General features: G+C 36.8%; 5 protein-coding genes across 8 annotated transcripts in view; 4 read left to right on the plus strand and 1 right to left on the minus strand.

The window, feature by feature from the left end:
- Positions 1 to 9,158: 9,158 nt before the first annotated feature.
- On the plus strand, positions 9,159 to 14,273 carry LOC110768442 (GATA transcription factor 28). 2 transcript variants are annotated; one of them, XM_021972172.2, is made up of 7 exons: positions 9,162 to 9,787; positions 10,160 to 10,243; positions 10,417 to 10,550; positions 11,837 to 11,953; positions 12,199 to 12,304; positions 13,704 to 13,775; positions 13,866 to 14,273. In XM_021972172.2, the coding sequence occupies exons 1-7, from the start codon at positions 9,521 to 9,523 to the stop codon at positions 13,968 to 13,970; spliced, it is 885 nt and encodes a 294-aa protein (XP_021827864.1). In that variant the 5' UTR covers positions 9,162 to 9,520; the 3' UTR covers positions 13,971 to 14,273. The 2 variants fall into 2 exon arrangements, with proteins under 2 accessions (XP_088101569.1, XP_021827864.1); XM_088245443.1 differs by lacking the exon at positions 11,837 to 11,953 and having other exon boundaries at positions 9,159 to 9,787.
- A 2,884-nt stretch (positions 14,274 to 17,157) lies between these two features.
- LOC110768441 (GATA transcription factor 19-like) lies at positions 17,158 to 24,598 on the plus strand. 3 transcript variants are annotated; one of them, XM_088245442.1, is made up of 11 exons: positions 17,158 to 17,661; positions 18,864 to 18,950; positions 19,044 to 19,177; positions 20,763 to 20,864; positions 21,054 to 21,159; positions 21,368 to 21,427; positions 22,517 to 22,585; positions 23,142 to 23,210; positions 23,500 to 23,595; positions 24,149 to 24,217; positions 24,304 to 24,598. In XM_088245442.1, the coding sequence occupies exons 1-11, from the start codon at positions 17,401 to 17,403 to the stop codon at positions 24,331 to 24,333; spliced, it is 1,083 nt and encodes a 360-aa protein (XP_088101568.1). In that variant the 5' UTR covers positions 17,158 to 17,400; the 3' UTR covers positions 24,334 to 24,598. The 3 variants fall into 3 exon arrangements, with proteins under 3 accessions (XP_088101568.1, XP_088101566.1, XP_088101567.1); XM_088245440.1 differs by having other exon boundaries at positions 17,163 to 17,661; positions 24,326 to 24,598; XM_088245441.1 differs by having other exon boundaries at positions 17,171 to 17,661; positions 23,515 to 23,595; positions 24,326 to 24,598.
- Positions 24,599 to 26,107: 1,509 nt separating this feature from the next.
- On the minus strand, positions 26,108 to 35,693 carry DRP3A (dynamin-related protein 3A). The gene is made up of 20 exons (XM_021972167.2): positions 35,110 to 35,693; positions 34,177 to 34,459; positions 34,060 to 34,088; positions 33,847 to 33,948; positions 33,308 to 33,376; positions 33,160 to 33,219; positions 32,771 to 32,884; positions 32,357 to 32,405; positions 32,099 to 32,208; positions 31,281 to 31,373; positions 31,007 to 31,099; positions 30,778 to 30,915; positions 30,001 to 30,114; positions 29,798 to 29,896; positions 28,690 to 28,744; positions 28,316 to 28,464; positions 28,055 to 28,201; positions 27,460 to 27,512; positions 27,235 to 27,334; positions 26,108 to 26,725 (listed from the first exon to the last, which is right to left on the minus strand). The coding sequence occupies exons 1-20, from the start codon at positions 35,491 to 35,493 to the stop codon at positions 26,453 to 26,455; spliced, it is 2,514 nt and encodes an 837-aa protein (XP_021827859.1). The 5' UTR covers positions 35,494 to 35,693; the 3' UTR covers positions 26,108 to 26,452.
- An 18,834-nt stretch (positions 35,694 to 54,527) lies between these two features.
- On the plus strand, positions 54,528 to 57,181 carry LOC110768443 (uncharacterized). Its single transcript, XM_021972173.2, has 5 exons — positions 54,528 to 54,684; positions 55,533 to 55,595; positions 55,714 to 55,794; positions 55,884 to 56,062; positions 56,835 to 57,181. The coding sequence occupies exons 1-5, from the start codon at positions 54,666 to 54,668 to the stop codon at positions 56,934 to 56,936; spliced, it is 444 nt and encodes a 147-aa protein (XP_021827865.1). The 5' UTR covers positions 54,528 to 54,665; the 3' UTR covers positions 56,937 to 57,181.
- A 14,579-nt stretch (positions 57,182 to 71,760) lies between these two features.
- The window catches only part of LOC148292372 (uncharacterized), a 3,736-nt gene continuing 3,659 nt past the window's right edge, over positions 71,761 to 71,837 (plus strand). The window contains exon 1 of the mRNA XM_088245794.1: positions 71,761 to 71,837. This exon is cut by the window's right edge and continues 777 nt beyond it. Within this exon, the coding sequence (XP_088101920.1) occupies positions 71,761 to 71,837 (77 nt within the window).

Raw genomic sequence — 71,837 nt, forward strand, 5'->3', positions numbered from 1 at the left:
CCCTATTAAAAGCCTTAGACCAACGACTGCTCCTCCAACGCCTATAAAAGGAGGCCTTAACCAAGAAATCAGGGGGGCCGGCATGAGCAAGCATATTCTCATTGCTGCCGGAAAGCACCTAGCCTTAGCCATTCCAAACCCAGAAACAAGCCTTACCATGCTTCAACAGCATTCAAGTATCAAAATCCTTAAACACACAAAACCCAAGCCTTCCTCCATCATGCTTCTCTTCTTTTATAAACCACTCCAAGATATAAAACATCATCCAAAAAACTATCTCAAGCCATCCCAAAACCAACCAACATAGAACAAGCACCGCTGGAAAACACTCAAGCTTAACCCGGAAACTATCATCTTCTTCTCCCAGCAACTAGAAACCATTTCAAGCCCTAAAATGTCTTTTATCCAGCATCCCATTTCCACTCAAGCAAACGCTCTCTCTTGCTAAACTCATGGAGACTTAGCTCCCACACCACAAGCCTCTCATGCCAAGCTCTTCCATTTTAATTCATCGAAACATGCTCTCATGCTAAGCTTGTATATTCTCTGTACAACATGAACTCTTTCCGGAGCCATCTCACACCATTCCATCAGCTGCCGTATGTTTTCCACCAACTGCTGTATGTCACTGCCAGGAATTCCATCTTCTTCAAACATCTCCTCCAGCACTACTCCACTTCAAGAGAAGCACTTCCAATACAACAAAATCGAGCAAAATCATTCAAGAACCTGTTATACATCAAAACCTGCAAGGAGCCACTGAAGATGACCATAATATTCCCTAAGAATCAGCATTCTTTCGGGATATCTTGGGGCCTAGTCCTCGAACCCAGGCAAAGGGGCAATGTCACTCTCTCTTTACAGCGGCCCAAGTCTACCTAGAGCTGTTGTAACAAAAAGACCCCCACAACCTCCATGTCCTATTCTAACAATCTCAAGCTGACCTGGACAATACAGTTATCATTCCCCCTCAAACCTAGCTTAGCTGCTAACTTGCAAATTTCTACAATGTCTCAGAAAAATAGGACCATGCAATCCCTTTGTGAAGATGTTTGCTACTTGTTCTTCAGTAGGAATATACTGCATAATCAAGTCCTTTTTTTTTGTACTCTTTCTCCTACAAAATGAAAGTCAATATCTAAATGTTTGATCTGAGAATGATATACAGGATTGGAACTCAAGGTAAGGGCTGAAAGATTGTCACAGTGTATTGTAGGAGGCTGTGGTAAAAACACCTTCAAATCAAGTTAAACCTATCGAACCCAAGCTAAATCAGCTGCTGTATTAGCCAATGCCCTGTATTCAGCCTTAGTTGAACTTCTAGAAATAGAATTTTTCTTCTTAGATTGCCAAGATACTGGATTGTTGCCAAGAAACACCACAAAACCAGTAGTTGACCTGTGAGTGTTTACATATGAGGCTCAATCTGCATCACTATAAGCATGAAGATCCCAAGATCCACTTGTAAAAGTCAGACCATGATCCAAAGTACCATGAATATATCTCAAGATTCTCTTAACCAACTGAAAATGTAAATCTGAAGTCTAAGTCATATACTGACATACTATATAAACAGCATAACAAAGATCAGGTCAAGTAAATGTCAAATACTGCATTGCTCCAACAATACTTCTATACATGGTTGGATCAGATAAGGAGTCACCCTCAGAAGCCAAAACCTGACAATGTAGCTTACATGGAGTAGCACAAGGTTGACATGTATCCATACTAGCTTTTGAAAGTAAATCTTTAGCAAATTTTGTTTAATAGACACAGATATCTCCATTATCATTATAAGAAATCTGTAAACCTAAGAAGTATGTTAACTGTCCCATGTCTTTCATTTCAAACATAACACTTAATTCATTAATAACCCCTTGAACTAAACTATCTTTAGAACCAGACAAGATGATATCATCAACATAGAGTAGAAGGATGACATTATCTGAACCAACATGCTTAAAAAAGATACTCGGATCAGAATGAGAAACAGTAAAACCAATGGCCGGAAGATGACTTGTAAATTTAGCATTCCAAGCCCTTGGTGCTTGCTTTAGCCCATAGAGAGATTTTCTCAATCGACAAACATAGTTTGGATATGCAAAAACTTCAAAACCTTGAGGTTGTCTCATAAAAACTTATTCTTCAAGGTCACCATGAAGAAAAGCATTCTTCACATCAAGTTGTCTAAGAGACCACTTGATCATTGCTGCAATACTCAAAATTAATCCAATTATTGTGAGCCTTATAACATGACTAAATGTCTCACTAAAATCAAGACTAGGAGCTTGATTGAAACCTTGTTCTTCTGCTCGCTCGTTTTCAGTCTTCACTACCTTTCATTCCCTCTCTTCCCAGAGCTCTTCTCTCCCATTTGTTCTTCTTTTTTGGTTGTCGAATCAATTGAAGTAAAGCCACAAGACATAGATAAGATACACATTATGTTTATTTATTCTCAATTTCATTATTCCCTTTTGCTTTAATTTCTAGGGTTTTAATTTCTGCTTTGTGATGAATTTTGTGTTTATATTTGTGTTTGTATTGTTAAGTCAAAATCGAAATTACTCTATATTTTTCTTGTTGCTTTTACTACCCACATTGTGTTTGGTGTTTGGGGTTAAGTAAGGGTTTGGGTTTTAGGGAAAAGAAAGTTGTTGCATATCGCTTGGCAAATTGAAGTTTTTAGTCTAGCTTTGGGGTTAGCCATTTTGATGCGCCTCCAGTTTGGCTTAGTTCTTTTTTGATAGATGATTTGACGGGATTGCTACTTTTCAGATGATTAATGTGGCTCAGTTGTTGTTTTTCTTAGGCTTTATCCTCTCTCTTTGGTAAATTGGAGACCATAAAAACTTATTCGAGCATATAACTTTTAGTTTATTTTTGTTCTACTCTAATATGCAGAAGGTCAAAATTCATCACAAATACAGAAGCACGAGTACTCTTAAATATGTATATATATCCAATCGGCAGAACACATGCTTCTGCCATTTTATTCTTCTTTAGTTTCTCAGTCTCATGCTTTTGCAGGGTTGATATACTTGCACAATTGAAGGTCAACTCTTCTATATTGATATGGCATTTTTCCATATGCCTGTCAACTTATGTACTGATATATGTTATACAAATTGTTTACAAAGATTATAATAATTTCGTTCAAACTACTGGAGGACATGGGAGAAAATCGAAAGTAGTTTGGCATGCTTCCCCTGTCTGCAACATTGGTCAAATAAATTAGATCAGTTTTTTTGTTTTTTGGGTGCATTTATTACCCACCTTGCTCTTTTTGGTTTTTGGGGTTAAGTAAGGATGTTTGGGTTTTAGAACTTGGGTGGTTTGATGTTTGCAAGGAGTGATTGGGGTTAAGTAAGGATGTTTGCAACATTTTATGTCTCCCTTTCCCTTTCGTTCTTTCCTTTCCCTTCCTAGCTCATAGCTCTCAAGCTATGTCATTTACTTTTATGATAAGGTTAGTTTGCCAATCTTTGACAGCTATTATGGTTCTGTTATACCCTCTACAGATTTAACATATCGTAAAATACCCTACTCTAATTAACAAATTAACTAATAATTTGTCTAGTTGTCTGATTCTTTTCTTGTTCTCTTTGTTTTGTTATATATCCCAGTGTCTGATCTTGCAATTGGCTTAGATCCGACCGCTCGATCGAGACCAAATCTTCGAGACTTGTTTAGTAGACTTTGTTAGACCTATAGGAACTTTCGGATTGGAAATCGGAGGTCATGGGCCAAACGGGCTCGATTGACTAATATGGAAAGTTTGACCGCTCGGTTGACCATAAGTCTTCTGACCGGCTCATCCTTCGGGAAGTACTAGAATGACCCTATAAACCTTCTTAAAGGTTGTGCACACTTTGAGACCCGGAAACTAGAGTTTTGAGTTAAAGTCTGTTGTGAGGTGCTTTTATTAACTAAGTCCGTTTATTGTCTCAAATAGGTATTCATTCTTCGTGTACTCCACATGAAGAGCCCTCTCAAGGTTGGTTATCATTGGACTTGTTGTGATTGGACATTTGTTTTTAAATGTGCATTGTTTTTCAAATATGGAATTACTTTCATAAATGTGATTTGATTGGAAATTGGTTTATTTTGGGTTAATGAGGTTAGAGGATTTTATTATCGGGGTAGTCTTGGCTTTTACAACATGATATGGGATTTTCATGGATTATTATTATTATTATTAAAGTATATGGATATGGGGTTTTGGACTATGGTGATTTTGGATTTGGTGATATGTGATTTGTTTATGAAATTTAAACATGAGATTTTGGTTTATATGGTTTTGGAATTTTAAATATGGTCTATTGGATTTTATTATCGTTCTCTTATGGGATTCTTAGAGGATGTTATATTAACTACGTATATGAATATAGTATTTTGGATATTATCGAAATCGAATTGGTTTATTTTAGTTTTGGTGTTTTTCTTGATTATGATTTTTTATGGTTTTCATAAAGGAATTATGGGTGTTATTTTATTATATATATATTATGTTATTTCGAAATGTATTTATGGAAATTGCAATTATGGATTGCACAATTACATGTACCTCCCCTTGGATACGATGGATACTTAGATACATTCAACACGCGGTGACTCTTCAGAGGTGTGTCGAGATCCAGGCACCCTTGACTGGGTGTACCGTAGAGCCCTTGACAGTGCTGTCTACGCATCTAAAACTTATTTCAGTTGCACGTGTATTGAGGATTCTGTCATGCGTGTCTGGGGAGCAATAGTCCCACGGTTGGACTACTCGTCCCTAGTCACATGAGTATGAAGGATTCTGCCATGTGGTCTATTCAAACAATCCTCGTGTTAGATTGTTTTTCCCTAGTACAAGATGATGGTGTGGTGAATGTGTGTGTGTGTGTGTGTGTGTGTGTGTATATGGATATATGTGTGGATTTATTTCCAGGTTAAGGTTTTTTAAGCATGTGCATTAAGAGTACTCTGCACAGGTATGAACATTTGAAATGAATTTCGGAATTGAGATGGGATATTTGGAAATTACTTGGCATATTGAATTTTTGCAAGGGTATAGTTGTGGGAAAAAGGATTTTGGTGGTGTTGAATATACGATTTTACAATAAGGATTAAATTAACAAGTTTACATTATTTTCCAAGAATTTGAGAAGTATTAATTAAATGGGTTTCCTTATTGTATGTCATGATATGAAATTTTATTGAACTAAAAGATTTTCTAGTATTGGATGATATTTCTGTACGTTTACCGAAGAAGTCTATTGCATGGTGTTTTGGGCATTATTTTCTAAAATGGAGGGGGTTATTTATGTTAAATCTAAATTATGTTTAACGCTTTGTTTTCGTCCACTCATATTTTTTATTTGTGCCCCCTAGGTTCTAGGCATCCGAGGTCGAGACCACCACGTTGAGGCATCATCGTTGTCCGCTTGTAGGAGTGTTCTACTATCACTCTCACCTTTTATTTTTCCCGAGTTGCAAACTAAATCTTTAGTTGCTCTTAGTTGCTCGTTTTTAAGTTCAAGTAGAGAGCATGAGGCTCATTTAAATAGTCTTAATTGTTGTGCATGCCTTTACCTTGTGCATGCTAGAAGTTGGGTTTGTTTTGGCGCTTGTTTGCATGTACTGTAAATTGGGAAATGTTTCAGTTACAAGGGAGACTCTACCAAAATTTTGGTAGGAGTTGAATTGTTTATCAGTTTAAATTAGGGCTAAAAGGCTTTTTAATAAAGTGGGTCCAACATCGGCCAGATGTTGGACGGGCAATAGGGTTCGTCACGGATTCCAAGGAAGAGTTCAGGTGGGTCCTATCATGATGCACACCAAGAAGATGGTATGGTAGCACAAAATAGAGAGGCATTGAGAAATCATATAGCCGCCAGTTTAATGAGTTCATCTACTTAGAAATTGTATATGATTCCTTGTTTATGACTGACTTGATTTTTGTTAAGACCATATTATTGACACTATATTTTTGTTATGATACTTTATTTATTTTGGGTTTAAAATAATTTTTAGGGTGTTGGAAACATATTTAACACAAAAAAATATGTAAGAGAAAGTGAAAGTAATTTTTTTTTTTACCAAACACTTGAATAGAAAAATGGGTGGCCCGGCTCGACTCGATGGATGGGCTCCAATCAATCCCTTTCAAGCCTCAGCCCGACTTAAAAATTTAGGGCCAACCTGAACTGTTGAAAACCCTAAAATTAATAATTTTATGTAGTCTACGTTTGAAACCCCAATATATTTCGGAATTCGGAATTTTTCGGAATCTCAAGATAAATTCCAATTTCAATCCAACTTTTTTCAAAATTTTAGGATTTTGGAACTTTCGAATGTTGTAATTATTTGGACTTGTCAAAATTGGAAATTTTCGTATCGAAATCGAATTTATTGATCCAACTTGCACACTTAGTAAAAGCATTTTCACCCATTCCTTTCTGCCAAAAGAGGGCCTAGGCTTTAAAAATCAACCCCCACAAAGGAAAAGTTGCCATGACAAGAAGTGGGCCAACCAAACTTGGCAAGCCCGAAGGCAAGACTTGCCTGGCCTACTGCTGAGCAAGTGTGACATCATGTTGACGTTGGCGACCAATTTAAATACAAAAAAAATTAATTAATTATTTCTATAAATACCTAGTCATATTCTTCACTTCCCACACCAAAATTCATACAAATCCCTCTCCTTATATCTCATGTAAATAGTGGTTGCCCTTAGGTTGCCATGACAATGGGTGGGAATGCATCAAAAAATTGCTAGGGCAGTCACTATTTATGTGAATAGTATTTGCCCTTACTTGCCCTTTGTCATGGCACAATGGGGTGGAAGTGCTCTAAGCGCATTTCCAAAGCACAGTCCCAGCCTTGGCAAGAGGGGGCCTCGGCCCATGAGGGGGCTTCCAACGTGCAAATGCAGCTTGGGCAAGACTTGGGCTCCACCAACCCGCGCAAGGCCTGAGGCAAAATCAACCCGTTCTCATGCCTGAGGGCTATGACATCAACGCACGAATTCGAATTTTTTTACTGTTAGATCAGGGCGTACTTGTCGGGACATCACGTGATGTACACACAGGGACCGCGTGTGTCACGCACACCAACGGTAAATTTTTTTTTGAATTTTTGCATTAGCCTTGCTTTCTTCCAACGGATAAAAGCCACGTAGCGCTTCTTGGGGTGTCCGATCCATTCTTTGTGCTCCAATCCAATGCATGCCATTTTTTTTTTCATAAAAATTGAAAAAAATTGTGGAAAAAAAACCAAAAAAATTTTAAAAAAAATTTCTATAAATACCTACCAATATTATTCACTTTCCACACCAAATCTTCATACAAATTCTTCTCCTTCCAATATTATTCTCTATCCACACCAAATTTTCTACTGCTAAATTTTATTTGTTTAAAAATACAAATGACCTCTTCCATCAAAATTGAAGGTTCGTGGACATCCATGGAAGATGTTTTGTTGTGTGAGTGTTAGGTCCAAGTTGGTCATTGCCCGATCACGGGCAATGAGATTAAGCTCGCTCATATGTGGAGAAAAATTCATAAGTTTGGCTCGTACGGAAATGGCCTTGGCTAGTAAGTGGAAAATTTTGTATAAGGAGTTTGGGAAATGGAGAGATGCATTAGCAAAAGTAAGGGACAACTTTCGAGGCGGCGAAAATCTTGGCAACGAGATAAATTTTTTGTAATTGCCGTTTTATTAAATTTAATGTCATTTTTTAAAATATATTTTCTTGCATTTCCAATTTGTGTGTTTTTTTTAATATTATAGATTATGCAGGCACAAATGTGGTTCGGTGCCATTGGCCAAGGCACAAAATCTTTCAACAATCACTAATGTTGGGAGGTTGTGAAGAATTGTTCGAGATTCAAAATTATTCCCATGAATTCGACTGTTATGTTGAATGAGACGCCGCTCCACGATTCACCGGCATCGGATTCGTCGTTGGATTCCCCAATGAATCATGGCTCACCAATTCAAAGGGAGTTGGGGCCTAGTAGGAGAAAGGCGACAAATGCCAAGCGAGGGAGCACTTCGAATAATGATTGTGCAAAAATTTTGAAGCAAATTTTTATCAACGACACATTGAGAATTGAGAAAGACATGAAAAGAGATGAGGCTGATAAGGTAAAAGATGAAGCATTTGCATGAGAAAAGGAGTATGCACACAAACAATACATGGACAAGAAAGATTAGGAAACCATGACCATGGATACAAGCCATATGTCCCCTGAAACAAAGTCATTTTGGAAGCAAGAACGAAGGGATGTTATAAGAAGAAGGCTTTTCTGTGATGATGGACCTAGCAACACAAATTGGTTAAATGATGAAAACCATTGGGTTGTATTGATAGAGTTGTCATTTCTTAATTAGTTGTATTGTTTGTCTTTTATTGGATAAAGAAAGCATTTAATAATATATCTATTTATTTAAAACATTGCATACATCAAAACAAAGCATAATTCCCACTACCATGGCAACTTGATCATCGTCTGCTTCCCACTCCCTTTCTTCTTCAGCACGTTTGCGCATTCTTTCTTCATTTTCTCACTTAGTCCTATCCAACGTCCTCCTCGTGTCAGACATTGAAAATAAAATGTGTTTTGTAAAATTTGAGAAATGAAAGGATAGAGAGGATATGGATGATTGTTGTGAGTGGAGGCTGTAGTTTTATATAGAGATTTAGAAAATAGAGATGACACATGGCGCATTTGTAGCAATTGAAAATCTTATCCGAAATCTAAGATGTGAATTTTATAATAAATATGGACACGTGGGAATCAAAAATCTTATTTGAAATCTGATATGTAAATTTTATAATAAATATGAACACGTGGCAATTAAAAATCTTATTTGAAAATTTTATCCGAAATATGATATGTGAATTTTATAATAAATATTGACACGCAGCAACCGAAAATCTTATCCAAATTAATCGTTTAAGTATAAAAAAAGAAATTTAATTTAAAGTGAACAATAAATGCCCTTTGACATGGCAATGAGTGAAAACCCAATTTCCCTTTTGCAAGGATAGTCACTATTCACATGAATAGTAACATCGTTTGTCTCCCCCTTGCCTTTTGCCATGGCAAGTGGCAACTCAGTAATTCAGTGGCATATCCTGTAAATATGAAAATCTTGTAGGGTCGTTTTCCCAACCCAGTCATCCTCAACCTCTAACTCCTCTCGCACCACCTTTTCTTTGCCTCCCAACGCAGATTGAATTCCCAAATTCACGGTCCTCACTCTTTTCTCTCAGACAACTTTATCTTTCTCTACAACCAAAATTAGGGTTTGTAATTCCCAATTAAATGCCCGTTTTTTCAATATATATTTTTTTTGACTCTGATGATATCCTTTTGAATTGGGGGTGGGGTTGTGGGTATTCCTTTTTGTTTCAATTCTAGGTTTTAGTTTTTCAATTTCAGCTAAAAATTCCCTTTTTCTATTTGGTTGTGGGGCTTTTCATTGTTCGTGAAATTTTTGGTGGCTTGGAGCTGTAAATGTACTATTAGAAATGTCAGAATCCAATCACCAGAACTCAATGTATGGCTCAGGAGGTGCCCCGCAGAGTAACCAAGTTGAGGAACAAGAAGACGACGTTGAAGAATCCATAGACAACCCTCACATACGCTTCGAAGATAGTAGCGCCATTCCTCCCAATCCACTGTACCTTACCGGCTCAGAATACCCTCCGGCGGCGGCCACAAACGGCGGCTCTGATCAGCTTACGCTGTCGTTTCAGGGCGAGGTTTATGTCTTCGACGAAGTTTCTCCTGATAAGGTAAAGTTCTTTCGCTTCTGGGTGGTGCTCAATTTGAGTGTAACTGTTTTTGGACTTTTGGTTCATTCTGTACTGGTGATTTCTGCTTTGTTTTCTTTGTTATAGTGGTGTTTAGTCTGATGGTTCTTGTTTTGTTCTTGGCTAGACCTTAAATTACTTGCTTTTCTTTGAGAAAATGGGTTTTGATTAGTTTGTGGGAATCATGCAGTTAAAGTAAGTTCTTTGAGTGGTTCAATGTTTGCTGAACATCATGATTGGGTTTTTTATTTATTGTTTATGCATGTGGGAAACCTGTCTTATGAATTAAAGTCTATAGGTGTTAATGAGAGGGGTTGTCTGACAGACTTGAGCATCTGTGGTTGTTTTTCACAGGTGCAGGCCGTACTACTACTTTTGGGCGGATATGAAATCCCTTCTGGCATTCCTTCGATGGGGCCGGTTCCTCTTAACCAGCAAGTGTGTACTTATATATATATATATATATATATATATATATATATATATATATATATATATATATATATATATATATATTTATGTATAAATCATGCAAAAGTTTATTGGAATTAGTAGTCTTTCAGTTGGTGTTATTTTCGTTCACTTTGTTGCGATAATGACATCTCTTACAGGGTATGAATGACTTACCTGTAAAGCCAATTCAACCGCAAAGAGCTGCATCTTTAAGTCGGTTTCGTGAGAAAAGAAAAGAACGTTGTTTTGATAAGAAAATTCGTTACACTGTGCGAAAAGAAGTTGCACTCAGGTACTACAAGATTATCTACTTGTTTATTCATTTTCCTTGGCCTTTCAGTTGAAAGTTCTCTATCATTCTCTGACAAAGACTCTATGCCACTTTTGTAAATGCATATCCTGATTTATAATGTTGTTTAGCATCCTTTTCATGATTCCTTATTCAAATATACAGTTTCTGATAAGGCTGTTGTTTTTTTGTTTCTGAGACAAAGTATATTGGAGAATGTGAATTTATATAATTTGTAAATCAGATGATTAATCTTAGTTTAATTATGATATTGGTATCCCCATCATTAAGCATTACATATTATTATAAATATAGTAAGCTATTTTCCATAGCAGAATATATGCTGTACATATTGATGTATGCATGCCTCCTATTAAATTCGTTTGAATAAATGTTGTACATGTTAATACAACCAAAACTGGAAATTGCTATCAACTAAGGATAAAAAAAAAATCATTCTAAAAAACTTCATTATGTATACAGCCCTTGAATTTGCAAAGAAGATGAAAGATGCTGATTCCTAGAATTCGGAAGAAACCGAAGCCCAAAGTGAATTGCAATGGACCAAATAAGGAATAGTTTTTCTTTAAGGAGCTAGGTCTCAGAATAAATGCTGTGATACCATATTGAGAATAATGGGAAAAGAGATGCCTAAATTGTCACTCTAGATAGGGCCTAAACGGAGTACAACCCTACTCATAGTAGGATATGGTAACAGGCCTTTCTTAGAATGAAATGTAAAGGTATATCATTTAGAAAAGTCTTTCTCAGCACACTGAAACTCCTGAAAGACATAGATTTTTTTATAACAATAACCCTCCGATTGGATGAGGGAAAATAACTCAGAATTTAGCTAAAAGTCGGGAATTTAAGAGGAGAAATTGACAATTCCCTTGTTTGGCAACTTAAGTGCGGATTTTATTAAATGACGCGTGGAAAAAATCGTGGAAATTGGAGCATCAAATTCCCAAGTTTAATTCCCACCAAAATAGGCGTCTTTTAACAATTTCCATAGTGCCATTTACAAAATTCGATATACAAAAGTCCAAACACTGAAATCTTCAATTGCCAGAAATTGAAATGATGGAAATTTAAATTCCGTCATTTTAGAATTCTATGTAATTTTCAATTCCTTCATCCAAACGGAGGGTAATGGAAGATCACTTTTAACTCCTCAGCCTTTTCTTTTTCTTTTTCTTTTTCCTTTTCTTCCCACCTTGACTGTTTTGTTATTTCATAATCCTTTTCCTTCTGGCCATCTTTTAATATGTTGTGCGTACATATTTCAGAATGCAGCGTAAGAAGGGTCAGTTTACATCATCTAAGGCAAGTTCTGATGATGGGGGCCCTGCTTCATCTGGTGCAACACAGGGCTCTGGACAAGATGAGAGCATGCAGGAAACTTCGTGAGTCCATCTTCATGTATCGTTACTTATATTTAGGACCATTAGATTTTTGATAGGACATAGGATTGATGGCCGTTAGATTGATTCTTTAAAGTGATTATGCTTTATGTTGCACTCTACAATCATGTTGCATTGACGTTGAGCTGTTTATATACAGGTTTTGTACTCTAATTGTTTATTTGTTATTTCAAGAGAAATACTTATATTCTCTGCATTCTGAAAATTTATGCATAATGTCTTTTCAGGTGCACGCACTGTGGGATAAGCTCAAAATCAACTCCAATGATGCGTCGTGGGCCAGCAGGTCCAAGGACTCTATGCAATGCATGTGGGCTCAAGTGGGCTAACAAGGTTTGAGAGATTATAAGTAATTTAATTTATGCTTTAACTCCCTTTTGGGTATTGATGGATATCTAAAAGAATTGTTTGCATTTTCATAACTGTCTGTGTATGCACATGTATATATATATATATATATATATATATATATATATATATATATATATATCTCATATAATATATACATATATATTTCCATGATCTCCGTTTCTGCATTCTTTTATTTTACTGCCCCTCCATATAACAAGTGTTTTGAGAGATTTTGAGGATTTAATTGTAAGCTTTTCAATTTTTCCTCAACCTAATATTTCACGTTTAAATGTACAATGGATCAGTGCATCGTAATGTATTTCAGTCATTTATGTCTAATCTACCACCTGCCTTGTTGAGGACCTTAACAGAGAATAACTCTTTTGTCTAAAAGTTCTTAATTGAACTAAGTAACCAGTTCTTATCCTATAGATCTTCTTCCACAGTTATGACTAGAACACTTCAAGTGCGATATTTTTATTTTTATTTTTCTTTGCTTACTCCTTGTTGTGGATGTATGAATACACATATAATACACACACACACACACACACATGTGTATATAGGAGTCCTAGCACACATGAATGCAACATTCATGGTTTAACTGTTGGATGAAAATCCAAACGTTCAGTAGGATACACACAATTTTTTACCTACTCTGTCATTGTCATTGTTATTTTTATCGTGAATTTTCATTCCCTGGTTTAGAGCATGGTAGATGTCTTATTAGAGTACTTAACTAGTTAAAGTTGGAGCATCCAGCCCAAAACCAATTGGAGAGACACAGAATTGTATATATTGAGATGGAAGGCTTAGAATGACTGATGTGGGACTTTATGTTTTCAACATGCCCCTAACGTTTGGCCAGATTGAGCCAACACGTACTGAGGTGTAAGGCTTATAGTGCCCAATGCGGAATTTGAATTCTCAACATAAGGTTGTGTGTCTAAACACTTATACAGATCGATATAATTACCAGGTTGTTGCCCTGGGCGATGTGTGACTAGAGAAACTTTTTATATAGAATATGTCTGACAAGGTTTTTGAATCAGCAGATGTTTCTCAATCATAGTCTAAGACCATCCGATCTACTTTGCATCTCAGTTGTTTGTATCTGAGAAAACTGTACTTAAGAAGAACTTTATTAGAGAATATATATATATCTGTCAGGCAATCTAGCATGCTGTGTTGCTAGACATTTTATGTCTGAATGCGTGGCCCTTATTGACATTTTAGCAATAAACCAGGTTAGATATCTAGCAAAAGAAAATTACTAATATATATTGGAGTTAGCTTTGTTGGTGGTGGATACTAAAATTTTGTAGGAAGTGATTGCTGGTGATTCTTAGTCATCTCTTAATGTATGCTCAACTTTTTGCAGGGAGTTCTAACAGGTGGTCCTAAGGTTTCAAATATAGGTATGCAGGATCCTTCTGCAAAGGGAATTGAACAGGTAAACCACCTCAGGCACCCTGAAAAAAAAAATTAAAAATCTTGTGATTTTTCTTATTTCTGGCATTTTCCTCATGGGTTATTATCACAGGGTGATGGCGAAGCTAAAGACCCAGTTGCTATAACCATGGGTGCCAACATCGCCCCTTCCTCTAATGGTGACAACTCAGCCATGACTGTGGACAGGAATTTATGAAGTCCCTTGCAGCCTGGTTGATTGCCATTTGCTGTACTACAAAGGGATGTCAAATAGATTCAAGTACGTTATCGAGTGTACATATGCTTTAGGGACTTGGAGCTATAAACTAATATAGATTTGAAACCCTATTATTTTATGTGATTGTAGTCTGAGGACCAAATTTAGAACCTCATGTCATTGTAGCATTTGCATTCTATTATCCATGTTGAATATGGCTGCAATACTATTGCCAGTTCTTTCCTTGTCTACAATATAATCAAGAAAGGTTATGGTGATAAATGCAACCTGATTATTGTGAAATTCGTACCGCCAGACCAGAAAAGCAAGGATTAAAGCCTATTTTCAGAGGCATGGCCAGGTAAATTTGCAGTTATTTGGGCGCTTTTTAAATTTAATTTTAAATATAAAAGTGTGCCTTACAACGTACCAGGTGGAAAATTCAAAATTGAGTGACCAAGTTTGGCTAGTGAATCATCAGCTGCATAATTTGTTTGTCAAGGTCAACGGACGTGGTTTGTTGTGCTTCAGATTCTTCCACATTCTTCTACAGCTATGAATCAAAACTTGCATTTTTTATAAAAAAAATCAAGTGATTGTACCCTCTAGGTAATTGGGGTTTAGTGGAAAATAAGATGAGAAAACAGAGAATGATCAATTAAAGAAGGAAGTAACAATGCTGAGCTTAGTAGCGTGGGCTTGTAACCTGAATCGGTGTGGATAGCAAACAAAAGAAGGAAGTAACAATTTCAATTCTCTTCCGAAGTTTCACTAGTAAACAAAAATTGAAAAATAAATAGGCTGATGTCACCGATTTTTCTCATGAGCATATGAAAAATTATGAATTAGTAATTTCTTGAGATACAAGTTGCCATAATATATAGTGGTGCTATCCTAAGTCAATATCTGAGGGCCCTTGTGATCTCATTTATTTGACGTTTCAAGGGATACCAATAAACTTCAAACACTTCTTCTCAAATGCAAGTCATCTGCAATAGGAAATGAAACCAAGTAAACTTCTGCTTGCTCATTAAATCTGCAACAATTACTTGGCTCCATCAAAGCAAAAGGTTTATACACCTTGACTGCAGGGCAAGCAGCCTTGGAGAGGTACAAACGATGATTTCGATTCTATTTCCTTGTCGAAATGCTGCATATACAGTTTAGTTTGATTTTCTTTAGGCGAGAGTGGTAGGACAAGGATTCTTCCATTACCACCACATAACAAGAAAAAGAAAACTCACGCTAATATCTAGTTTGTGACAAAAATGAAAGATTAAATTATATCTCATTGAATTTCATGTGTTTGTTTATACGTACTGATATATTTTTATGATCAAGTTCACATTCCTTGCTTGTTTGAGAAGGGAGGAAGAGATAGATCATTCTTGAATAACGAGAGTATCTTATTGGAGGATCTCATTGCTTCTTGTGATGAAAAATAAACACCCAGATGTATTTTCTTGGACCATGACTTTGTTCCCAAACTCTGCAACTTCTTACTCTCCAAAACCATTCGTCCTATGCAATCGCATGCCGATGAAGACGCTGTGAAAGGAACATTTCGGTACCTTGATTTTTTTTTTTTTTTTTTTTTTAAAATCAAAGATAAACTTCACTAGATAAACTTCAACAAGACATCGAAAGTAGAGGATACCTTGATCCTTCGTACAAGATTTCTGGTTACATTTCAGAAAAGAATGATGTCTAATAGCTTTGGCTTTTACTTATATTCTTGACGGGACGAAAAGCTTGGGATGAAAATTAGGCAGGAGAATATGCATAAATTATTTCGTACGTGAAATCTCATGCTTGTGATGGCTAGATTGAGACGATTGTGGATCCTAAAATATCCTTGAAGAGGTATAGGGCTAATGCTAAGGCACTATTTTGTACATGATGAGAGGAATGTGTAACAATGGCACTATTTGTACTAAAGATTGGGGTCTCTCTCTCATACAGTGCTAATGTTAAGGCTTTCTATACGAGAATACGTATGTATAGATACATATATATACACATGCATATATCAAAATCCTTGATGGCCAGTTGTGATAACTCATCCATCTTTTGTAGATATTCCGTCAAATAGAACAGTCTATTGTGATTATTCCCATAAAACTAATACCCAAAAACATAAAAAAATAATAAGGTACTCTTATGTTACTAGCTACCAGTTTGGTGGGGATTTATTTTTCATCAAAAGCTCATGTTATGCTTAGCAAGGAGAAATGTAGGATACCAATTGCAAATACTTCGTGAAGCCACATTGTCCATATTGCTACTACAAGAGCAAGTTCTATGCGAAGAAAGTGCTGAATGTTTTTTTTTTTCTGAAGTTCTCCCGGCCAATTCAAATCATATTGGCCGGTTTGATTTGGTTTTAATCAAGGAAAAAGTCAAATAGTTTTAAAATTGAACCTAATTATAATAATTTGATTTGGAGCTTTTGCAAAATGGCCTAAACCGGACTAGACCGTCTACTTAGGATCCGTCTGGTAACGTTTTCGGAGAATGTTTTCTGAGAATATTTTTAGAAAATGAAAACGAGAAAACAAATTTGCATTTTCAAGATTCGAGAATGCGTTTGGTACGCTAACTGGAAAACATTTTCCGAGAACGAAAACAGAGAAAACGTGTCCAGTACGAACATATGAAAATGACAAAAATAGTGAATATGCGTTCGTCAACAGTAAAATTGTGCAATGGTCAAATTAATTATCATTATCCAATACATGCATTAGCTAACTAAAAATGGTCTCATGTCCTCCAAGTAAATCATATTAAATCATAGATCAAATCTCTCATAGTCTCACAAATATCTGAAAAATATGCAATAAAAAATTTAAAATCATGTTGTTATATTTTTGCTTTTAATTCATTTTATTTTGTAGTTCTCTCATTGGATAATAACTAAATAAGGATGTTGAATTTGAAGTGTACTTCTATTAGTTATTGAACTTTGAAGTTTTATAGCATTTTGAATTTTAGGATAGTATGATACGCTAGAAATTGAAGATTTGTGTTGCAAATGAACTAACAAAGAGGAGATAATGCAAAAGAAAAAAGAATTGGGCTTATGTCCAAAGGGTTTAGGGATCGTCCAAACTGGCGGAACGAAACTGAACCAAACAGTTTTATTGAAATTGATTTGAAGAATAATTTTAGAGTAAAACCAATACAATCCGGACCGTGGCCGCTCCTACTGCTAAATTGAGTCGGATCTATAGAGTTAGAAAATAAATGTTTTTATTCTTTTTTCCATTTTTGCGTCATAGTGATTATGACTTTCCAAACACGTTTATCTAGGGGCTTAACGTTTAAATTCGGAGTCAAATCTTGGTCAAAAGGGGTTCAATCTATTTCTCTTTGGCAAAGCAATAAACTTTGCAGAAAAAAGAACTGAGCGAAGAAGAGTGATGCTTTAGAAATGGAGATGGTGAACGCTCAGCCACTGCAAGCGAGGGCTTACGAGGGGGAAGATCAACTGGTGCATATACCGGCAGAGTTGGAAGGGGACTATGGCGAAGGAGGTGGTGCTAAAGCGGCCATGAATGGAGGGGACCAAGCTCGGAGGAGCTCTGGAGTAACTATGAGTCGCTGCAATTCGGCTCTGCCTTCTCGGACCAGTGAGCTCACCATCGCCTTCGAGGGCGAGGTCCACGTTTTTCCCGCGGTTACTCCCGATAAGGTTGGCTTTCCGTGTTCTGCTAATTTCATTTTGAGTCCGTTTGGTTCGTTTCGCTCTGTTTGGTTCCCGGGAAACATGAGGAAAATCAAGGATTATAAATTGAAAAACAAAAGGAATCTCTCTCTGTTTTCTTGAATGTATATATTTGCTTGTAGAACTCTTTTGTCGAATAAATAACATACTAGCTAGCAACAATAGCTAATTAAAGGCAGACTTGTGAGGACTTCCCTTCTGGTGCAAAACTTAGTCTTGGATAGCAATAGAATTTTCCATAGCAGGTTAGACAAGTTTGAAATCCGTTGATGATTCAATAATTTTGGTCTCTTTTGAGTTCATTCTCAAATTATAGTTTAATAATAGTGTCCCAGTATCATAGAAATTAGTTGCCCGTCAGTTACGGGAAGTAAATGAGTAGATTTAAGCCCTTTCAGCAAGATCAGTCCACGTTATAGTTCTGGAAATTATCAGCAATTCCTTTCTTTCTTGTTTTCGTATGTACCTGTTGGAAGCATTAACAAAAGGCTGTTTCTTCTGTGCAAGTTACATTGCGCAATAAGGTGCTCCATTTAATCATTTAGATGTGATGATATGGTTCTTGTTTATTCTTTTCAATCGGAAAACTTGAGAATTCATTCCCAAGTTTAAGACCTGGGTGATACTATCCTGGCCAAACAGCTGGCAAAAGGAATGAGTTCAAAATTGTTGTTATGCCAGAAAGTCAATGGCTAAGTAATGATAGAGAATATTAGAGGCCTAACCAAAAGATATTTAAAAAAAAAAATTACTATACTATTTAATTATGTTTCAGACTGTAGTCTTTGACGTGGTCCCTGAGCAAGATACCATCTTTAGGGGACCTAAAAACAGTCGAAAATGGCGTTTCTGTCTTCTAATCACTATAGCATACATATCTGAATTACTCTAATAATTGGTTAAAGAAGATAAGTTCTTTCCAAAGACACACTGTTAATTGGATCTGTAAAAATACATTTGCCGTTGACTTGCATTTTTCTTTCTCACAAAAATGGGAAAGTTGCATAGTGATTGACTCGCTCTGCTTTTTGGCTATTCATATGTGAGTTGCACAGAGGAATGGTTTAAACATGGTGCAAGCTTTAGTGCCTATAATTCACCCTGTATAAATCTGCTGCTTGGTTTCTTTTGGGGTAATAATGCCTGATATTCTGGAATATTAATTACAGGTGCAAGCAGTGCTTTTGCTATTGGGAGGGCGTGATATATCCAGCAGTTTCCCTAGTTCTGAGTCTCTGCTAGAAAGCAATAGCGGGGTATTCCTGTATAAATCAACTTGCTCTTGTTTTCCCCCACACTGGGGTTAATATTTCTCTAATTGTTGATGCCTTTTCAAAATTACACTCTAGGGTATAGGTGACATCTCACGAAATTCAAAACTTTCACGAAGAACTGCATCTCTTGTTAGGTTCCGTGAAAAACGGAAAGAGAGATGCTTTGAAAAGAAAATTCGATACACTTGTCGAAAAGAGGTTGCTCAGAGGTAATGCAACCTGTCTTGATAACTTTCGTCATATTGCATGGTGTTGATTATTTCTCTGGATGTTATAGTGATTGCATGCAGCTCCTTGTTGAAATATTCTGGTGGTTTACTCAGAAATGGTTCTCCAAAACTATGGTTGGAACAATACAGCTGTGAACCCATGTTCTAGTATTTCATGACAAAAAATGGGTTTAGGAAGTAGTCTTTTTTCTTTTTATGCATTACACAACAATCAGTGATTTTCTTCCCCTGAGTGATAAAGCCTCTCAGAGATCTGGGTGAATGATTGAATCATAAAATACAGGCCTTTCCTCCTACTGGTCCTGTCTGCAACTCGTTTGGTTGAGAAATAAATGATATTATGTGTGAGGAAAAAAGAAGAAGAATTATATGAATTTTCTGCATGTGGAGCTATTTGGTTGTTCTTGTTTGTTGTGGAAGTGATTTAGCTTTAGTTTAGTAACCTGCAATTTTGAAATTAACAGAATTTGGTGATTGCCACTGTGTCGGTGCATTACCTGTTTAGGATGTGGGCTTAGCTCTTTTGGTGGCCTAGCTTGGTTCTACCAGTTCAAATTTCTGAACTTTATAGTTTCTAATTTGAAGATGCAGTTGATCATGAGATAATAGTACCCAACAGCTTATATGTGCACTGGCAGCTCGGTAGTGAAAAGGTTCACTTTGAAGCAACATTGTAGCTCTTCCAGCAGCAACATTGTAAATGTATCAGAATCATTATTTCTTTGCAAGAGAGTCTATCCCATGAAACATAATAATGACTACTCCTTCCAGCAGAAAATATTGACCTTCGAAATCAGAGAAAATATCATCTTTCACACAAACACACACCCGCAGATGTAAAATTATTTTTGTATTAACAAATCGTTCTTGGAGTGTTACCACTACCTTTATTGCCATATTAAGGTTGTATTTGGTCTTTTATCAATAAATATAATCCATGTATTAGTGCCGCATCCACTGATATTTACAGCTTGGTTAACACTGATTGATGACCAAGGTGTGTGTGCATCAACTTGTATAAACTAAGAAAATGGGTAGATAGTTAGTAAAAAGGAAGTTAGACTTACACAAAAAGGATGGAAGTAGTTTATAAATGACACTTGTAAGGTGGTTTTAGGGGTGTGAAATTTTATGCAACTTAAAATTATTTAAACGTCTTTTAACTTTTTTGGTATTTCCTTCCAAGTTTCAATGAGGTAATTATTCTCAAAATAGAAGTTTGAAAGCTACTTGAATTGCCGTTCCATAATGGTAATCAGAATAATGCAATAACTGGATGTGGTTGTGGTTCTTTCTCCGTTTCTCTCACTCGCACATACCCCAGACAAATGGGATTGGGAAATTGTTGGATTTTGTCCTACTTTATGATTATACAATTGTTTTTCTACCATAATTCACATATGCATGTGTTTGTTTTGTGTGCATTCCACGAATTTTTAACTTTTCAACATTTAACAACAAACATTGATTTATGCAATGTATAATGGAAACAAAAAGTTGAAGTTATCCTTGAATTCAGTACTATTTACTTATTTTTCTCTCAATACTATTACTTGTTTTGTAGGATGTATCGCAAGAATGGACAGTTTGCATCATTGAAGGACGATTCTAAAATTGCTTCTGGAAACTGCGATTCAAGTGATGGCACTTCTTGTCCAGAATCTGTGTGAGTTTGAATTCTGTTCTTCAGTTAGCATTTGAACTTTCAGTAGGATTATTATTAATTTATTCTTTCTTTCCTTTCCCACTTTGTTGTAAGGATCACTGATGTTTTATTGCTGGTTCTTAATACATGTTGATGCTGACATGCTGCTTCTTCCATTTCTGGTCTTCTGAAATTTTTATGTTTACGTAGATGTCAGCATTGTGGAATTAGTGAAAAGTCTACCCCAGCAATGCGTCGGGGGCCAGCTGGTCCAAGATCTCTTTGTAATGCTTGTGGTCTCATGTGGGCTAACAAGGTAGGTGGTGCCTGTTTTGGGTAGTAACCATCTATGATAAAATGCACGTATGCATGCCCTCAGTTGGTGCTCAAACTTGTTAAAACAATGATGCATTGGCAGTGATATAGCATGATCGAGTTCAAACTTTGCTCTCTAAGTTCTTGTCTGACATAAGCAATTTGACAACTTTATTTGTCCTCTTACTCATCATTCTGTTGATCTGAAGGGAACTTTGAGAGATCTTACAAAAGCAGGGAGGCCCATTCATTTTGACCAAGATGAGCTGGTATGTTGCCTCTACTGCTGGTCCAATTAGAAAATTATGTTGAAATTATATGCATGTGCATTGGTTTGGCTACCAGACAATTAAGATAATGGAAAGTCCATGGAAGCAGGTGTTTCTGACACCTGGACACATGACATGTGCGCCCAGCAGCAATGTTTTCATAGGAAAAGCGACGGTGAGACATTTATGCCTTGTAAGGTGAGGCTTGAGGCTTGAGGGAGGCATTGGGGCGTAAGCCTTTCGGAACTCGAATTATTATGATTAAAAAAATATAAAAAGAGTTAATAAGAGTATTAATCGTTATTCAAGCTTGATAATCAATCCGAAAAGATATAACATTCAACTAGGGCTGTTGCCTTCTTTAACTTGACTGAAGAAAGGCTTGTGTCAGAGGCATTGGTTGTGAGTGTTAGAGCTGTCCAAAGAGAGGCATGGTTTAGGTTTTCTTTGTCTTTGTCTTTGCTTTCCTATTTTGGAGTTCTATCGGGTGGAATATCACTTAAAAGCTCCCAGGAAAACAGTGCCCCCGACTTGGGTTCTTAAAGTAGTGAATTTAACAGACAAAACGGCGCGGTTTTATCTCACAAATTTTAAAAATTAAAAAAAATTAAAAACAAGAACTAAGGTGTTAAGAGGGATGTGCCTTATCAGATATAGTGCATATAAAGCACATCTAGGGCATGAGGCTTCTGCCCTTCTTCAACGAGGCTTAGGCTTTCCTGACCTGCTGCTAAACACAGGGATTCCTGAGGTGTTTCATAGTAGCCTCACCTTCACTCGTGCCTCAGCCTCGCGTTTAAAACACTGCCCACACCCATGCCCAAGTCCATGTGACAGATTTTGAGCAAATAACAATCATCTGTATTTCTAATTGGGAGCAATACTAATTTAGGGTCATGTACTATCTTGGAAGATTAGTCAACGTAGTAATCATAAATCTGATTTTACTGATGGTCGCTTTTTGTGTCTACTCTTGTACATGCCAATTCTTTGTACCCTTTTTATTCTTGTAAAGTCACATTTTAATACTTTCTTCTGACATAATCTAATTTGGAGTATCGATTCTGATGGTGTCCATGTGATCTTAAGGAAACTGCAGCTGACTTTAAACCTTTGATGTTAAAACCAGAAAATGCGCATCTAGACCCAGATGTAGAGGTATGATTTCTTAGCATGGTTATTATGAATGTTAATTAGAACTAATTAGTCAGTTCTAAGTTTTCTGATATTTGAGATGCCAAATGTGAGTATTGATTTCAACATTTTTCATAGTTTCTTTGCCTATTGTTGTGCTCTTGAAGAATCTTCTAGAGGTCTTCTCGTCAAAAGGCGACAGAATTGAGAATTCTTGTACCTGCAAGAATGTGCAAATTTAGTTTATTTGTTTTTCGGCATGTGCAATTTAGCTTATTCTTTGAAGTTTGTTTGTGTGTTTTTTATTTTTCTTGTAAGTATATTAATTCTACTTGTCTGAATGTAAAAATATAATTTTATTTGCTTTTCACTGGGGCCAATTTAGCTTAATCTTTGTACATAACGTGAGGGTTTATTTCTTGTTCGAATAAATGGATTCTACTTTCTGTTTGTGTTTGGTGGAAACTTATGCGATTGGTTCCACACAGAACATACTTGCTGCATATTCTAGATCCTTCTGCACAATGATATGTTGTGTTGTCGCAGAACTTGACAATACTTAGTATTTTTGTCCGGTCAGGGAATCCCAGAGGAGAGTAAGCCTATTGCATTGGATACTGAAAACCCTCCTCTGAGACTGGGTGACGAGGTAGCACTTCTTTCCATGTAACTAAACTAATTGTACATCAATTATAATATTTAATATTTGACACTGATATCTACTTGGTTTCCAATGTTTCCATTGTCCATCTTTAAATAAATGAACGAGAAGAAGAGTTCTTTAAGATTGATAACTACGATATTTTGATATCTGTATGTGGACCAATGGAGTTTTATTGCTTAGGTTTGAAGAGTGGGTCCCTTTGTGTGATATCCTATAAAATCATAAACAATAGTTCTTTCCAAGTTATTCCAAATTAAATTGTAATCAGTTTCAGTCATCTGATGTGCAGGATATGCTGGAAACAGCTGAAGCTGCTACTAATCACATATGCATCCAAATGGAAAATTCAACTGTTAACTTTGATGAGCAGGTACTATTTCAAGGTTCACCTAAACCAAGTAGTTGGAACTTGGCCCTGTATTCTTGAGCTAAGATTCTGTTCCATAGTTTTGGGAAGTTTTCATTTCATGCCTTATATGTTGACAACCTCTGAATCACTCTGCTGTCAACATTACATGCTATGGTAATGTTCTGTTGCAAGATATTTGACACATTACATTATATGTAGGTGGTGGTGTTTATTTAATGGGTGAGTATTCGCACAAATAGACTAGTAATTTATTAATCAATGCCGAACCGCACTAAAAATAAATTGGATCTGAGGAAGCATGTAATTGTACAGTACTTATACTTGGGTAAACCAGCGTGTGAGGGGACATATACATCTTCCTAAAGCGAGCCTCATTTTATCAAGAGGTCTCCCGTATTTTCTTTTGTTCATAAATAATCTTGGCTGATGTAAATCAAAGCATAAGGTGTGTTGTAACTAGTAATTACTACCTAACGTACATCAGAATGTAATGTAGAGTTGTAATTATCCTACTCGGACTCAATTTGTCTTATTTACACATCACGACCTGCAGGAGAATCTGGATGAATTTTGCAATGCCTCGGGGACAGAATTTGAGATTCCTGCAAACTTTGATGAGCAGGTATTGATCTTTAGCAGCTTGACATCGCATGTGGCTGACTAGCCCTATGCTTCAGATGGGTTTAACCTTAAATGCTGTGCTACAAGTTTTATGAATACAAACCTACAGGTGGTTGATTTTTATGATTGCAACATCGAGACTCACTGGCCAGGAACTTGATATATACATGCTGACTACGGGACGCTTGAAGTGCGCATGGTTTCTTGTTGGCCAGAATGAAGGTGCAATGCTGGTGGCCCTCCGACTAACTTTGGATTTTCATGCCCTGGTTAATGTTTTCTAACACAAACCTTATACAGAAATCCCATGCGTATGTTACAACTAGCTAGATCATTTCGGAGCTCAGTGATATAATGTGAATAAGTTTCCGGTTTTGCTCTCTCCTTTCTACCCCTTTGCCCTTTGTGAATAACTGTAGTAGGATCGTGCCAGAAAATGTGATTGTCTGCCATTTACGTAGTAGCGAATTGACCCTTGTAATTTGACGTATAACTGAATATCTTACGACGAAAGCGAAGCATTATTCGTAATCCAAATGCATTTAAGAAGGTACGGAATTAAATTGCAGAAACAAGTTAATGTTCGGAAAACAAAAGCATTACTGGAAATAAATAAATAAATAAAGAGATCCTTTTGTATCAATATCGGCAAATGAAAAAAGAATCTCTTGAATTAGAAAACTGAAATCAAGGGGAAAAACAATACGCGGGCCAAAAAGCTCTGAAATCAGCTCTTTCAAACCAAGGCATTAGGTAGCTTAACAAATTAAGTAACTCTCATAGATGATTAAGAAGACTAATTGGTAGTCAAGAATCAAAGTCTAGACTTGCCTACTGGCCGGTACAAGAATGCTACTACATAATCGAAAACCAAAGGAATTGTCGAAGAAAGTGATTTGCAAAGAACCTGAAAGAAAATTATTTGCAGAAAGAATTGTATTTTTCCAATATGTAAAATATTATGCTTTAATATATTAGCTGTGGCTAGACTATAATGGGAAAAACTCTTCAATGTGAGTTCAATTTTCATGTTACCAAATCCCTTGTGCCCACCCTGTTTCCTCAGTTTTGTGACAGGTTGCACACCACTTAACAACATTTTAACTCATATCTTTTTTTTTCTTTTTCTTTTTTTTTTATAAACATTTTAACTCTTAACACTCTTCAGCCCATTTGTTTTTATTAAAATAATTTAAAAAATATTAAAATACGCGTTCTTGCCTCTTCATCTTCTACCTATCCTCTTCATTAAAAATATATATAAAGCAGAGATTTAGGGGTTGAGTCTGATGATACGCAAGGTAGAAGATGAAGAGGCAAGAATGTGTTTGTGTAAAACGTGTATTTTAATATATTTTTAATTATTTTAATAAAAATAAATAGGCTGAAGAGAGTTAACAGAGTTAAAAATTGTTGTTAAGTGGTGTGCCACATGTCACGAAACTGAGGAAAAACAAGGTGGTCACAGAGATTTGGTAACATGAAAATTGGACTCTAAATGTATGGTACAAACCTTTTTTTCAGCCTGAATTGTCTCCCAATAAATTTGAAGTTCAGAAATAAAAGTTTTATTTAAAAGATTTATAATTGGTAATTTTACAGGTTTAAAGCGTTAGCCAAATCCTCTCAATTCCTTTTTTCTAATGTTATGGAGTCTCTTAACCATTCTAGAAGCTCAAGTGGTTACCCCTCCACCTAAGGTCCTAGGAGCGATTCCCCCTCCCCAATATTTCTAGTATAAGGAAAAAACAGTCACTTAACCAATCTAATGAAAAAACAAGCACTTCCGAAGGACCAAAACATGCCCTCGTTGACCCACATAATTTCATTACCAAATGGCAACCCACATAATTTCATTACCAAGGTCAAAACAATCTCAAACGAAAAAAAAGAAAAAAAAAATGGAGATATATATGCATATCTGAGAAACCATCTGATTCTGACAAAAATTAGGTAAGAGAGGTATAAGCGGAGGCTCCCTGTTATTCTTGGGGCCTAGTAGAAAAAAAATACAATCAGCCTATACTCTGTATAAAAGGAGACAATAAATGCGCAAACGAAAAAGCAATGCCGGATACCCGATTTGCACAAATCAGTTGGAACAAAATACTAACTCCCCAACAATCAGACTACAGATGGTGGACTTCCAATCACCTCCAGAGTTGGGGCAGCGGAATCAAATGAATATAATGCTTTGACACTATTTTAAAAGACTCGCAGCTACTTGATTGGCTTATTAATCAACTGATGGATAGAGACCAGGCATGTACATGCGTCCGCTTCCATTAGAATCTGCATTAGCGTAAAATGGTGAGTGAAGCTCCCCAGAGTGAGATGACTTTCTGGGCTTTGGATTCTTAGGTGAAGCTGAGTAGGAATCATTTGAACTGCTTGTATTATACATCGATGACGTTGGTAATCCATGGATCTTTGGCAACCCCGTTGGATCAGCACCCAAACTGTAACCCTTTTCCACTGTTTCCGCTTCCAAAGGCAGTTCATCCAATGTCTACCAACAAAGAAAACAGTAATCACAAGTATTAAACTGAGGATTTCCCACTGCATAACGAAAGCAGTATTCTTTTTCTTTTAAAAAGAAGAGACATATAAAGAGTTCAAAATTGTACAATCCCAGATCTAAAAACCAGAAATGAAACATATCAAACTCCAGCCACAACACAAGCCAAACTGACCAGCCATCTATCAAACCACGACCTTCCAATTGAGTAAAACAGCAGAAAAAGCAGTAATTGTAAATAGTGTAAGTTTAGAGCCTACAGATACAGCGACTACACATTTTCATATATATTTTTTTTTTAATTACAAGTGTCAAATAAACTCAGCTACTTATCGATTATAACACTGCAGAAGTATAAATCTAAAATCAAATACTGTTTTGACCATATTTAAGTTTCATTCACCACATGAATTGGGATAATCTGTGCATGCCAATTACCTGTCTATAAACTAAGAAAGCCCTTAAAACTCTGAACCCTAAGAATTTAGAAAAAAACCTACCCGGAAAGCCTGTTGCAGAACTCGGAGGGTTTCCCGGGTGCGCTTTCTCTTCATTGCCACTTCATCAGGTTCCTGCAGCATCTCTTCAAACAGGTTCTCTCTGTTTGGGATCATAAAAACCAAACAATAGCACAATCAACAGTCGATACAGGAAAACTAGTAAATAAGAACAAATGTACACAGCGACGTGTAAAATTGAAAACTGACAAGACAATTTTTTGTTACCTGTAAAGCTTTTTAATGAAGACGTTGTGCAGCTCACGCTTTGTATGATTTACCTGAGTACATGTTGATGACAGACAAATAGTTACTAAAGCCTATGAAATGCTTAGAGCTCATTTTAGCAACAACATATCTATCACACAACATAATAATGAGTATAACAATATCAACCTTGGGAAGATATTACATAAAATTGTTACCTAAAAGAAAGCATAAACTAAATATACTTTCATACAATAAGAATGATAGAAGAATATGCAAGGACCACGTGACAACTAATGATGCTCTAATTTTCTTATTTTTATAAGGCTCCATATGAACTTTGTGGGTATGACAGAGGAAGCTTTCAGATTTAAGAGGTTGTGAGAGAATAGTTGGAAGTTTCATCATTGTACAAATTTAGTATTCCACCTTAAATAGAAAACCATTTCTGCCATTTGTACCTCAGAGTTCCTAGTTTAACACAATACTTTGGAATCATAATGTCCTAAAAATATGACAAAGAACACACTGGAAGAAAAGTAACAAGGAAAAGAAAGGAAGCAACGTGCGAAAATAAACAGAAATAACTGGGTGCATCCAGAAAGGTCAATATTACCAGGAAGTGCATTATTGCTTTTGGAACAGAATCCTCTATGTTCTTCCTAACAATGTCATAGTATGATCTTAATAGGAGTTTTGTGACTGCAACTTCAATTGTCTCCTGCTCTGAGTGGTTCTCTGTGGGCCGCAAGACAGTTGGGGGCTAAAAGGAAATTGTACACAGTCAGGGTGAAACCAGAGAGAAATAATCAAAGAAAGTAGAATTATCAGATAAAATCCCATAGCCGAAAAGTCAATAATGAAAACTAGAAAATACCTCTCTTAAATGGATCATAGAGACAGCTTGTTCGACGTTGTGAATAGGTTCATTATATGACTTGTTTATTAAATTCTCTTTAGCAGGTGTGCGGTTATCACTCCCACCAAAAATTGATGAAATCCCCCAACTTGAACCAGTTGCGCCTCCTAATCAATTGCAAAAGGTGACAAAGTAAAATACATTGAATTTCAACACTCCTTGCAAGTTTTCTACATGAAATCATGCATTTATACATACAAAATGCACATGCACAAGAACCTATCATCCCACCAGGACAAAATACATACCATATTGATACTGTTGAACTCATTTTTTTATTGTCAATATGTCAGTATACATCACCAAATTTTGAAAACGAAAGTTTTTTTTACCTAATATATTCCCAGAAGATGCAACTTTTTCACTGTCTACCACAGGTCGGACACCCTGTCAATCAACCAAACAAAACCATTGATACAATTAGACTAGCTTAAACAGTGACCAGCGTTTTCAATGGAGAAGGCACAATGTGAGGCATTTGGCTCTTGCAAGGCGAGGTGGAATCCTCAAGATGTCAAGGCATTATCCTTTTAGGACTTGGAATTATAATAATTCACAACATATAAAATATAAAATATAAACGTGTAAATATTAATCAATAGTGTAAAATCCCCCTCCATGTAATTTTATGACACTCCCAAATGTATTGTCAATAAAAGTTGTGAGAACTCTAGTTTTATAGTAAGTATTTTAATATTTGGAGGCTTACATAACAAAATAAATCTATTAATATTAGTAGTATTTCTCTATTTAGTGGACTTGATATTTGTTTTATTTTTTTGGTCAAACTCAAGATAAGTTTTATTTAAAATATGTTCTAACTCTAGAGCATATGTTGCATTACCTTACGGTAAAGGTATACTAAAGTGGAAAAGGCCAGAACACTTCTCAGAGTCCAAAGGCAAAGTCCAAGCCAAGACCAGGGAAAAAAAAAAGTCTGAAGCTAAAGCTTACTGGGTTGCCAACAAAACATGCACAAGCCACACAGTACACTAGAGTTGCCGATGTCAATCTTAAAGCGGCCAGAATTTTCATAGAGGTACTGGTTTTCTGAAATACCTTCAAGATAGTGGTGTTTTATGAGTTAGAGATGTGAACTGCTGTTTTTCAGTTTAGAGTTCAATCTCAGGGAGAGAGACATAACTGGGTTTTTTTAAACTTTTCTTGTATCTGTTTAAAAGCCCAGCACCGCAAAAACCCTGTTTGTTATGGGTAAACCTAAAGGAAAGATGTGTTAGCTTCGCTAAAAAGGCTTAGAAATTTCAGGAGTTGCGCTTTTCAGACACATGTTGATTGCACCCCGCCTTGGATAGAGCCTTAATGCGCGCCCGGCTAACATCTTTGAGAACACCGATAGTGATTAATAATAACAAATTGTAGCATTTTCTCTCAGTTTCTGGGGAAATATAATGAACCCCAGAAGAGAGAATTTTCCGTTACCTGGTCAGGAGGCACAATTCCATTTACTTGTCTGGCAAGAATTGCTCTAGATTTCAAACTTCTTTCAGATGGTGGTGCCTTATCAGAATCTACACCATCCTAATTTATTAAAAAAAACAACAAAAAAGACGTAAGAAATTACCGATTGCAATGAACAATTTATAAATCACTTAATAATGACCTTTAATACCGAATGCATATACCTTTTGCCTGGAAAGAGGCAGGGGTATCCGAGAGGACTTCACCTGTTGCAATGCATTCTCAACAGCCTTACTTCCACCGATAAAATTTGCGTGTGAAGTATTTATGTAGTCCATCTGCAAAATTTAATTAAAATAAGACACAAATATACATGTTCATAGAGTGACTACAGTTCAAAGCCATATTAAAGCAGCGAGTTCATCAGACATACAATATAAACAATCTTCTAGCAAATATGAAAATAGCATCACTGAAATATTATGCGACAGGGTTGCTCACATTCTAATTTAGACCCAAATGAATATTATTACTAAAATCAAATTATAAACACCAATGCCAACCAATTGCATGACTGTACATGCACCCAGTGACAATAATACAGCAGGCAAGGCCAGTTACAACTGAAACATAAGGAAACCACATATCAAAGCTGGCCCAATGCACAAGACAAAATATAGGCAGTGGCCAACATCATTCCCAACTCAGGCCGAATAGTAGAACATAAATTTCGCAATAGATGATAACAAATAAAGACCAAAGATGCATCTTAGAAAAATTTAAAAAGGAAATAAAGAAAGGCTCAAAGAGGTCAAAAAAAGTAGAATTCTCAACTAGAGCTTTCAGAATAGAATAAATAGTAGACCCAGTGACACCAACAATAAAAGCAATTAGAAAGATTCCACTGATTTTCATAGTTTGTAGAATATGCAGGTTTATGAAATTATTTATCTTTTCATTCACATAATGCACCAGCAATATAAGTATCATAACCATCATACCTCCATCTCAATAATGTGTCCAATCATTGTCTCAGAGGGTTCAAGGCCTTCTCGCAAGAAGTTCCCTATGACTTCATCCATCCGCTTTCTCAGAACAGGGAATCGCTGCAATTCATTTACTAGGCAGCGATGGCTAATCTGCACAGCGGACAATATTGTTTGGAAAATGAATTAGGAATATGTGTGGTAACGCGAAAACAAACAAAAATACAAGTGCCAATTTTCCTACCTTCATCAACTCGTCATATATGAACCTGGCACACTGAAGGCTTGGATCTAACAAACGAGCTATTTGCCTCCTGACAAGATTTTCAAAGGGCACCTATATGCATGAAAGTTAAAATCATATTCTCTCCAGTAAAGAACAAAATCCAGATGCCTATCCTCTTGATTGAAAAAATAAAGAAAACAAATGGCATGTTAATGTAAAAGAAAACAATCTGAAACTAAACCGGAAGTAAAAGAATATAACAAAAGAAAGCCATAAGTGTAATAAGGCCTACTTCTGGTACAAACAATGCAGATTTAGGACCAGTGGCATTTTGAATTGCAGTTCGAATGTCATCATCTGTAAGGTCCTCGCACGGATCCACCTCCTACATCAAATCAAATTATATCATTTAATGATGACAAAGGACTACTAAACGTATATAGTTTCTACAAATCAAACCACAAAACACCATATGTTGAGGGGCACAGAAGACAGAATAACCTAGTCATTTAGCTTCTACACCTCATCATTAGATACTCTCTACAAACAGGACTGATGTCTGACAGTGTAACAAAGTACAAAGGTCATAAAGGAACTTATACTGAAACAGTTTAACAATTGATCTACCCTTTATGCATGCAGAACCACTTAAACTGCTAGAAACCAAAAAAAAAAATTAAAAGAATAAATTTGTATTATTCTGGACTCTAAGCACCCATATATCAATGTAACATGCAACAGTCACCTGTGTCTACGTAGAAAAAAAAACAGAGAGTAGTAGTAAGATTTTTATATTGCAATCTGCAGTGTTCTCAACCGTCAAATGAGCCATTAAACTATAATGGCACATAAATTAAAGGGTAGAACAGCTATTTTGTAAGTGATATGACTGAAATTACAATATATTATACTGTAATCTTTCGGAGAAAATGAAGGCCTAAAAATCATGCTTAAGATAGAACAATACGATTCAAATTTATTCGATAATATGCAAAAGTAAGGCATAGATGTTATTTTGTATACTATTCCACATATGAGAAAATGTCACAGAAATTCGACCATATGAACTCTCAGCCAGATAGAGTGCAATAGGTATCACATAATTCAAACCTCTAAACTTTTCACAAAGATATTTTGAAAAATATAGTGAATTCGCGCTCCACCAGAAAGCTCAGATGTTGACATTTCTTCATTTTTCCCCTCAACCATTGTAGAAAATGCTGTTTTCAAAAGAAATTTAGAATACAATGAATCAGCTTAAACATTTACATGATAGTATGATACAGAGACGTACAAGGTAAACGCCATGAGTTATAACATTCATCAGGACAGCCAAAGAGGACAGAAAGCAGGTAAAACCATATTCACCTTCAGAGTACTTCGAAAGAATGTTGAGGAGAAGAGCCCCCTGGCCCGCCTATTGGCAACAAACATTAAGATAAATATTTAGATAAACATAAACAAATCCAGGAAAAATGACAACCAGAACTTAAATTGGTCATTGTGTGCATTCAAGATTTTTTTTTATTTTTAAAAACCAACTCTTGTGAAGGCATGGATTAAAGCAACACCAGTTGTGTAAGTTCACTCACATTGCATATTATCACATCAATATATAGCATAGAAGATTGCATGACAGAATTTAAATGTTGCGAGCAAGTCCTCCATCGTTCTTAGGACAAAAAACCCAATAAACTCAAGATATTACACAATATAAACATTTGATTGTCCAATAAGATCATCCATATAGATCACAACAGTTTTCACTACAAATAAGCACACCTTTGATTCTGTGATTTCTCCATAACTGGCGTGCTCCTTGGCAACAGAAACTAGTGCAGAGCTTATGCGTGATTTGAGCCCCGGAAGAACTGCCTTAATATGTTGCACCAGAATCTGTAAATGAATTATAAGGGTTAACTTCATTGGTTATCTGGATTAATATAACCACTTTCACACTGATGAGCCCAAATTACCAAGAAAATGCCAATCACAATACTCTAAGCGGAATTCAAATGAATATGTATGTGTGTGTTTGTGTAAAAAGAACAGCGTTTAGGGCCACTGAGATGAGGGGCAACTGTGTGTATGCAATAGTATAACAGTTGCAAACATGAGCCAATTTTGTAAGAGTTCACAGCATTAGGGACTTATTTCATCAAATGTTATACCTGGTTCAACTTCTTTGCCAACTGAGGGATGCCACAGCGATCAGCTAGACCATTATATACCTATACAAAATCATAAGAAAATTTATACCTAAAGAGTTGTTAATCCATGCCAAGTGATGTAAAGTAATTCAAGGAAAAGTAAACATACTGGCCGGCTGCGGAAAAACTTTTCCTCAGCCGCAAGTGCATCCTTAATACTCCGGTTCATTGTAATATCCTGTTCCAAGAATAACAATAAACAGCCTTATCAGAAACCTTTTATAAAGATACAATTCTATAAAACATCCACCAAACAAAACACTCTTAGATATGCATGCAAATAATGTGAATTGGAGGGGGGTTTGACTCGTGACAATAACAGGAAAATACTTTTATTGGACCAAGAAACATTAAACAACAGACTTGTATAAAATTCAAGACAATGAAAACAAAATAAAAGCATCTTTCCATTATTAGCTGATTGGCATTAACAATGCATATTTGGGTAAGAAAAGGCAACAGAAAATTAAAATAAACATTATGCGTGATTTTGAAAGGAACTAAAATAGCGGAGCAGTCAAAGAAGTGTAAATCTTCAACAAAATACTATTTATCTTCCACAGCAGTAAAGTTCAATTTAAGCTTATGACCATCATCTCAAATACAGCAGAGGATAAAAAATCTTCCAAAGAGTTTGAGATAGATTACCTCCTGACTACGATTCACAACACCTATATAACCAAGTCGCAAGGGAATCACTTTTCCAAGCAAAAGATTACGAGCATCGGTACCTCTATCCATTATATCCAACTGAGGCCATTAAAACACGGGCCAAAAGGCTATCAGCATAAAATACACATCTTGCACACTTCTCAATGAATTAAAACCTTAAGAGAAATCCAGGTCCAAAAAAATTCACACCTTTGTGATTACTCCAATGGTTCGCAGACCTGTCAATAGGAAATTGGCTCGCGCTAGTCAGATAAATTTAAATTACAAATTTAACCAGGAACACTAACAGCAGAAGTGAAAATCTACCATCAGGATCAGCATTTCCTGCAATCTGAAGAGCATCTGAGTTTGCTAAGTCAGAATTTGCTGCTGTAACAGCAAGAATTAAGCAGCTTGGAATTTTGATGTATGACATGATCATAGTCCTGATTCGTGCTTCTATATCAGAGGGTTGGTCACCAACAGGAACCTTGGTTATACCAGGTAAATCTACCAGAGTGATATCAAGAACATTAGGTGAAAAAATCTTCAAACGTATCTGCTTGTCTGTGACGCCTTTATTCCCCCCTGCTTCTCTATCTGTCTCCCTCTATATCAATTGGAATTTATTAAGAAGCAGACGAATGAATGTATACATTAAAACATTGGCATACTCTCCACTTTATTGTACTCTTGATTTTGACGAGGGAACATACGGAAAATTAAATAAGAGAAATGAACGCATAAATTCAATTTTATCACCACACTTGTTTGTCTAGAAGCAAATGAGAGAGGGTTCAAACCTTGAACTGAATTTTACAATAAAGTTTAAAATATTTGGCATAGAATTTTGGTGGCAGAAGGAAAAATGAAAGTAAGGGTGGGAGTCAGAAAAGGAAGCAAAGGTTCTGATAAAGACTTCAATTTTAAATTTCCAATTGTGTGGGGGCAGTTCAACACCGAACTACTAAATAGTAATAGCTTAAACTCCTCACCACGAACATTTACTAAAAAGACTATGTTCAGAATGCACTTCCTTTGCAACCAAACGAATCTCATCTGAATAACATTGCATACTAACTCTATATTATACGGAAAAAAGCTTCTCTTTCCATGTCTCAAGTATTTAAATTTGTCTACTGTCCCTAAGAAACTAATACATTTAACCAAATGAAGTCATTTCTTATAATATCCAAAATCAGATCATAATGCATAACTTCCCGCACTTTCCCAAGAACCAAACATAAAAAATGACAATACCTGAATTTCCCTCCGAATCTCGGAGAAATCGTGGAAGCGCGTCCCAGGAACGTGCAGGAACTCGCCATACTCCTCGTCAGTGCCGTCGGGATTGCGCTTAGTCTGCAAGAGCTGGAGCACGAGTGGTCGGCGCGTGCAAATTTCGGAACCACGCGGCAAGAAGTCACGGCCCACTAAGGCCTCGAGAACGCTCGATTTGCCGCTACTCTGGCTGCCGACGACGGCGACCTGAGGGAGCTCGATGGTGGATTGGGAACCGAGCTGGGCGAAGATGTCTTGCAGCTTGTTCACTATCGGGATCACGGAGTTGCCGAGGGGCGAAGCTGAGGGTAAAGGAGAAGAAGAACCGTGTTGGGGTGGTGCCACTGGGGGCTCGTCAGCCATAGTTGGATTGGATCTTGCAGAGAACTGGAAGGTGAAGCGCTAGGGTTTTGGAAATTTCTTAGAGAGAGAGACAGAGAGAGTTTGATTTGATTTTCATGTGACTGGACGAGCCTTGAGTTTTGAACTTGTATAGTCTTTTCCTTGTGAGAGAGTCTAGAGGTAACGAGAGAAGGAGAATTTATTTAATTTTTCCAATAATCATAATTTCGATCGCATTGCATTTGGGGTCTTTCCTTGAGAAAATGACCCCCAAAATGGATAGTTAAACAAAGACATTTTTCATTTCCAACCTACGCATTCCTTTCGAAAAACAAAAAAAGCAAAAAACAAAAAATCAACGCCTTCCTTCATAAGGAGAAATTATAGAATAGTATAGTATCACCACGTCATCTGGTAGTACTTTCATTCAAAATTTGACATGTGTATTATTTTTTATAAGAAATTAAACTATTGTTCTAGTTGGATTTGAAACTCCAATTTTACCCTTCACAACAAAATTAAAAAAATTGTTAGAAAAACATAGAAAATGAAAACAACCCCTACCATCGCACTGACACCATCACCCGATGGCCCTCCCTCTCTGTCTTTCCATTACTCGATGTTCATTCAAATGTTTCAGTAAATTAGTATTTCAATTTGATAATGATTAAAGCCTCTTTGTTTGAATATGGACCCTTTTCCAATGATTAGAGATCTTGCAGGTGCTTCCATGGGTTAAAGAGAAGTTGCAGTTTCAGGGAAAGAGATGAAGGGCAGGCGGAGTGACCAAATTCGTAATAATATCTTCATGTCTAACACACACAACGTGATTGAAAGACTTGCTACTATGGGTTTGATGCTTGCAGGACTGGGCAAATTGCTATGCACCTGATTAACAAAATGAAATGGGATTTGGGTCTTCTACACCGTATTGTTTCTTGAAGAAAGGAGCTTGCTTGGCACAATTGGGGAGAAGGGCAATGATGGGATGTGATGTGATTACAAAAATATAGAAACAGAGGAATGAAATAAGAGGATCGGGGTGACAGCCATGGGAGGCAGAGCGACGGCACGACAGTTAGATTGAGGGCGAGCGATTGTTGCTGGAACATTTTCTCTTATATTTCTTTTAATATTTTTAATTTAAAAGGGTAAAATTGGAGTTTCAAATACAGCTGGAACAAAAAGTTTAATTTCTTATAAAAATAATACACATGTCAAATTTTGAATGTAAGTACTACCAGCTGACGTGGTAATACCGTACTATTCCATAATTTCTCCTTCATAAGAGTATCTACAATTATGCTTTTTATTTTTCAGTTAAAATTTAGCTAAAAACATATAAAAGTTATTTTAGAAGCTCTTTTTAAAATTTTAACTCCAATCATGGATCCCGACCCCCTACATTTACAAACGGTGCATTTGTCCGCATCTCGCAATATCTAGGTCATTCCAATAATCTAACGATTTAAAATTTTGACACTTCACTTTTAAACTTTTTACACTCATCCATTTAATTAACTTTAACTTAATAGTGTTAAGTTTAAATAAAATTTTAAAAGATAATAATAATAAAACCTGGCAGCCATCCCACCTCTTCGATAACTCTCTCCCTCTTCCATGAATGTGCCTTTTTAGCAAGAACACAAAGACAGCAACCCAATTCTAGATGGGTGGAGATGCCTCAAAATTGTTTTGAACGGCAATGATTTCCAAGTGTTGGTGGTACTGTCCTGGTGAATTTATTAAAACTGAGATTCATTGCAATCTGCAAGCTTGAATACCCCTTTTTTTTATTATTTATAATTTATTTATGTATTTGCCGAATAAAACACTTAAATTTGTTTTGTTTGAAGAATACTTTTATAACAAACAAGAGTTTGGGGTGGGGGGAGGGAGGAGGTTGGCTATGAGGAGGGATGATGTTATTGTACGGGCCAGTTTGGCATTGTTGTGCTGTGAAAATAATCGCTGTCAAATTTACTATGAGAGAAATCAGCTGTGAGAGGAAGCTGTTTGGCGTTTGGTAAACTTTTTGTTAAAAGTGTTGTTGGTACGGATTCCCGTATAATCAAAAAATGATTGCAGCATAATCATTAAACCCAGCGCCTCTTCAAAACTGATTTCTGCATAATCAGAAAATGAAAGCACCTTATTAGCTGCTTTCCCTAATAGCTTTCTCTCACAGCAATTTTTAACAATAAATGATTTTCTCATAGTTTACCAAACGGGTTGGGCTTCCAAAATTTTAAAAAAATTACTTATCACCCCAAATAAGCAATACCAAACAGGCTAGTGGCTGGGCCAAAAGTTTTTTTTCTTTTTTCTTTTTTATTTATTATATTTAAACTTAACAATGTTAAGTTAAAGTTAATTAAAAGGACGAGCGTAAATTTTTTTAAAATGAAGTGTCAAATCTTAAGTCGTTAGATTATTGGAATGGCCTAGATGTTGCGAAATGTTGGTAAATGCACCGTATGTAAATGTAGAGGCTCAGGATCCCTCTAATCATACTTTCATGTTTAGGGAGTCATTGTTGCATCGATTCAGCTACACCAAAATGGATTTAGCTGCATCCTCAACTTGTGATACTCGCAAGTGCACGAGCCGTTCGGTAGTATAGCATATGTAAGTGCGAGATCGATTCCACAGGGATTGGTGATTGAATAATCCAATTCAATTTTCCTACACAAAACAGAAAAACAAGAAAGAAAATAAATAAAACAAGAAAGAAAGAAAAGAAAATAACTCAAGTAGATAAGTTCCCAAGTTCAATTAGATTAACGGATTGATTCTAGCTAAAGTATGATTAAGCCATGGTGTTTGGTCCTAACCTTGTGTTCCTAATTCCCTAATTTGATCATTTGTTGTCTAACCTAAAATTAAGCATTAGGAACCCATTAAGCATAGAAGAACATTTTAAACAACCAAGTATGTATCTAATCCCTGTTGTCGAATGTCCATACATACTCTTCCTATCCATAGTTCAATTCGAATTAAAGCATGGTGTCTACTCTTAATTCAAACCAAGATAGCTAACATGCAAGCCTAAACGGTGATCAATCATTCAAACTAGCATATTAACTTATAAGCATAATGAATAAGAACAAAAACCATAATTGAAACTTGGAAACTAATTAAACTTGAATACTTAAGAAAGAATGTACATTACAAATAAAATTAAAATAGAACTTGAAAACTTGAAGGAAAATTTAGTAAAATCATTTTGTTACAACAATTGACAACTTGAAAGGAAACTAAGAGAATGTGAGGGAGAGAAGGGAAGGGAACTCTAGAGAAGTGTTTGAGAGCTCCCCCCCCTTGGGGTGTGTTTTGAAGCTTGAAGACTTCTCTATTTATAGGGCCAAGAGGGAGGAACATCATGATGAATTCACACACCATCCTTCATCTTTTGCTGCTGCACCTCAAGCTTTCTTCACATGGGTTCAAAGGTGATCAGTTGTGGCTGCCTTTTGCTGCCAACCCATGTGGTCTTCTTCCAACCCATGTGGTCTTCTTTTGGGTGCTGAACAAAAACGAGTTTTCTGAACCAGGCTTGGTGTAGGAAGGCCAGAGGTTTCAAAACGTATCCAATGGGGCTCAAATTTGGATATGTTATACTAGACACTCATTGGAACAACTTCTATGAAGAAAGTATTCCCATCGGAATAGTAGAAGTGTGCGTTTTGGGCCTTGCAAGTTGGCTGCCGAACAGAGACTGGAATTGACTTCATTTCATTTCATTTCTTTCTTTTTGCTTCACATGCATGCACATGCTTCTCTTTAATAGCTCCAGCATGTACCAACTTGCTCCTTTAGACTTTCATAACTGGAATGCCTCCCTACTTCACTCATTATGTTTGGTACAAAGTCAGTTATAGCTGGGGTGAGGCACATGGCTAAAAGCTGGCAGCTGCAAATCCTCCTGAGCAGGGTTCAGTGTTGGACGGGCTAAGGACTCCAGATATGTTCAATTGGGTTGAAATTTGGATATGTTATAGTACACACCCATTGGAACAACTTTCATGAAGATTTTCACCTCATCCTAGCCCCAGAGCATGCTGATCCAAGGCCAAGAAGTTGACCTACGAAACTGGGCTGGCAAGGGTTTGTAGCCAAAATTAGTTTGTCTTTAAGCTCTTCTTCCATTCACCCAAATCAGGCCTTAACATGCATGGATTGCATCATTTCCTATCCAAAGCCATCATTGTTACCTAAAGCTCAATGAACTGAAAGATAAACACAAAAATGATTAAAAGCACAAGTTTAACTCAAAAACATAACCAAATCATAAGCTAGAAGGGTACAAAATGATATACAATTATGAACCGATCAGTCATAAATGCTATAACTCTTTTTTAATTGGTCCATCTCTATTAAAAAATAATATAAAAAATAGTTAGCATTAATTAAAGGTTTTAAATACTCATAAAAGAAAGCAGCATTAAATTGTAGGGAGCTACTAGAAGTCCTTCTCTCTCCTCAGATTTAGGAGCTCCTAGAAGTCTCCTTATTTTAAGAGGTGGATAGGGAGCATGGTTGAACTTGAAATGGTTAGGTTATCAGTTTTGACCACTTAAAATCCAACCAAACGCAAAAAACCCACTAGTGTAGTGGTTTGGAGCAAATGCTCCACTAGTGTCCTCATTCAAGTCCTAACATCCGTTTAGTGTGTGAGTTTAGTATGTTATCACTCCTCTTAATAAGAAAGGTCCTAAAAAAAATGAACCAAACCAATTATACAATCGGGGACCATATATTAATATATATAGACAATCCCCTTCTATTGAGGGACACCCTTTAGGGTCCCCTACGATTTTTTTTTCAACGATCCAATCCATCTATTTTTTAAGTCTACATTCATAGATCATCCTTGCAAAAAATTAGACAAATCGGAAACCGTTTCGATATCCAATTGTGTCCTACAAAATCAATGAACACGGTGCTTCAAGAAAGTACTAAAATTTCAATAATTCAATTGAGTGGTCAAGTGATATCAAATTCAAGTGCATTTTTGTAGATATGATCTTTGAATGAGTATCCACAAAATAGACGGTTTGGATTAGTGAAATACAATACGAAGTGGGCCCTACAAGAGTGTCTTTCAAATAAGCTTATTTGAGAGATCACTCAACCGAAGCTCCCTATATAACTCATTTTTCTTATGAACTTTTTACCAAAAGCCTAGATTCCACATATCTCTTATCTTTCCTCATCTCCCTTGTAGTATAACATTCCCTCATCTCCCTCATGGTCTCACAACCTCTATCCACGCCTTCAACGCCTTCAACCATTGTCCTTTTGTTGTTCTTTTTGAGTTCGTTAATGGATATTATATATGGGAATTGGATTTTAGGCTTAAGCTCTGATGATGGAAAAAGCCCAACAAAAAAAGAATCAAGTTGGTTCAAGCCTAAATCAAATAGAGCCGATCACTAAAACCAAACCAAATCAGTTTCTTTATTCGGTTCGATTTTTGGTTTTTGCGGTGAAGTGGACCAAATCAGACTTTTCCCATCCCTACCTTTAATTTTTCTAAATATGCTTTACATAGAGGATTCTAACAGCATCTCCTTTATACTTAGATGAATTTTATCTATTTATGCACAAGATGCTTCGTGCAAAATTGCATAGGGAAGCAATTTCAAGTTTCATGGTTGAGCTACCTTTCAATCTTTTGTAATCGAGTGGACATAGACTATCTTGACCAATTTTGGGGATATTTTACGTCGATTGGTATTTTTGGCGTAGTGACCATATCCCGTTATTCTTATGATTGTTGCCTGTGAAATTCTTACATTGCAAAAACTAATACTGAAACAATATATACATGTGACTTGTGTATTTAAAATATCAATTCCGAAAGCTAGATATATCATAATGAGTTTCTTTAATTAAGTATGAATATGATTTACAAAATTCGTTATTTTACAATCATGAATCAATTTTCACATTACAAAGCTATACTAACTAATTGCCTTAATTAATGATTATCGATAAATCAAACAAGTGTGAGTTTAGAGAATTTAGGGGTAGAAACACAAAATGACCTTATCAAAATCAATATCATAAATGATTTAACTTAATTATGGCTCCTTAATTTAATTAAGCTCTACTTTAGAGCATTTTTGCTCACCACATTAACTAAGGGTGTATGCTCACAACCACCCTTAAAGGATGACACTTGTCTTATTGTTAACCTTAGTTAACATTTACGTCATAGTAAAAATAAAAAATAAAATTGGGCACACAACCCAACACACATCCCTTTTTTCCTTTGTTCTTTTTATTTTTTTATTTCCTTTCATCTCCCTCCTCCGACCTTTCTCTCCTCTCTTCTCTTCCCCACACTCTCTCCCTCACTCTGTATCTCTCCTTCTCTCACACTCTTTTCAGCAACAACACACAGCAGCCACTCCACCGCAACCACCACTTTTCTCTCTCTGGTAAGTTTCTCTTTGTCACTGTATGGTAAACAACCGTAATTTCTCCCCAGATTCGCCGTCCAATTGGGTTGTTGCTGCAAAGAGTGTGGAGGTTAACTTAGGTAGAGGTTATTGTTAATGGGTTATGAGAATGATTTTTGGGAAACTCGTATTTGGATTTGGATGGAATCATATTTTTAAATTAATTTTAGTGGTTCTTTAGGAATTCATGCTTTATGAGAAACCCATGCTCGAATTTCTAAAGCAAAGGCTTGTGTGATGTGGTAATGTTTGCAGTGGTTGGCTTCGGCAATAAGAGGGGACCCAACTCATCTAAGAAGTAGACAAAGCTTTTGAGAAGATGAGAAGCAATTCATAGATTAAGAAAAGGCTTTATTTTTGTTTATTATTTTTTTTTTATCATTACACCATTATCAATTCAAGACCCTGAATGCTGGTTTGTTAGTTCGTAGTGAGATTTGGAAGTAATTTGTTTGGAATTTGTGGTCTATCTGAATTAGCAGTAATGTTTATGGGTTTCTTGTTTTCAAATTATTGTTGGTATGGCTGTTGATTAACTTAAATTTCTTCAAAGTTAGTTGGATCATAATGGTAAATGAACTAAGGCTGCAATAATTTGGATTGAGTTTTACTGGCCCATTCTTCACACCATATATATCTCAATTCTTGGTGGAAACGTGAAACCTATTTTTGGGTCGCAACTTTTACACGACATTTTGTAGTTCTGAGAAGACTTCCCTTGTGGGAAAAAGACTGGACTTTCTAACACGAGTCGTTTTGTTTTAGCAAAAGAGAAGACCAGTTGAGTATAAACGAAAAATGAAAAAGAGATAGACACATGTTTGTATACGGCTGGTAAACACTGGTGAATCAGTCGAAAATACGTGTAAAGTTTTCTATGTGGTGAACTCATAGAAAACCTTTTTGGCTAAACATTGCTGAGGGGAAACGTGAGAACTAGACACTGACTTTTGAGATATGAATAAAGCTACCCAAAAATAATGGATGAATCTAACCCAGTCTTTTATATTTTTAAAATTAAAAAATAATAATCTAGGCAACTGAAAGGACAAAACCTGAATTCAAACCCAGAAATGGGCCTTGGAGTAGATAGATATTAGATCATACTAAGAAGTAAAGAGTGATGGATGCACTGGGAGAAAAAGAAAGAAACGAAAAAGCTATTTTTCACAAAACTTGATCTATATTTAATCTCTGGAGTCTGGAAAAACAACTGATACAATATATGAATCTCATATGAATTCAACCTTAACTAATTAGCACTTCACTAACAGGTAAGGATCTATATATCTCAATCTGCTTACATTGAAGGGCTTTACAAATATTCTGGCTGCAATGGAAAAATATTCTATAGGAAGTTATGCAAGTTTTGGCATATTTCTCCCCTGATTCACCGTCCCTTTGGCCTATAAATAGTGAAGTTCTCCAAACACACAAGGGGGGGAGCTTTCAAACATCTTTCTAAAGCTCCTCTCCCTTTTCTTCATCAAATTCTCTAAGTTCTTAAACACGTCTCTCTTCTCTTCATCAAATTCTCTAAGTTCTCAAACACCTCTCCCTTCTCTTCATCAAATTCTCTAAATTCTCCTGTTTAGTTCTAAATTGTTGTAACAAAACCTTTTTGCTAAATTTTCCTTGATGTTTTTCTTAGTTGTAATTTATTTTTCATTGTCATGTAATTTTTTATTTTAAGTTTTCAAGTTTGTTTAGTTTTCAACTTTCAATTTTAGTTATTGTTCTTATTCATTACGCTTATCAGTTGATATGCTTGTTGTTTAAAACATTTTTCTATGCTTAATGGATTTCTAATGCTTAATTTAGGTTCAACAACAAGGATCTAATTAGGGAATTAGGAATACAAGGTTAGGACCAAACACCATGGCTGAATCATACTTTAGCTAGAATCAATCTGAGAATCTGAATTGAACTTGTTAACTGATTTGCTTGAGTTAGTTATTTTTGTCTTTTATTTACATGTTTACTTTCATCGTTTAAGTTTAGTTTCTGTTTTCCTTACCTAATCAAAACACCCAATTTCTATTTTGTACAAGGAATCGAATTGAATCAATCTATCATCAATCCTCGTGAGATAAACCTTGCACTTACTTATGCTATAGTACCGAACGGCTCGTGCACTTGCGAGTATCACAAGTTGAGGATGCAGCTAAATCAATTTTGGCATAGCTGAATCCAACACAATAGTGGAATATAAAGATAATGTTCAGCTTGAGATATAAGCACAAACTACATCATGGAGAATCAAAATAAGTTCAAGATACAACACCCCCCCCCCCCCCCCAAAAAAGTTGTTACTTTCTCGATTCCCAACATACTGCAAAGCTTAAATAGTCTTACAAAAATATTTAAAAAGCTACTATACATGAATTAGGACTCTAAATCAATGAATATTTTAATATTTCTACCTCAAATCTCCCTCTCTTGTACACACATGTTTTCCCTTCTGTTATGTTTAACCAATGAGGGGGGCCGATGGTGCAAAGAAAACAAAAGTCAACTCAATCTAAGTTCTTACACCCTTATTTCACCACTCCACTTAAAAAGATTTTCTCAATGAATATCTAGACTTGACCATCTTAGCAACTCAGCATCTCTGAGTACTTAGTGCTAGTTTGGCATTGCTTATTTGGGGTAATAAGTGATTTTTTTAAAATTTTGAGAAGCCCGGCCCGTTTGGTAAACTATGAGAAAATCACTTATTGTTAAAAATTGCTGTGAGAGAAAGCTATAAGGGAAAACAGCTAATGAGGTGCTTTCATTTTCTGATTATGCAGGAATCAGTTTCAAAGAGGCGCTAGGTTTAATGATTATGCGGGAATTAGTACCAACAACACTCTTAACAAAAAGTTTACCAAACGCCAAACTGCTTTCTCTCACAGCTGATTTCTCTCACAGCAAGTCTGACATCGATTATTTTCACAGCACAGCAATGCCAAACTGGCCCTTACACTAGCATTTGTATGAACTACTTGCTGCTGGAATTGAATTGCAAGGGCATAGCTGAAAAATCCATTAGATAAATTATGAGATACATATATTTATCCTTAACAGTCAACCAGGAGCGGGCTTGGGATGGTGCAAGTGGCGCCACCGCATAGGGCCCTTAATTTTTGGGAGCCCCCAAAAACATTTTCTTTATATTATATATATTAATATTATAGAAATGGTATATATACTTTAGCGTGCTGCATATTATTACAAAAGTGTGTGTGGCGGAGCTAGCTTTGTAGCGCATTCGTTAATAGAAGGGCCCATGTTCGAATCTCATTGAAGTCATTCTACAATACTAGTTGTGTTTTTTTTTTCTTTTGGGGGAAAAAACTCTTGTAATAGTTTTAATTCTTCAAATAAAGATAACAAATACAATGTGAATGATTTTTCGATAGTAAGGTATGTTTTTGTCATTACATGTTTATTGATGATGACTTTTAGCTATAAGTATTTTTGTATTAGATTATGTGAGGCCACAATTTAAGTTTAGCACAGGGCCCTCAAAATCTCAGGGACGGCCCTGCAGTCAACATAAGACAGAACATCTTTACTAAATGCATCAATCATCTCGCCTAATTGCTTCTTGATAAATAGATACATGGAGACATGAAAGGATTATGCATGTGATTACAATTAAGCTGCAATACGCATTAAGTTTACTTTATCCGAACAAGAAACAATAGGAAATAGAGCAGAGAACTTTAATTTTGTAGTGAACTAATCACTCGGTGAATTATATATCAAATTCTGCACTACATGAATTACAAGTCAAAGGAGTAACCATCTGTAGAAACTAGTTATATCTTCCTCTTATATATCCAAGGGTTGATTCTCCTCTGAGCCACCTTCATTGCCACCTTCATCGAAACTTTCATTAGCACCTTCATTACCATCTTCATTGGCACCTGCATTTAGGGGTCATCATTAGGTCAGCGAGTCCGTGGACCCAAAGGGGCCCACTTGGCCCATCGAGAAAAAGCTTGGCCCGGCCTGTTATTGAGTGGGCTAGGCTTGGGTGTCTAAAGCACGACCACGCCCATAAGCCCGGCTCTTTTGAGCCCAAGAAAGCTCGACTCGAAATAAAAGCCCAGTCCGCATGCCGACATACATATAAATAAATATTTTTTTAAAAACAAGCTAAATGAAAGATGGAGAAAATCATTATAAGAACTAATAAAAATGAAGTAGGGGATAAAACATGATTTTGTTAATATAGTGGTTGTATAATTATATCTTCATATGTATGGAGAAAAAAAAAACTATGAAGTTATGAACAAAGAAAACTTTAGAAGTTATAAATATATAGATAAATGTATAAAAAAAAATAAAAAAATAAAACACTATGAAAAAAAGGGAAACATAGAAAAAAATTTGACAAAAAAGTAGGTCCATTTCGGCCCCCCTAGCCCAATAGGGTTTCTTCGGCTCAGCCCATGGGCCAGGCCTGGGCTTTGAATTTTCTGAAAAAGTCCAACTTATCCCATTATTTTCTCTCTCCTCCTTGAAGCCCAGCCCAGTTTAGCTCAAGCCCATTAAATTTGGGTCAGGCTAGCCCAGCTCGCCCTATTGACGAGGCCTACCTGCATTGATGATCTCGTGATGTAAATACTTGGTCCTGTAGCCCTTCACCTTTTTCACATACCAAATTGCCACTTGAATAACATGGAAGGCAAAGATCACCAGAATCATACCAAACCAAATCTTCAGCTATGTGGGGATGGAAAAAGAGCTGCATTCCAAATCCCTTCGAGTATCACCAACCAAATTAGTAGCATAAACATGATTCACACAAATATGAGACTAGCACACATAAGCATTAATAAGATAAACATAAATATACGATGCTTTATAGGAAATCCGCTACAAATCAGAAGATTAATTGTCTGACTTGCAAAAACAATACTTGAGATAAATTTTTTTTTTGAATTTTCAAGGTGATGACTCAAGACCTTGAAAATATCATCATATATTTTTAAAATTGTTCATAACTTTAAATGCTCATATCTCATTCATTTCTAAATGAATTTTGATGATCTTCATATGAATTTAAAGCTTATAACTTTTACTTTTACTCCATAAAATTGGTAAATATTTGAGTAACACTTTAAGAAAATATACTCGAACTAAGATATATCGAGTTGATTTTATAAATTTGTTCTTTCATTGGTTATGGATTAAAATTTTTGATATTGACTATGAAACTTATACCATCAACAATTAATTTTCCACATAACTTATAATGGACAAATCCTCAAGAAAAATCCTGACACCTCACAACATGCATGAACATGTCCATAGAAAAATTGGATATAGTCCATTAGGGAGAATGCATTTCCTTCTAATTGGCCAACATCTTGATTTTTGTTTAAATTATCTATTAGATTTTTATTTTTGTTTCATGTGGTTACTTTGTGGTAACTCTATTTTTTTTTTCCGCTTGCAAGCAATTCAAGGAATTTGTAGGTATTAAATGTCATTTGAAAGCAAGATTCATAGAAGCCTAATGTTGATTTTATATAAAGACTTAGGGTTCGTTTGGGACTGCTTCTCTAGGAAGTACTTCTACTCATAAGTGCTTCTAACAAAAGCACTTTTATTATAAAAATCTTGAATTTTCATTAAAAATTTAAGTGCTTTTGTACTTATCTAGAACATGCTTCTATGACCCAAAAACGCTTCTAAATTTTTCTGCCAAATACTAACAGAAGCCCTTTTAGTTGTCAGAAAGCGCTTTTAGCCATTCTAGAAGCACTCCCAAATATACCCGTAATCATTTCAATAGCAAGATCTAAGGAAAAGGGTTGATGTTATACTAATTAGGGATAACATGAAAAAAGAGGATATGTTTTGTGATTCTCAAACATATTCTCAAACATATAGAAAAGTTATTAGGGTTTGCAGAGTGTCGTTTTCAAAATATAAAAAGTTTCGTGACAATTATAGCTTGCAATGTTGTTTCTTCCATGAATCATAGATGATAAGAATACCATTTAATTTGAAGGATATGTTTTGTCTAAAATATATTTGAGAACTTTTACATGTGACCATCCGAAGAAAAATTCATGGATCTACCACTGTTCCTAGAGGCTAATTTATTTGAATAGTTGGCCAAAGAGTCGAGTGGAGGCGAGACTGAGGTCGGGCCAAACTTGGGCTGGGATGAGCTAAAAAATCTGAAGCTCAGTTTGCCCATGACTTGGGACCAGAACGACCCATATTCTAGAAACTTAAATGTTGCATTCCTAAGAGGACACAAATTAATGTGCAAACAACCAATTAAAAATACCCGCAAGTGCACGAATCTATCGAAGTATAGATTATGTAAGTACGGGGTCGATCCCACGAAGAACTTGTCGGCTTCCTATAAGTTCTAATTTGAGTACATAAAGAACACTTATTTAACACACCACAAATGCACAAATGAAAGAGGGAAACTAGAAATGAGTAAAGAAGTGTAAAAGAAATGGAACAACACAAGAAAACTAGAGAAAAACACAAACAGCACTTTCTATCGCCATTTTATCACCTGTTTATCACCTGTGAACAGTGCCGTGAACAGTGACATGAACAGTGACATGAACAGTGCCGTGAACAGTGACGACCGGTTGCGTGAACAGTGACGACCGGTCGTTTTTCGGCAGAGTCGAAATTTCAATAAACGTGTGATGAGCGACCGGTCGTGAACAGTAACGACCGGTCGTTTTTGGGCAGATTCGTTTCTCTGTTTTTCAGTTTCGACCTCTGTCCAGTGTTTTGCCTATAACTTTCCAACCGTACGTCGAAAATTCACGTTCTTTATACGGTTGGATTCAGAACAGAAAATGCAAGAACACAACGCGGACCAAAAGTCCAAAACAATTACGGAAACAAATAAAATTCAGTATCAAAGACACACCACGTATCAAACACACAACTCACACACACATTGGGGGGGGTTTTGATTTGTTTCAAGTGACCTATTTCTATTGCATGAAAGTAAATGGACTTTGAATTTAAATGAGAAAGGCAGAGATGAAATATCAAAGAGTGGAATTAAAAAGTAACAAACACTAGGGTTTCGGAATCCACCCTAAACAATTCTACCCAAGTTCATGAATACTCAAGTGATGAACTCTAAACGTGTTGATGAAAATGTTCGCAATCAAGGCCATGGGTCGTGGCTCAAGACGCATTGATTCTCTCTAATATACGTAAAGTGCATGGTTCGTGCTACAATACTTGTGCCCTCCCCATAACCGAACCTAGGTATGGTTCGTACTTTGATTCAATTACAAGGAGAACCCATTAAGTTCAAAGAGAATATGAACATCACAAGAATCCTAATAGCATGATGTTTACATTAGGTATTCAAGAAATCAATTCACATGGATGATTCTTACTTCATCCATTTATTGCTTAGGATAACATGAAGATACACATAATCCCAACAATCTCAAGAAGCATGCTTTCAAAGATGGCCAACCAAGGAAAAACACACATCAAGGATAGATTAATTTGGTGAATTGGAATTCATCAACAATATCTAGAAATTCATACACTCAAGTATCAAAACAATAAGGTAATCATGTTTAGGGCTTCAACCTAAGCCCTAGCTATAGAGTTTAGTTGCTCATACTTATTTCAAATACAAACTCAAAATGAAATTAGAAAGAGTTTACAGATTTTCAGAAAATGATGAAAGCTTCAAGATCATCAATGGTGGAAGTCTTCTTCTCCACTTTTCTTGGCTGCACCTTGGCTTTCTCCAAGCTCCAAACTCTCCAAAATCTGCTCTCAATCTGTAGAATTCAGAATTGAATTGCTTTCCACGTTCAAAGGCTCCCTCCATATCTGATTGCCAATTGCTTTTGCTCCTTTTCCCATCTTTTCCTACTCACACTTTTAATATAAAACTCATTCTTTCTCTAAAGCTTTTGCCCATTGTCCCCTTGCCATTATGAAGCATTGACTCACAAAGATGCCAAATACTTCAGAAAATATATCTTTTACAAAGGTAATTCCTTGTTACCAAGAGTTATGGTAACAAGAAATTAAGATGACACAAAGGAGGTAAAAGCTGGCCAAATCCGGATTTCCAGAGCTGTGGTAACATGCTGGATTGGTTGGATAGGCAATACTTGTCCAATGGAGCTCAAATTTGGATATGTTGTAGTTAACATCCATTGGAACAAATCTCATGAAGATCATGACCTCATCCGAGCACCAGAGCATGTTGATCCCAGGCAAAGAAGTTCACCTACGAAAATGAACAAAAACAGAATTTATAACTAATAATGCACTTTTAGCTCATTTTCATTCCAACCAAGGTAAAATCTAAGAAAACACAAAAAGGAAGTAAAAAGCTATAAAATGTCAAGAACTAACTCAAAATAGTGGGTGAATAACATGAAAAATTATGTATAAAAATGAACCGAACATTAAACCAGTTTGGGCTCAAGGCATTTTGTTTGGGTATTTTATTGGCCTACATGGAACCACGTTGACAGTTTCTAATTCATATTTTCTCTTATTTCTTTTTTAATTTTTTTATAAAAAAAACCTGGCTCATCTTGCGGCACATGCATGTAGGCAAAAGCATGAACAAGGAGAAAACAAAAGCTTAAATAGTCTTACAAAAATATTTTTTTAAAAAGCTACCATACATGGATTAGGACTCTAAATCAATGAATATTTTAATGTTTCCACCTCAAATCTTCCTCTCTTGTGCACACATGTTTTCCCTTTTGTTATGGTTAACCAATGAGGGGGGCCGAGGGCGCCAAGAAAACAAAAGTCGACTCAATCTAAGTTCTTACACCCTTATTTCACCACTCCACTTAAAAAGATTTTCTCAATGAATATTTAGACTGGACCATCTTAGCAACTCAGCATCTTTGAGTACTTACACTAGCATTTGTATGAGCTACTTGCTGCTGGAATTGAATTGCAATGGCATAGCTGAAAAATCCATTAGATAAATTATGAGATACATATATTTATCCTTAACATTCAACTAGGAGCGGCCCTGGGATGGTGCAAGTGGCGCCACCGCATAGGGCCCCAAAAAAAATTTCTTTATATTATATATATTAATATTATAGATATGGTATATATACTTTAGCGTGCTACATATTATTAGAAAAGTGTGTGTGGCGGAGCTAGCTTTGTAGCGCATCCATTAATAGAAGGGCCCATGTTCAAGTCTCATTGAATTCATTCTACAATACTAGTTGTGTTTTTTTTTCTTTTGGGGAAAAACTCTTGTAATAGTTGTGTTTTTTTTTCTTTTGGGGAAAAACTCTTGTAATAGTTTTAATTCTTCAAATAAAGATAACAAATACAATGTGAATGATTTTTGGATAGTAAGGTATGTTTTTGTCATTACATGTTTATTGATGATGACTTTTAGCTATAAGTATTTTTGTATTAGATTATGTGAGGCCACAATTTAAGTTTAGCACAGGGCCCTCAAAATCTCAGGGATGGCCCTGCAGTCAATATAAGATAGAACATCTTTACTAAATGCATCAATCATCTAGCTTAATTGTTGCTTGATAAATACATACATAGAGACATGAAAGGATTATACATGTGATTACAATTAAGTTGCAATACGCATTAAGTTTACTTTCTCCGAACAAGAAACAATAGGAAATAGAGCAGAGAACTTTAATTTTGTAGTGAACTAGTCACTCGGTGAATTATAAATCAAATTCTGCACTACATGAATTACAAGTCAAAGGAGTAACCATTTGTAGAAACTAGTTATATCTTCCTCTTATACATCCAAATGTTGATTCTCTTCTTAGCCACCTTCGTTGGCACCTTCAATGGGTGCCATTGGCACCTTCAATGGGTGCCATTGGCACCTTCATTGGGTGCCATTGCCACCTTCATTGCTACCTTCATTGCCACCTTCATTGCCATCTTCATTGGCACCTTCATTGCCATCTTCATTGGGTGCCATTGCCACTTTCATTGCCACTTTCATTGCTACCTTTATTGGCACCTTTATTGTCATCTTCATTGGCACTTGCATTTAGGGGTCATCATTAGGCCTGTGAGTCTTTGGGCTGAAGGGGTCTTGCTTGGCCCATCGAAAAAAAGCTTGGCCCGGCTTGTTGTTAAGTGGGCTAGGCTTGGGTGTCTAAAGCCCGGCTCTTTTGAGCCCAAGAAAGCTCGGCCCGACCCAACCATAAAAGCCCAGTCCGCTAGCCAACATATGTATAAATAAATATTAAAAAAAGATGGAGAAAATTATTATCTATTATCATTATAAGAACTAATAAAAATGAAGTAGGGGGTAAAATATGATTTTGTTAATATGGCGATTGTATAATTATATCTTCATATGTATGGAAAAAAAAACTATGAAGTTATGAACAAAGAAAACTTTGGAAGTTATAAATATATACAAATGTAAAAATAAAAAATAAAACTATGAAAAAAAGGGAAACATAGAAACACAGCAAAACATAGAAAAAAAAAAGAAGGTCCATTTCGGCCTGCTCAGCCCGATAGGCTTTCTTAGGCTCAGCTCATTATTTTCTCTCTCCTCCTTAAAGCCCAACCCAGCTCTGCCCAAGCATATTCAATTTGGGTCGGGCTAGCCCAGCTCGCCCCATTGACAAGGCCTACCTGCATTGATGTTCTCGTGGTGTAAATACTTGGTCATGCAGCCCTTAACCTTTTTCACACACCAAATTGTCACTCGAATAACATGAAGGGCAAAGATCACTAGAATCATACCAAACCCGATCTTCAGCTATGTGGGGATGGAAAAAAGAGCTGCATTCCGAATCCCTTCAGGTATCACCAACCAAATCAGTAGTATAAACATGATTGACACCAATATGAGACTAGCACACATAAGCATTAATAAGATAATCATAAATATACGATGCTTTGTAGGGAATCCGCTAGAAATCAGAAGATCAATTGTTTGACGTGCAAAAACAATATTTTAGACAAATTTTTTTTGAATTTTCAAGGTGATGACTCAAGACCTTGAAAATATCATCATATATTTTTAAAATTGTTCATAACTTTAAATGCTCATATCTCATTCATTTCTAAATGAATTTTGATGATCTTTATATGAATTTAAAGCTTATAACTTTTACTTTTACTCCATAAAATTGGTAAATATTTGAGTAACACTTTAAGAAAATATACTCGAACTAAGATATATCGAGTTGATTTTATAAATTTGTTCTTTCATTGGTTATGGATTAAAATCTTTGATATTGACTATGAAACTTATACCATCAACAATTAATTTTCCACATAACTTATAATGGACAAATCCTCAAGAAAAATCCTGACACCTCACAACATGCATGAACATGTCCATAGAAAAATTGGATATAGTCCATTAGGGAGAATGCATTTCCTTCTAATTGGCCAACATCTTGATTTTTGTTTAAATTATCTATTAGATTTTTATTTTTGTTTCATGTGGTTACTTTGTGGTAACTCTATTTTTTTTTTCCGCTTGCAAGCAATTCAAGGAATTTGTAGGTATTAAATGTCATTTGAAAGCAAGATTCATAGAAGCCTAATGTTTATTTTATATAAAGACTTAGGGTTCATTTGGGACTGCTTCTCTAGGAAATACTTCTACTCATAAGTGCTTCTAACAAAAGCACTTTTATTATAAAAATCTTGAATTTTCATAAAAAAAATTCAAGTGTTTCTGTGCTTCTCTAGAACGCGCTTCTATGACCCAAAAACGCTTCTAAATTTTTCTGCCAAACACTATCAGAAGCCTTTTTAGTTGTCAGAAAGCGCTTTTAGCCATTTTAGAAGCACTCCCAAATATACTCGTAATCATATCAATAGCAAGATCTAAGGAAAAGGGTTGATATTAGGCTAATTTGGGATAACATGAAAAAAGAGGATATGTTTTGTGATTCTCAAACATATACAAAAGTTATTATAGGGTTTTGTAGAGTGTCATTTTCAAAATATAAAAAGTTTCGTGGACAATTATAGCTTGCAATGTTGTTTCTTCCATGAATCATAGATGATAAGAATACCATTTAAATTTGAGAAATTCATGGATCTACCACTGTTCCTAGAGGCTAATTTATTTGAATAGTTGGCCAGAGAGTCAAGTGGAGGCGAGAGGTTAGGCCAAACTTGGGTTGGGATGAGCTAAAAAATCTGAAGCCCAGTCTGCCCATGACTTGGGACCAGACCGACCCATATTCCAAAAACTTAAACCAGTTTGGGCTCAGGGCATTCTGTTTGGGTATTTTATTGGCCTACATGGAACCACGTTGACAGTTTCTAATTCATATTTTCTCTGATTTCTTTTTTAATTTTTTTATAAAAAAAACCTGACTCATCTTGCGGCACACGCATATAGCATGAACAAGGAGAGAAAAAATGCCGTGGGTTGCTATGAACTTACCATTATGCCCCTAAAATTTTCAGTCCCTCCTAAGACAATTCCGATCTTTTTTGGTTTTTGACCTTATCTTGCTACCACGGCCAGGATCTCCTAACCGGTTAATACAAGTTAGCGGTGTGAAAGTCATATAACGAAGCAAGACCTGCAATTCTATCCAGTAAAAAGCTGCCACGTTTCCGAGCTTACAAATTCTGGGCGCACTGGATTTCCGTTCTTTTGCCTATAAAACTAGCGGCCTTTTCAATCCCAGATAGCTTCCAGACTATTCGTCGAATTGTTAAATCTTTCTAGTTTTCGCCGACTCAAAGCCCTAATTTTCTGCCATGGCTCGCCGATCAGGAGGTTTGTGCTCTCCATTATTTCGTTCAGATCTGTCTCTGTTTCTTATGCCGTAGATCCGCCGTTGAGATATTATTTCAGTTTTTATTTTATTTTTTGTTGACTTCTAGGGTTTTAGTTTTGCTGAAAAACTAAGTCTAATGAACGGAAATGAAGCACATGAAAATTAGGTCTCTTTCTTGTAGATAAATGTATGCATGTTGTTAGGGTTCTGGGTTTCTAATTTCCAAGGGAATGGGAGGTTCTAGGGTTTGTCTATATTTTTTTTAACAAATTTGTTTTTACAGATTTTCCTTTATTATGAAAGGAAAGGGGTTGTTTTTACCAAAAAAAAAGGAAAGGGGTTGTTGTTGCATTTATCCGGCTCATTTTTTTAATTTTGTTTTGGCAATTGATAAAATCTGTTGTCATTTTTTTCTTTCTGTGTTAAATTGATTATTTGAGCGGTCAAAAAAAATTGGCTTGAAAATACTTATGTTGTTCATACGCCCACCCACACGCACAAACACGTCAACATATATATATATATATATATATATATATATATATATATATATATATATATATATATATATATATATATGTAGATACGCATGATCTATGTTTAGGGAATGTTCCACATTTTGTGGAATGAGTACTTGTTGGATGTTTTCTGCAGTGTGCTCTGCCCAGCGCTTATTGTAAGGAAATATCCTTGTGAAGTTGTGAGAAGTAGCTAAACATAAGTTTATTAGATTTGCTAATGAAATTTAGAGACTTGTACGTTACCATATCGGCAATCGAGCCTATATTCATTCTTAACTGTTTGCTTGTAAAGAGACAGTTTTAATGTGCTACAAACACCATTGTAGGTCGTTCTGCCCGTCCAGCTCCAGCTCCTCGTCATGCACCAGCACGCAACCCTCCTCAGACAGGTGCTTATTTGAAACGTTATAGTTGAAATGGATTTTATTGTAATAAGATTTGTTTTTATTAGCTTATGCCATATTGCCCCTCTCACCTCTAATTATGTTATTTTCTTGATGTGATCAGTCAAACAAGCTCCTCCTCCGGCTCCAGTTCAGGGTGGAGGTGGTGGAATGCTCTCAGGACTTGGATCAACCATAGTTCAAGGTAGATGAAATTCATCTGGTTGCTTGTAGTGGTGCATGTGCAATCATTCAATTCCGTGTAGGATATCTGATTTTCCCCTTCTGCTGCAGGTATTGGTTTTGGGACTGGAAGTGCTGTGGCACACAGGGCCGTTGATGCTGTGATGGGTCCTCGCACCATTCAACATGAAACTGTAGTCTCTGAAGCTGCTGCTGGTGCTCCAGCACCCATTTCTAGCAGCATGAGTGGCTCTGATGCCTGCAATAATCACTCCAAGGCCTTCCAAGATGTATGCAAAACTCTACACCCTTTTCCTTATCTTTTCCTGAAAATTTAGTGATGCAAGTAAAGTGTTTGAATCTTTCTTTGTTCAGTTTATGGGGAGTGAGTAGGGGTTAGTAGACAATATCACCTTCTATGTGTTTGAATTTTTGTTTTCTTGTTATGTTATGAAGCATGTTTTTCGTGGTATGGTTAGAAATTGTTTTCAAACTTTTCAAACTTTATGACTTGTTTGAAATTGTTTGTACCCATTTTGAAGATGTTCTGTAATTATTTTGTAATTGTGACCATAATTGTTTTGTATTTGTTGATATGTCTTTGCATAAATAAGCACAGCATCCCCAATAGAATTTCTATTCCAAATATACTGTTTTCCTCCGTTCAAGTGCTTTTAAGAACAGTGCTCTAACTTTTGGCATGGATATCCTTTTGGGTTGTATGGTGAAATACTTCAAAAGGAGAAGCAATGTAATTCTTTTTCAGAAGATAGAACAACACTAAATCTTCTTGCATGTTTAAAGACATTAATCCTTTTTGGCTTTGGCGAGGTCAAGGTTTGGATAATTGTGTAATGGTGTTTGTTTTCATGCAATGGGTTTTCACTTCTAACTAATGGAAAAATGAATTATTTTTGCACAAGGGGTTTCATTTTTGTGTTATTTTATCATGAAACCCGATTGTTTTTGAAAACATTTTTGTAATGAATTTGGCTCAGAAAATGTTAAACTGAAATGAGGGGTTGGTTTCAGATCTAACTTTTGTTTGTGTTTTCATTGTAGTGTGTCAACCACTTTGGAAGTGATATCAGCAAGTGCCAGTTCTACATGGATATGCTATCCGAGTGCAAGAAGAACACTGCCTCCGGCATGTTGAGTGCCTAAGCACTACCTATTTTTCCATTCAATGATTTGAAAATGTTATACTTTGCGCAGTTTATTCTTCTACCCTGTGCCTGTCATGATGGTGAATTAGTGGTGTATTGTGGGGAAGGATTTATATGAATCTTTTATGTGCATGGTAGAACATGCTGCATTAAGTAGTTGATCGAACTTGGTACTTGTTTGAAGTATCCATGCCCGTTACAATCTGTTTGAAAATAATGATATTTTGGAGTTATGATGGCTAATGTGGTTATGATTTAATAGAAACCCTCTCGTTTGTGGTGTTTTGTGCTAGATATCCTCTGCTGAAATTTGCTATCTTCCAAGTTTTATCTCCCGACTTTTCGCGTCTTCTGGCCTTTTGGATTAACTGTGTATCACCCTCATGGTCTAAAATCCTACGGCGGTGGGTTAGGATTTGGAAATTTGGATAGTTACTAAAAATTTGCACGAAATAAACTGTATATTTCTTTTGTTTGCGTGTTTTCTGGTCTCTGGAAAACTGACCAAAACACAGTTCGTGATGTCCTTTTGGCAACTGAGCAACAGGAACATTATCGCTCATCACTGCGAGAATAACTTGGCCAACCTAATTATATTAAAGGGGTACCCTTTAATATATTATTGGCCACTAAAAGTGTCTATACGAACTCCATTTTTGGACACAAATACTCTTCCGCTTTGACTTTTTGTTTAGTAGCATTCGTGAGTGCTTTCAAACCTTTACCCACAGGGCTTGAGGCAAAGAGCTCAACCGACTGAGCTACCTCTATACACAGAGCTTGAGGTAAAGAGCTCAACTGACTGAGTTATACCCCTCAACCGACTGAGCTACCTCTATACACAGAGCTTGAGGTAAAGAGCTCAACTGACTGAGTTATACCCTACTGGCTATAAAATATTTCTAGGTTGAATAAGATAGAAGCATACAATACAACCACAAACAGCTAGTACCTGATTATTTATAACAAACATGGATTTGTTTCAGACGTAGGAATAATACTAAAAGCTGTTTAACAAAAGTAACAGAAGCATGCACGCCCAGTGAGCTGATACTAGCAAGCGCGGCTCACTGCTTCCTCCCATTCCCTGCATTTTTTGTCCCAGCTGGAGTTATGAGTACAAACTCCCGTCCGTGTCATGCTCGGATGCTCCTCCTCTCGCATCCCTTCCCTTCGGCAACCGGTGCCATAGCTGTATGTGAAAATTATTATAGAAAATTTGGCTAAGTCCAATTATGAGGAGAGATTTTGGGTGCAATCCACGCAGAAATTGTTGTTGATCCAAGTCCTTTGACTTTTGCGCCACATAAGATTACATGCCTATTTCAATTTATTGATATTTACTTTTTTTTATTTTTTATTTTTTGTTCCAATTATGCACCTAAAACATAAATAAGGTAAATTATGAATTCCTAAAATTGGTAAGTTATTGATTTGTAGGATATTAATTATCATATTTGATTTGAATTTAATTGCAAATCTATTTATTGAATTTTGAAATTTTCCCAAGGTATACCGACATCAAAATTTGTAATAAGAGTTCATTAAAACTTCATACCTTAACAATAGGTAAGGTACCTATGCATACACCTCATATGCAGTATGCAGGTAATTAAACCCATAAATTACCTCTAGCCCAGCTAATTGAACTCATATAATATCTTAGTATGGATCTTTAAACTCAACTGAGATAAAAATTCATACAAAATTTCTTTGGAAAAAAAAAAAAAAACCACTATTACATGGAAGACATGTACGTATGTATATAAATATGAACTTCCAGAAAAAACTGCTTAAGAAAATTCAAGAAAAAAAACACTTACCTGTAAGGTAGGTACATATATACATGTATGTATTAACATTATTTGCCTGTATGTCAGGTACATAATTTAATGTGGGTGCTTGTCTGATCGATTGGTATAATATGTGAGTCTTTACTTTTTATTGATTAAATTGTATTTTATCTATATATTAGGAATATTATAAAGGAAAAAAAAATTCAAAATTCAAAATTTGGAATTCAATTTCAAGGAAATAATGCATTAAATTTAGATTTTCAATGTGTTTTCCTTATTTACCTTAAAGGGTAAAATCGACACAACAAAAAAGTAATAAATGTCAAAGGACCTACATCTAAAACCTAAAACACGAGGACTAGACCCAATGATAGCTAATCGTTTTGTACTTAGATCTAAGAACCCCAAATTATTATTAACAAAAATAGTCAACAAAGTATTGTGTATTATAAAATAAACAGGATACGCTAGAATATTGAGCTGCACGTAAAGTGAATGAGACACAACATTTAACGAGATTCGGCCATGCCTACGTCCTTGGAGGGCAGCAGCAGTAACTTTTCCACTATGCAAAATAATAGGGCTACAACTTTAGTATTTACAACATATGTGGCTCACTGATTTTTCTCTCTTGGAGAATTTCTCTCTGCTCTCTTTTCCTCTCCTCTCACTCTCCCTTTCTTTCCTCCCTCTCTGCCTAACTCTCTTTCTTCTCCCAGTTGGGTGTGTCTGCAAAGGCGAAATAATGCCTTATTTGTAGGCTAAAGAAATGATGCCCGTGCATGTGGTGATAACCCTCCAAGATGTGGCTGACAAGGAATCGAATATGTGGGCTCTGCCCATTATCTTTACAACACTCCCCCTTGGAGACCATAAGTAACTAACAGGTCGTCTCATTAAATTTTGTGAGAGAAGAACCCAGTGAGATAGAGAGTTGATGGAGGGAAGAAGAGTATATCAATCAGTGTAGCATACTTCTGCATGTTCCCCCTGATAAATATCCCCCCTGAAATCTTCATGACTTAACTTTCTGGAGGAAAAATCTTTCGGAGTGAGTGGAGGATGTAGCCATCAAAAACTACTTAGTTGGGTAAGTGAATATACTTCTAGTAAGTGATGTCTATGTAAATCATAGTAATTTCCAGAGTCCGCGTGTCCAACAAAACCTGGGCTATTTGTGAGTTCACTTGAAAACAATATGCCAATATATGGTGTTATGCGGAGATAGCATCAAATATGCCTCTCATCACCCCAAAGTAATGGTGATGGAGCTGAGCTTTATTTGGAAAATACAATGTCTGGTCCAGTATACTTTCAGAAAATCATTTAAGTGCCCAACGGATAATCCACATAAAAATGCTTCAATACCTTCTTAGTATAAGCAAGAATCTCGTTGGCATAATGCTCGATCTTCAAGCCGAGACAAATATTTCTTTAACTCTTCAAGAGTTTTAACCAAGTATTAACTCTTCTGGAGTTTTAATCAATTATCAACTCTTCAGGAGTTGTAATGTGTTGCAACCATATCATAATTAATGTACTCACTGAGGCAATTTATACATATTAGTATTGAGTACCAAATTTGTGTTTCAGGCACATGTCCTTCAAAGACTTGCTTCATGCAATTTCTTTGAAGGATTACACTTCATGACACGTTGTATAGCTTTATATCAAGTTATTTGTTATGCTTGTACATCTTTAGGGAATCGCTTTTGGCGATATGCTCCGTGCATTTAATAACCCTTAAAGATAACATGTTGGTCTCCATAGATGTGCAATAAAAAGGCATGATTGCATCCGTAAGTCTGGAGAACCCCAACATTCCTTGTTTCTATCAGAAACATTGTGTCATATAAAGTGAGTATATTTCTCTTTATTCCGAACACCTAAGTAAAATTTTCAAGATTAATATCCTTTGGGGTTCGTACTATGGGTTTGTTCTTTCACGTTCATTCTCATATGTAATGGAGTTGCCTCTTTCCATTTTTGGCCAATGATATTGTCAACATTTAATGATAGAACGTGGTTCCAATCAACACAACCCTTTGATGATTTGAGTAGCTACTCCAAAACCAAAAATTGTCATTTATCAATTCGTGATCCCACCATTCTCATGTGCAAGCGCATGCATCAATTGTAAGCATTTCTTTGCTTTCGGGTACCAAAGCCACTTCAGGGGGCTTTTATTATCTCTTTCCAAACAAACATCTCTTATAGGATGAATTATGTGAGAATGTGGATCATAACCTCCAATGGAGCGTTATTTTACAGTAGGGCGTGGATAGTCTCTATTTAGGGAGTTAGAACATTTAGAACCCATATATCTGTCATGCTACAGGTATGACATAGATTAATACATACATGTCAATTAATTGTCCTTTTGGGACTTTAAACCATATAATTTGCTACGCATTAGGTGTGCACCGTATTAATATTGACATGTTAAAGGATTGTCCTTCCAGGACTTCAATTCATATCATTTGCTATGCAACATGCGTGCATCATATTGATCACTGCTATACCCATGTTCTGTTCTTATGAGACTTTAATCAATGCAGTGTATCATTAATGTATCCAACTTACAATCTGTGAAATTTGCATTTATAATTCATGAATACATATCAGAATGATACAAGCCATTCTTTTGGAATGGTCATAATATAAGTCATTCCTTTGGAATGATCTATAATGCAAGTCATTCTTCTGGAATGGTCTTTTGCATGGCGTTCTTCTAGAACAACCTTATCTCCCCATTTGGTTACCTTTAAGGATGTCGTACAAAATATCAAAATAAGAGTACAAGCATGAAATAACACAAGTGTTTCTTACATCCTTAGGTGGGAGAAACTTTGCTCAAATATCATTCAAGCTCGTATCGGCTTAGCAAATCTAATGCAATGCTTGATGATCCAGTTATATCCTGCAAAGCAAAAATCACAATTCTTCTATCTCTGTCAAAAAAATAACCCTCAATGTTAGGTTCACTATATGAATTTGTTCTTTTGATGGTGGATCTGAAGAAACAAAATCCCTTATGAACAGAGAGTTATAAAAAGAATAAAAACATACAAAGAATTGTGATATTGATTGTAAGGTAGGTAAGAAATCAGGGAAGAAAACTAGTGAGGTAACGAACAACAAGCTCTCATTTCTCCTAGTATAGAAGAACTTCAGGAGATTAGAGCATGTGGTTGTCCTTACAGCTCCCCGACATCGCTGAAACGTGATCAGGGATAGTCTCGCTTCTTGAATGGATGATCAGAGATAGTCTCGCTTCTCAAGCACATCGAGTGCTCACTGATAGGAAAAACAAGTGGATATTGCATCACTAGATATGGAGAAAACTGGATGTATTCTGCAAAGAAAATTTCGTTAGTAACATATTTATACACAAATTAGAGGAATAGTTAGATTTGGTGAATCTCAAATTAACCATAGAAAATTGTGAGGTTCTCGAGATGCTTTTGAAAAAGTAGCTCCGTGAAATCCGCAAAGCAAGATCGGCTTTGACGAAAGTGGTCCTTGAAAACCCCTAAAGTGCTGACATGCATTAATGGAGGCCGCGTGAAGTTTTGGAATTTGGAAAAGAAAGAGGGAATATGGGGATCCGAGAAAATATTGGGATCTACAAAACGGTGCCACATTTCCGCCCATAGATATTGCCTCTGCAATGCCTGATTGGAGTAACTGCGTTTCAACTCAACTTCCTTCCATTTTCTGAAAATTAAGCTTTTCTAAGACTTTCCTTGAAACCCTGTTAAAATGGCTTCCTCTTCTTCTCCCTCAAAGCATTTCGATTTAAATATTGCTCCCAAAACAATCTGTGACGCCAAAGTCTGGCGTCCATCCTTTGTATCCTAAAATAGTCATCTCACGGTTAATGATTATGTAATGATGAATGATGCGACTGCTGTCATAGTTGCTAGGAATTTCCTTACTCCTATGGATGAAATATTGTTAACAAGAAGGTCTAACGAAGAGGGTATTGATGTCTCAATGGCTTTTAGCATTCAGCGTGCTGCTTCTGTTTCTACCACGACTGATTGTTTGCGTGCTAGAGCAAACGAGATTCAGGAGCTGAACACTGAAAATTTGTCTCTTTGGAGAACGCTTCATAAGTCTCAACAAGAGGTTGAGAAACTTAAAGAGGAAAATAAGGCTTTGTTGGAACTAGTGAGTTCATACTCCATTGATGCGCAGACAAGGCTTGACATGCTACAGAGAGGCTCATGGCTAGGCTTAAGAGGCACCATCCTCTTCCTTCAGAGGCTTCCAAAACATAATGGAATTTTATAGATTTTACAGAGCATGCTCCTTCCTTGCAGGTGAAAAGAATCTATATGTTGTATGCTTCTTTCTTGTTATAATAATTGGGTAAATTCTTAAACTTGCACCTGTGGTTTTTACGTCTTTTCAAAACGACAGTTTGGAACCTTGTGCCTTATAGGTTCAAATAATCACAATAAACAAATTACATATTTCAATGCATGTGAGTCCGGAACTTGTAGCCCGGGCTAAACACTACTTCAAAATTTATTTGCCTTTTTCAAATGGGCATGAAATATAAATTGATTAAAAGCCATGATAATATTGCAATATAGTAGTGAAGAACATTAACTACTATATACCCAAAACTTCAGGTTCAGGATCTCTCATATATTTGGATCCATGGGCTTCCACCCCAGATCATATAATGTAACAAAATATATGGGGAGCCTCAATTCATCCTTTGAGGTTTATCTTGATATTATCCATTTCACGGTGTATTCTTAACAACCGGAATTCACAAAATATATTTCTTCCTTGAGGTGTCAATTGTAATAGAATCGAACTTTATTAAATTCATCATTTTCTTATGCCAAAGAAATATGTGGTATACCACAATTTTCAATAATACCTCAAAGATTGTCCATTTAACTGTTGGAACTTCAGGTTCTCAATATTGTCAGATTTTGAACTTCATGCCAAAATTGCATGTTTTCATGGTATGGACATTTTTATAATTTCTCGTACATATTTCGGGATTTTAGTCCCGTACATAATTGTTAATGTTTTGAGGAGCTTATGGCTTCTCATTTAATTTCTCATCCATGAGTTTAAGGAATTGCAGGTTCCCTTTTGTATATAGTGACGGTTTACCCAAAATGGTTAATATTTATGTATACATCACTATTCATGTATATAGTACTATTCATCAGGTCATGAATGTGTGTCTATTCATGCATACAATACATTTGCCAGTACAGTTACTATTCATGTGTATGACACTATTAACCAATACGGTACTATTACATTATCAAGGAACTCTAGGTCCTTATTTACATGTCAAGGATCAAGGATCTTCAGGTCCGATCTCTTGTTTACAAATATAGTACCAAAGAGACTGCCAGCTCTCATATCATTATCATCATCAAGGATCTTCAGGTCCTGATGTAGCTGTATGATGAGGATCAAAGAACTTCTGGTCCCGATTTGTATATTGTAAAACTCATCATATCACACAATTAATTCATAAAATAAATTGCTATAAATTGCTTGTAAATAAATTGCTGGTATGGACGATGAACTCGCACTATACTTTAAATAAAAGTAAATGTGCGGTAAAATAAATTCATAAACGAAATTGCTTATTGTATGGACGTTAATTCCGCACCATACTTTAAATAATAAAGTACATGTGCGATAAAGTAAATATGCTTGTATGGGCACTAATTCTACTCCATACTTTTGAATAAAAAGTAAAGGCAAGTGTGGACGATAAATCCGTGCCACACTTTTAAATAAATACTGTTGAATGAGTAATAAACCTACACCATACAATAAATAAAGTAAATGCGGGGATAAAACCACCACTAAAAATATAGGAAGTGAAACCGTCCATTTTTATTAGTGGTTAGTAATAGGAAAGCAAATAAATATAGTATATTATATTACCACTTTTCAATATAATATATTATACCAATACCAAAATAGTCAATGATCCTTTAATAAAGCAACCATATATAAAAAATGAATCTTGGCCAACAATGATATTGAAGTGATTATTGTGCATATGCCCATGAGAATCTTGTTGCTTTCTCACCTGCCATTAGTCAGCATATATAGAAAGTGGTATTGAAAGGTGTAGAGTATTAATAAATGAGGAAGATAAAAAGATGAAGAGCTTATCATGTTTTGGTGGGTTTTATCTTTCTGCTTGCATAATTCTCTGCTTCAGTCTCCATCCCTGATAAGTTTCTTTCGAGGACTAGGCTGCAGTTGTAGAGATTGGTAGTTGGGGCATGACAAAGAAGGGTGATAAAGTAGAGGAGTTTGATTGGAGAACTCAGTTGGTATTTGGAAGAGGATTCGTGCTGATAACGTATTATAAAATAAACGGGATACACTAGAATATTGAGCTGTATGTAAAGTAAATGAGACACAACATTTAACAAGGTTTGGCCATACCCCCGTGAGTGTGTAGGTGATAACCCTCCAAGATGTGGCTGACAAGGAATCCAATATGTGAGCTCCACCCATTATCTTTACAACATTGTGATCACCAAAAATGTTCCCATAAAATTTTTCTTACGCTGTCTTTTCAGATTACGCAAGAATGTTTGCCACTCCTGTTGAAGTGAATCTCCTAATTAATCAAGGAGATTTATTTCCTTGATTAATTAAGGGATTTACTTTCCTATTTTATATAGTTGTCAAATAATTGTATAATTAGGAGATACTTTCCTAATTCTTTACTGGATCTAATTCCTTGTAAAGAACTCATGTAAACTCTTATATATACCTCCTTATGGAGATGAATAAAATAAGAACGTAACATATTCAAAACCATATTCATATTTTAGCATGGTATCAGAGCAATCGATCCTCGGTTGTCTCTAAATTCTCATATCAAAATTTCTCCTCCCCTCCTCTTCAAAGGGGGGAGGGGGAGTGAAAAAAGATCTGTTTATCTTTCACATGGAGATTTTGCCTCTTTCTTGACTTCGACATACCCTTCTCTTCAGGGGGAGAAGAGGATTGAAGAGAATTTTCTATGTTCTTAAGCCGTGTTCACAGGGTTTCTGTGTCCTTAGCCATGTTCACAGGTTTTCTGTGTTCTTTAAACTCCTCATATCAAATTTCTCATATTTAATCCAAATCCGAATCCGAATCCGAATCTGAATCTCAATCCCAACCTTCCAACCTGAATCTGAATCCGAATCCAAAGCCAAATCCAAATCCGAATTCGAATTCGAATCCGAATCCCAACCTTCCAACCTGAATCCGAATCCAAATCCAAATTCGAATCCGAATCCGAATCCAAATCCGAATCCGAATCCCAACCTTCCAACCTGAATCCGAATCCAAATCCAATTCCTACATCAAATTCATATATCAAATTCCTAAATCAAATTCCTCATCTCGTATTCCTCATATTTCCATATCTAAATCCTCGTATCGAATTTTCTTGAAACACAAACCTTGAATCAAATCCCTTATCTCGTATTCCTCATATTTCCATATCTAAATCCTCGTATCCTCTTATCCTGATGTTTGTGCCTGATAAATCACGGTTGCAGAGGCTGAAACGCAGCGTTTCGCCAGGGCATATTCGCCTTCCTTAAAGAATAAAAGAAGAAATGCTAAGGCATGATCATCTCGGCCTCAAACGTAGGCCGAGGCCGAGGCCGAACAAAATTGCGGCCAAGACATTAAAGGCAAATCATCACGTGACAGCAGGGTCCCAGGCTTCATTTAATGAAGTAGTGCCTGTTTAATGCAGCAAAACCCATTGGCCACAAAGTAGCATTTAATGCATGAGGGAAGGTGGGAAGTGACTGAAGTCAGGATTTGGTGATGAAGATCAGATTGATTAGACGTGGACATTCTCACAAGAATTCTGACAGCTTGAGATGTTGGTTCACCAGCTATCCAGGCCATAAATGCGTCTCCACGGCCAGAGGTTCAGAACCCACGATCAAGAGCGGCGGCCGAGATTCACCGGGATTTCTGGGGTCTCATCACCATACTTCACGATCCCAAATGTCGATTGGACTACCCACTTGCGCTAATCAGACTCCACTATGCGCAAATTCAGCCTCGATTACTCATCCAGGGACTCTTCCTATAAATACAAGGCTCGAGCTACATTCAAAGGGTTCAAACACCAAAACAAGCCTCCCACGGAGCAACTTATTTTCTTCTGTAATGCACTTTCAATATCTTTACTTGCTTTCCTAGAAGTAGTGTTAGGTTGTAAGCAGAATCCATTCATCAATATATCATACGACCCTTGATTTTCAAGGCGCCGGAGCACCATCTCTGTTTGTTCGTTCACTCACCCCATATATCACACGACCGTCGCTCCCTGAGCAGCGCGCCGGAGCACCGCCCAAAACCCACCACCAACACCATCACTCGACGGCCTTGTAGTTCAGGCCGTGAACCTAACAGCCGAGACCAGTTCCTCTCTCGGCTACAATCGTTTGACCAGGAAGACAGATCAAACAGGCGCACCATTCACCCATCCAACACTCACCAAAACATCAACGCACGGTAAACCGTGCTGGCACGCCCGCGCACAACCGCACCGCACCCAAAAGCAGGAAACCCCGTGTTAACGCACATCCCCTCGGCCCGGAACTCCAGGCCGTGAGATTTGCGCGGCAGACACCTGAAACCCTAAACACATCTTTTTTCTCTTATTCTTAAATCCTTCCGCTGCCATGGACATCGTTTCCCAAACCACCGAATCTACTTCCTCATCCCCCCTTAGTTCTTCGAACACGGAGAATCTGCTTCAAAACTACCAGTCGCCAGTGGAAAGCGACTGGTAGTCAGAGAAGCTGTTTCAAACCGACCGGTTGCCAAAATTCAGCGACCGGTCACCAAAGGAAAACGATCAGTTTTCTCCACGCTGTCAAAATCAGGAGGAGGAAATTGAACCGTCTTATGAGATTTTGCCCGCTTCAGCTCCAGTACCACACCACCCATTGAGATGAATCACAAGTTGTGTGAAAACATGGACCAAGAACCAACCAATAAGGAACAGTTTCAAACGCCTTGTTGGAAGGTTGATATACCTGGCACACACAAGACCAGATAGTGCATATGCTGTGAGTGTGGTTAGTCAGTTTATGCATTCACCCAGTGTTTCTCATATGAATGTTGTTGATCGAATCTTAAGATACTTAAAGTCAAGTCAGCCATTGATATTGCCCATAATCCAGTTCAATATGATCGAACCAAACATGTTGAGGTGGATAGACATTTTATCAAAGAAAAAATTGAGAAGAAGATCATCCGCTTACCATTCATAAAATCAGAAGATCAACTGGCAGATATCTTAACCAAAGCTGTTTGTGGCAGAGTATTTCATGACTCACTTACCAAGTTGGGCATTTGTGACGTATATGCACCAACTTGAGGAGGAGTGTTGAAGTGAGTCTCCTAATTAATCAAGGAGATTTATTTCCTTGATTAATTAAGGGATTTACTTTCCTATTTTATAGATTTATTTCCTTGATTAATGAAGGGATTTACTTTCCTATTTTATATAGTTGTCAAATCATTGTATAATTAGGAGATACTTTTCTAATTCTTTACTGGATCTAATTCCTTATAAAGCACTCATGTAAACTCTTATATATACCTCTTTATGGAGATGAATAAAATAAGAACGTAACATATTCAAAACCATATTCATATTTTAGCAACTCCCATTCATATAGGCTACCTACGTACTGTTATTAAATGAATGGAATATGAGTTGGTAAAAGTTGGAGGCTGGGCCGGCCCTGGGTGATTTAAGGCCTAGGGCCAAAGTTTAAGAATGTGCCCTTTATAAACAAATAAATAAATATATATATAATTTTTTTATCTCCAAAGTTTAAGAATGTGCCCTTTATAAACAAATAAATAAATATAATTATAATTTTTTTATCTCCAAAGTTTAAGAATGTGCCCTTTATAAATAAATAAATAAATATAATTATAATTTTTTTATCAGACAATAAATTTTATTAAAATCATAAGAGTTTACAATCGATAATATAGAACACTTTGGGCCTCATTAAAACCTTGTTTGAGGAAAACCCAATGAGAACAAAACCTCAAATGAAGGAAAAAGAGTACCCAATTGAAAACATTACAATCAACAACAAATTAACTTGCATGTCCCTATGCATCACCTTCATACGCACCTACAAAATAAAAATAGCAATGAAATCCTAATCACAAAAGATCATTTAAAATGTCTTCTTGTTGCAGTTTTAGAAGCAAAATCATCAATTATATTATCATATTTAATGTTTTTCAACATATCTCTTTCAACGCATAATATAGCTAGTCCATTTATTCTATCTTGAGCCATGGTGGTCCGCAAATAAGATTTTAATAAGGTTTTGATACATACTTGCAATGCTCCCTATATTTCTTTGGTATTTCTCACGGTGATTTCAATGTTGAAATTTCAACATTTTTTTTTAAATTTTGCAGGGCAACTAGTCGAAATTTTAATCGAAATTGTAATATTTTTCTGCTTCTTTTTTCTGTTTATAGTAGGCAAGGCTAACTTTGAAAGATGGTAATCATGAATGTTTACACCCAAAATAAACGGCCAATAAGAGCAGGACACGTGGAGGAGATTGGGCTTGGTCAGAGGTGCCCTCGGCACCATACCTACCGATCACTACGTTAGGGCGACGCCCACTCCTGGGACACGTGGCACGCTCCCAAGCGACGTCCACAGTCCCACATCGAAATTATCAACAAATGCACACCTCCCAAGACCTATAAAAGGAGGCCAACTATCCCAAAATGGAGGTAATCAGAACTTATGGCATTCAAGCCTATTGATCTATCAGTTAAACTTTCTATTCCCGAACTTACTTAAGCATCGGAGAGCCTTCGGCCGGTACCAAACCGGTGCCCTAGGTCTTACCGTGCGTTTGCTCATATTGCAGATCACGTTGACTACCGAGGCATAAAGGATACTGAAGGCATAAAATTACTAAAGTTGACCCTCAAAGTCAGAGAACCACTTTTTGGCGTCAACAGTTTGGCGTCGTCTGTGGGAAACGATAAAATTGACCCTTTATCCCAAACACATGGGGACCAACTCAAAAGCAATGTTCCTACCACAGGAGGGGATGCCGTTCGGCATGCCTAGCGGGATTAGCCCAGCGCCACCCCCATGCACCCCGGCAACTAATCCACCTGTACTCCAACCCGCTGAAAATGCGGAGCTTTTAGCCCAAGTCATGTCCCTTCGGCAGGACATGGCTAGGCTGCAAGAACACAACAACTTCCTCTCGTCCAGAGTGGACGAAACACAACAGTTGCTCAATCAACAGCAAACACAAAACATCCAGACCAATCGATCTTCCGAGAGCCTACAGACCCCCCGTCGGCAGAAGAAGGCAAGAAGGTGGCAAAGGCAACGCCTGCGCCGTCTAAACAATTGGTGGTCCCGGCACCAAAAAATAAGGCCCATGTGCCGAAGAAGGTCTATTCCGATTGCCGACACAGGTTGTTAGAGCAGGAAGTTGAACGGCAATCCGAACGGCAGGAATCGCCGATCAGGATAAATGCCCGCCTGGACGATCCCCGACTGAGAAGCATGGGGAGGAAGTCTCCAATACGGAGGATACAAGTCCTGGAATCAACGGCAGAGTCTGACCGAGAATACGCTCCTTCCACCAAACGGTCATCGTCCTACCGTTCGGCAACGCTGACAAAATTCTCTGAAGTAAACCCTATCAGGTCCCAGCAGCGATCGGTGCATCAAACGGCGGAGGAGATACCAGACCGGGACCCTGTCATCCGCCTCCTCCTTCAAAGGGTACAGAAGATGGAGGACGATCGAACTCGCTCTCAGGAGCCGGACTGGGGAAGGCTCCGACCAGGACCCTTCACCGATCGCATAAGGCACTTACGGTAGGATAGGGACGTGCAGCCCCTACGCATAACCCCTTACACAGGGGTGGAGGATCCACTGACGCACCTTCATTCTTTCCAATCGGCAGTAGGGTGCCGATGGCTAAGCGACGAAGGACTGTGCCTTCTGTTCCCCTCTTCGCTCACGGAAGCGGCTCTGAATTGGTTCTACCGTTTGGAACCGGGGACGGTCGATTCATTCGACGAGCTGAAGCAAATCTTCCTGAACCACTTCATGATTCAGACAGACAGACTGTACTCTGCCGATGATCTGTATACCATCCGGCAGAGAGATGACGAACCATTGCGTGAGTATGCCGCACGATTCAGCCATGAATACTCGAGATGTCCGGATACCGATGACAGGGCAGCCTACGGCGCCTTCAAGAGTGGCCTACGGTCCTCACACTTTCGGTATTTGGTACACAGCAGCAATTGGCGTACGTACGATGAACTCATGAAACAAGCGGCAATCCACGCCAAAGCTGAATACTTCAACTCGAGGGTCGAGCCCACGGCTCGGCAGAGCGAACCCATACAGCGGTCCTCCACGGCACAGGCATCGCCGTTCGCTCCAGCAGCACAAACTGCCGGACACCTTGAAAGCCACAAGCGCAAAGACGCCGGAAGCTCCCAAAGGGGAAATTCCAAGAAAAACAAGAGCAGGTACGGCAGGGACAACTACCGAGCCCCACTACCGGCACATAACTAGGGGACAGAGGTGTTCACTCTGCTCAATACCTCCTACGAGGCAGTGCTGATGAACGAAAACGAGATAATCCCGAAGCCAGCATTCCGAAAGCCCAGTCGGCAAGACTGCAGGGATACAGGGAAATTCTACCGATACCACCAGCAGAATAGCCACAACACTGAGGACTGCATCAGCTTGCGGAAGATCGTCGAGCGGTTGATTCGGGAAGGCAAACTGGATTAGTACATAGCCAGGCCGCAACAGGCGCCAGTGCCGAACGCCAACCGGCAGATCAACATGATTAGCACGATCAGCGGAGGCCTAACCCTGGCCAGGCATCCAACCGATCGATAAAGCAGTATGTCAGGGCGGCACAGTACCCCCAGGTCCTCGGCATTGAAAGTAGCCGCCACACAAAGATGCCGAAGGTCAGGTGGGAACCCATTACCTTCTCCGAGGAAGAAGAGGAAGGGATCATCTACCCACATAACGACCC

The sequence above is a fragment of the Prunus avium genome, chromosome 8 (genome assembly GCF_965620075.1).
Source record: "Prunus avium chromosome 8, drPruAviu1.hap1.1, whole genome shotgun sequence".
NCBI lineage: Eukaryota > Viridiplantae > Streptophyta > Magnoliopsida > Rosales > Rosaceae > Prunus > Prunus avium.

Coding starts and splice junctions, on each gene's coding strand:
- LOC110768443 (XM_021972173.2), top strand. Junction 55,596..55,713: donor ACGCAACCCTCCTCAGACAG/GTGCTTATTTGA, acceptor TGATGTGATCAG/TCAAACAAGCTCCTCCTCCG. Junction 56,063..56,834: donor ACTCCAAGGCCTTCCAAGAT/GTATGCAAAACT, acceptor TTTTCATTGTAG/TGTGTCAACCACTTTGGAAG.
- LOC110768442 (XM_021972172.2), top strand. CDS start 9,521: ATGTCAGAATCCAATCACCAGAACTCAATGTATGGCTCAGGAGGTGCC. Junction 9,788..10,159: donor ACGAAGTTTCTCCTGATAAG/GTAAAGTTCTTT, acceptor TGTTTTTCACAG/GTGCAGGCCGTACTACTACT. Junction 11,954..12,198: donor GAGAGCATGCAGGAAACTTC/GTGAGTCCATCT, acceptor ATGTCTTTTCAG/GTGCACGCACTGTGGGATAA.
- LOC110768441 (XM_088245440.1), top strand. CDS start 17,401: ATGGAGATGGTGAACGCTCAGCCACTGCAAGCGAGGGCTTACGAGGGG. Junction 17,662..18,863: donor CCGCGGTTACTCCCGATAAG/GTTGGCTTTCCG, acceptor TATTAATTACAG/GTGCAAGCAGTGCTTTTGCT. Junction 23,596..24,148: donor CTGTTAACTTTGATGAGCAG/GTACTATTTCAA, acceptor CACGACCTGCAG/GAGAATCTGGATGAATTTTG.
- DRP3A (XM_021972167.2), bottom strand. CDS start 35,493: ATGGCTGACGAGCCCCCAGTGGCACCACCCCAACACGGTTCTTCTTCT. Junction 34,089..34,176: donor AGGAAATGCTGATCCTGATG/GTAGATTTTCAC, acceptor TCCTATTGACAG/GTCTGCGAACCATTGGAGTA. Junction 32,885..33,159: donor TGGCAAAGAAGTTGAACCAG/GTATAACATTTG, acceptor ATTCATTTACAG/ATTCTGGTGCAACATATTAA.